The sequence below is a fragment of the Arachis stenosperma genome, chromosome 9 (assembly GCF_014773155.1).
Source record: "Arachis stenosperma cultivar V10309 chromosome 9, arast.V10309.gnm1.PFL2, whole genome shotgun sequence".
Lineage (NCBI taxonomy): Eukaryota > Viridiplantae > Streptophyta > Magnoliopsida > Fabales > Fabaceae > Arachis > Arachis stenosperma.
The window spans coordinates 162919285-162991373 of record NC_080385.1 but is presented as its reverse complement, the minus strand read 5'-3'; the positions used below and the strand labels follow the sequence as shown (position 1 = coordinate 162991373).

The window sequence follows — 72089 nt, the reverse complement described above, 5'->3', positions numbered from 1 at the left end:
ACCAAATAATTATATATTTAGTAAAATTATCAATATTTTTTTATATAAAAAAAATTAGCCGTTTATATATATATATTTGTGCAATGCCAAGGTCCAAATGAGATGTGTCTTTTGGAGTTTGGACGGCTTATCCATTGCCCTTTTTTTTCTTTTAATTATATGTGAGAATAGAATTTAGTGGCTGAAATTGTCACTCGAATTTCACTTTCAAGGGCAATGTGTATATAAGAAATTAGAAGTGCAAAAACCCTAAAAATATTAAAAACTAATGATAGAGTGATACTGAATTCTATCTATTCCATTGTTAGATGTTTTTTAAGTGGAGTTTTAAATATTTTTCTGATACGTAGTTTTGAATATTCATTTGAATGTTAACGTGAGTTAAAAATAAAATTTTAAAAAAATTAATTGATATTAGTTGATTTTTTAGTTGGACTAATAAATATAATATTAGAGACCAAATTATTCAAAGTTTTCATGCAATTTATTTATTTTTCATTTTACAAATGAGATACAACATATGAAAGAGTTATATTTATGGTGAAAACTCAGGTGCAGTCGATTTTATGTGAAGTTGATACTTGAGAGTCATTAGATGATTTGACTGATTTGACTAAATTTTCATCTAACAACTCTCAGATATTAACTTCACTTATAGTCAACTTTACCTAAATTTTCACCTAAATTTACAGAAAGAACAGGAGCAGATAAACCGTTATATCAAGGAGGCCAAAACTGTAATACACAAAAGTGATAGAAATAACAAAATAAAGTTGCGAATAATATTTGTACAGTGATGGATATAGCTAGAGATTTAATTTTATGACCTACCAACAAAACGTTACGTTATGTCATGTATGATAGAAATACACACTCTAATTATGTTCACTAATTAATGAACCAATAAGAATATGCGAGCTTTGATTTCGTGAGTAGTTTTCCTTGGAATCTATATATGAGAGATGAGATAATATTATTATTCTCTTGGATCCAAGAAGCAGTGTCTCCTTCCTCTACTGTCTAGAAGTATATATACGGCGATGTGATGTGTCAGTCCAAATTAGAGAAGAATCTTTGGCATATATTATCATCAATCACTATCATGGAGATAATCAATAAGCATGTGTGTGAAGTGTGATTGATATATATTCAGGGTTTTCTGCGTTGTAAATCTAAAATCCTTGTTGTTTTGAGCTGTATTAATGTGTATGGTTTCCATATCTTGTCATACAGATTTATGCACATGACAAGCTAGGCCAGGATATATATGACATATTCCATATAGTTTTGTATCTTACGGAATTTGTATATATATTAGGAAATTAATTTACCAATTTCACACATTCTATACTCTACTTCTAAGAATAAGGTTAACTTTTCTTATCTTAATTAAGGTACGGTAAAGTTAAAACGTAATAATTTGATGTTCTATATGTTAGTCTATTACTACATTATTCTTTATTTCCATTTATGTCCTTTTCATTCTCAACCTTTAGACAGCATTATTATTATGGGTATGCAGCTGCACATTGTTTTACCACTTTCTTCGTCCCAACACCCTCTCAATACATGTATGGAATAAATTTGGTGACTAAGTCAAAAGAAGTAACAATACTGAAAATACCCCACCTTCTAGACAAATTAATTTTCTTATATATATAGACACTAATTTACTCATTGACTTGTATATCATTTTGTACTATAAAAATTAAATTAAACTATTTATTAGTAGTTCGCTAAGGTTTTTTATTCGATCAAGTAGTAAACTTCGCCAAAGGGAGTTAGTTAAATGGAAGGGGACGAGCCAATGACTAAGAAGTCGCAACTCTAAATTTTATTTACACTATGTTTGATTGGAAAGAAGATGAGTGAAAAAAATAAATAAAAAATAATATTTTTTTATTTGATTATCAAACAAAATAAAAAAAATTATGTAAGTTCTACTAAAAAATTTTTCTTTCTATCACAAGTAAAAAAATAAAAAAATGTTATATTTTTGTATTTCTAATATTGCTCTTAATTATATTATTATTAACAATTATTAATGTAAATTTAGTTTTAATATATTATTATAATAGAAATTCATATTTAAACATGATATGTATTAGATAAATAATTTAAATCAAATACAAAATTATAATATTTTATAATATTTATATAACTTTATACTATTATAAATTTTTTTTCTCAATTTTTTTTCTATTGAAACATAAAAATTTTTTTTCATCTATTTTCTATTCATCCAAATAACATACAAATAACTTCATTTTTTTTTCTATTTTTTTTCTTCTTATTTTCTTTTCTTTTATTTTTTTCTTATATCCAAACAAAGTGTTAAGGATTTGCTAAAACGGAATTTAAATCTCTAACACTTTTTAAAAAGACGGATAAACTAACAATTTTAAATTGGTTAAGTGGACACCTTTCATTATTACCAATTTTACCCACATATATAATTAAAAGCTAATTCCTAAAAGTTCTCCGTTATTTTTTTTTAAACATATTTTTAAAAGATTTTGACAAATTTCAACAATAATATTGACATATGATTTATATGATAACATTATTATAGATCTCAATTATGAAATTGAGCTTTGTCTTACTTTTTCCTGTAATATTTAAAATATTCAAAACTCTCTTGAAAAAGTGAATTAATATGATATAGAAAATGCTTAGTTAGCAATGAACTTAGTTAGCAATGCTTTAAAGAGAGTATAAGGAGTATTGGTGAAAAAAAATGAACTTCTCGTTATACAAAAAAATAGAAGAAATTAAGAAAATCACAGTATAATATCCCTAGTTACTTTTATATATAGCTCCCACTAATAGCTAATTAACTTAGTTAGCAATGCTTAGAAACTATCTAACGTTTTTCTACAAATAACATAACTAACTGTTAGTTACAATTTGTCAAAATAGAATATGCTAAAACAATAAAATTAACTAATTTACATTTTTATAATCCTCCCTCAGGTTGGAACTAATCACTCCATTTGAAGAGGGGATCACATCCTCCCTCAAGCGGAAAATGCAAATCAAACACTCCTACCTTGTTGAGTAGCAAATCAAATGGTCTTGGTGCAAATGCTTTTATGAGCAAATCAGTTGTTTTATTAGCTATGTAACTGGAAATAATTTAAACACACCGTACTGCATTTTCTCCCGTACAATGTGATAATCTATCTTAATGTGTTTGATTCGTTCGTGAAAAATTAGATTTTTGCGAATTGATTATCACAATACAAAATGATTGGTTGCGAGTGATAAATCCCAAATTCAAGAAGAAGAAACAATAACCATTGCCCCTCTCTAGTTGCTTGTGTCATAGCCCGATATTATACCTCGGAGGAAGAGCAGGCCACCGTGGTCTGTTTTTTACTCTTCCAAAACACGAGGGAAGATCCAAGAAAGTAGCAATACCCGATGACTAAGCGTTTGGTGTCCGCACACGTATCCCAATCAGAATCAACAAAGTTGGAAAGCTTGAAATCATTCTTGGAGGGGAAGAATAACTCCTTCGCTCGTGCTTGTTTGAGTTAACGAAGAATGAGCAATGCAGCCTTAAAATGTTCATCAATGGCGCAATCGAGAAATTGGCTGAGTTTACCAAGCGCATACACAATATTCGGACATGTATTAGTCAAATAAAGGAGTCTCCCACGCAACCTTCTAAATTTTGTCAAATATGGGAGCTTAGAGCCATTATTCTTAGCCAGTTTTCCATTGTAAAGCATAGGCACACTTGTTGGTTTTGCCTTCACCATCCCAAACTCATTAAGGAGATCTAAAATATACTTTTGTTGGTACAAACCAATACCCTGAGAATTGCATGCTACCTCCATTCCGATGAAGAACTTCAGCCTTCCCAAATCATTGATGCTGAATTCAGCATCCAAGGCTTTCTTAATAGCATTAATCTCAACAACATTATCTCTGGATAACACTAAATCATCCACATACACAAGGATCACTGCTAGTCCATTGCTGGTGCACTTAGTAAGAAAGGAATGATCATAACTGGATTTAAGGAAACCGTGTTGCTTAAGAGAACAACACAGCCGCAGATTCCATTGGCGACTCACCTGCTTTAACTCATATAACGATCGATCAAGTCTACAAACAGATTTGGCCGAAACATTAAGTCCTTGTGAAGCTGTCATGTAAACTTTCTCATGTAATTCACCATTTAAGAATGTCGTATTAATATATAATTGGTGCAATGGCCAACCGTGGAGTGCTGCTAGGGTCAAAAGGACTCACAAAGTGGTCATCTTCACTACCGGGCTAAACGTATCAAAATAGTCATAACCAGCTCGTTGGTTGTACCCACGAGCTACAAGTCGTGCTTTGTGTCTCTCTACACTATAATTCAGGTTGAATTTGACTTTAAATACCTATTTACAACTGATAGCACGGTTTTCCAGAGACAAAGAAGTAACGGTCTAGGTCTTGTTTTTTTCAAGAGCGAGCAACTCCGCACTAATAGTGTTTCTCCAACATTCATAAGCCACAACCTGCTAATATGTTTTTAGCTCCTTGGTTGTGGTCAGAGTAAGGAAAAAACCTCTGAAAGGTGGGGACAGCTTCCCATAATGCACCATTTGCGATAGGTCATACTTCCGTGAATTAGATTGTAAACTAGAGCAATTTGTCCTAGCTAGCATGCAATGATAATCACGCAAGTAGTGTGGTGGTCTGCTTATGAAAAAAAGGTACAGATGAACGATTTGGATGCAATGACTCAGATGGATCCGCCAACATGCTAATTAACAACTAAAGAATGGGATGAATGAGATGCAGATGCAGAACGGGAAAATACAAAACTATCCAAAAAAGAATAATAACAAGTAAAAGGATCGAGTAGTGCAAGATCCGAACTATGGTTGGGACCAACAAATTGGAGGTATCCATAGCAATATTAAAATTGGACAGCATGTACGGAAAAAAACATTCATAAAACTCTATATCCCTTGACAAGAAAATCTCACTAGTGCCAAGATCAAACAGAAAAAAACATTGTGTACCTGATTTAAACCAAGAAAAATGCTCTTTCTTACCTTCTTATCAAACTTCTTCCTACCGTGGGCTAATGTAGATGCATAGGCCAAACAACCGAATGTTCTAAGGTTACTAATATCAGTATTTTTCTCATATAAACCAGAAAAAGGTGTTTGATACTTTAAAATAGAAGATGGCAGTCGATTAATTATATGCGCAGCTTGACCTATAGCAAAGTTCCAAAAACATTTAGGTAAACTAGATTGAAACGTCAAGGCTCTTGCCATATTGAGTAGATGTTGATGCTTCTTCTCAATAATACCATTTTGTTGAGGGATTTCAACACAAGAGGCTTGATGTAAAATGCCTTGTGTTTGGTAAAAAATAGTGAGTTTATATTCTAGACCATTATCTGAGCGAATAAATTTGATTTGAGTTTGAAATTGTATTTTAACAAAATTGACAAAATTCTGCATTAAAGAACCTGCTTTAGATTTCAACTTCATAAAGTAAATCCACACAAATCTTATTGTGTCATCTACTATTGTTAAAAAATACTTGAATCCTTGCATTAAAACAACTGAATTAGGTCCCCAAATGTCTACATGTATCAAATCAAAGCTACGTGCACTTCTTAACTCACTAAGAAGAAAAGGTAACCGCTTTTGTTTAGCCAAGTGGCAAGAATCACAAGGTCTATTACATTCAACCCTATTGAATTTTACACAATGATAAACCTTCCTAACACTTTTTAATGCACTATGTGGTAAGTGACCTAGCCTATTATGCCACAAATTAGTAAGAAAAAATTGATGTTGTGATACCAAATCTGTTGTCCCGATATTCAAACTAAAAGCTGATTTTCTATTATTATTACTTTCTTTTGGTTGATGCATGATGCTGTCCATAGATGTAGAAGGAACTAATGCTAATGATGCATGCAAATCAGCTAGTGTATCTAATATGTACAACCTCTTACATGCTCTAGTTATGCCAATCTTCTTTAAAGTCTGGCTCTGCATTTCAGCACCATTATCAGTAAAAACAAATTTACAATGCAAGTCTTTTATAAGCTGAGATATAGAGAATAAGTTGAAATTGAAACGGAGTATGTACAACACATTAGTGAGATATAATGTGTCTAAACATACCACAGTTTCACGAATATTTGAGGTTGCGTAAGATTCATTTGGCAATTTCACCAAAATTGGCCTAATATGCCTAAAGTTGTAAAAAATGCAGTGAGTGCGACACATGATCAGTTGTTCCTGTGTTAAGCACCCAAGAGTTAGAGAAATTTTTTTTTTACTGATAATAGATGTAGAGTATGTGAGCTCATGCATAATGTGTAAGCAACTAAAGTTGTACCTCCCTGTCCTGCATTGGAGTTACAGCTTTCTCTTATGCTCTCTCCATGGCAAGCCAGTGCACATTCTTGTTGAAGAAAGGCAACTAGTGCATCTATCAAACTCTGATTGGATGATGGTGGGTCGTCCTTCTCTTTGTCCTGCTTCAAACGACCGTCACTGTCATCATTTACTTCAGTAGCAATGTGATTAGTGCTGCTAAGTTGTTCACTTCCGTTGGCTGTTTTTGCCTCTGGAGGTGTGGTGGAAATCCATGCTTGTGATAGCATGTGTCCACCAAGTGTCTTGTCTTGTGACAGTATAATCAGCTATTAGGTGAGTTTCTTCGACTTTGTCCACCTCTTCTACCCTGCATTCCTCGTCATCTCCCTCTAAGAACGCTATTATCATTGAAATTGTAAGTGGAATTGGCAAGAGCTGCAAAGCTCCTGGTCTCAGTATTCATCCCATGGATTTGTCTCTCTTGTTGAGTAAGCAAAGGGAATATTTCATTCACATCAGAAAACGGCTTCATTAGCATGATCTGCGATCGGACGCCACTAAATTGCTCATTTAGTCCGTGTAAAAATCGAGCCGCATAGTTTTCTTTTTTTCGATAACTCCTAACTACTTCAAGTCTACATTCACAATTCACATCACAGCTAACACAGAATGGAACGAGTTTGAAACTCTCAATGTCTTCCCAAATTGCCTTCATTTTTGTGTAATATTCTATAATATTCAATTCCTCCTGCTTCATACCATATAATTCTTCTTGTAATTCCATAATTCGAAATAAGTCTCCATGATAATATCGATGCTCCAAATTTGGCTACAGATCTGCCGCACTCTCGTGCCAAGCTACGCTCTGAGCTATGTCCTTGCTTAATGACAAATTAATACATGACACAATGTATGTGTTACACTTATCCCACGCCATGAACTGGGAATGATTCTTAATTGGTTTAGCAATCAAGTGTACCGTTAGTAAATCCAATTTTATTCTTCGATCTCAAAGTTTTTTTCATAGATCTAGACAAGGAGTTGTAATTATAGGTATTCAACATGACTGACACTATAGAAACTTCAAGATTCTCACATGGATGGAGGTAGTAAATGCTCGACAGATCTGCCAAAGCATTCGCACTTGACCTGGCTCCATTCGAGTTTGGATCTGGAAACCTAGAGTTAGAAAGCTTTGGTAGCAATCTCACCATGCTTCGAAGTTCAGCTGTGGTTAGATCTGAGTTCTGATCGTGATTCCCTTTTATGTCTGAAATAGAGATATCTGCCCTTGAAGCAGAATCATAGCTCCGATCTGTAACTGTTTTTCACCTCTCGTCAGATTCTACATCTTTCATACTCACCACACCATGTGAAAACCATGATAAAGATCAGAATTGAGAGAGGGATATGTGATAGGAGTAGAGGGAGTACTGGTGAGAAAATAAACTCCTCATTATACAAAAAAAAATTGAAGAAAAAAATCAAAGTATAATATCCCTAACTACTTCTATATATAGCTGGTGCACGAAATTGTGATCACTACAACTTCGCACAACTAACCAGCAAGTGCACTGGGTCGTCCAAGTAATACCTTACGCGAGTAAGGGTCGATCCCACGGAGATTGGTGGTATGAAGCAAGCTATGGTCATCTTGTAAATCTCAGTCAGGCAGACTCAAATGGGTATAATGATATGCGAAAATAACATAAAGATAAAGATAGTGATACTTATGTATATCATTGGTGTATGAGCTTCAGACAAGTGTATGAAGATGCCTTCCCTTCCGCCTCTCTGTTTTCCTACAGTCTTCATCCAATCCTTCTTACTCCTTTCCATGGCAAGCTCGTGTAGGGTCTCACTGTTGTCAGCAGCTACCTCCCATCCGCGCAGTGAAAGCTAATGCAAAGCACTCTGTCACAGTGCCGCCAATCACCGGTTTGGTTCCCTCCCCTACCGGAATAGAATCACTCTTTTGCGTCTGTCACTAACGCCCAGTAGGTTACAGGTTTGAAGCACATCACAGTCATTCAATCATTGAATCCTACTCAGAATACCACAGACAAGGTTTAGACCTTCCGGATTCTCTTGAATGCCGCCATCAGGTCCTGCCTATACCACGAAGATTCCGAAGAATCCAAGAGATATTCACTAAGCCTCGGATGCTTGTAGAACAAGAATGGTTGTCAGTCACCTTGTTCATGGGTGAGAATGGTGATGGGCGTCAATCATCACCTTCATCATGTTGAAGAACAAGTGATATCTTGGATAAAGAACAAGTGGAATTTGAATGGAAGAACAATAGTAATTGCATTAATACTCGAGGTACAGCAGAGCTCCACACCCTTAATCTATGGTGTGTAGAAACTCCACCGTTGAAAATACATAAGAACAAAAGTGATCATTGGTTTCGGCCCCAAAGAGGGAACCAGAAGAACCAAGATCTGATCTAAGAACTAGATGTCCAAAAATGAAAATACAATAGTAAAAGGTTCTATATATAGAAAACTAGTAGCCTAAGGTGTACAAAGGTGAGTAAATGACATAAAAATCCACTTCCGGGCCCACTTGGTGTGTGCTTGGGCTGAGCAATGAAGTAATTTTCGTGTAGAGACTCTTCCTGGCGTTTAACTCCAGCTTTTATGCCAGTTTGGGCGTTTAACTCCCATTTAGGTGCCAGTTTGGGCGTTTAACGCTGGGAATTTTGAGGCCGGATTGCTTCGCGGGTTTGGGCCATCAAATCTTGGACAAAGTATGGACTATTATATATTGCTAGAAAGCCCTGGATGTCTACTTTCCAACGCCGTTGAGAGCGCGCCAATTGGGCTTCTGTAGCTCCAGAAAATCCACTTCGAGTGCAGGGAGGTCAGAATCCAACAGCATCTGCAGTCCTTTTTAGTCTCTGGATCAGATTTTTGCTCAGAACCTTCAATTTCAGCCAGAAAATACCTGAAATCACAGAAAAACACACAAACTCATAGTAAAGTCCAGAAAAGTGAATTTTAACTAAAAACTAATAAAAATATACTAAAAACTAACTAAAAGATATCAAAAACATACTAAAAACAATGCCAAAAAGTATACAAATTATCCGCTCATCACAACACCAAACTTAAATTGTTGCTTGTCCCCAAGCAACTGAAAATCAAATAAGATAAAAAGAAGAGAATATACTATAAACTCCAAATTATCAATAAAACTAAGCTCCAAATTAGATGAGCGGGACTAGTAGCTTTTTGCCTCCGAACAGTTTTGGCATCTCACTTTATCCTTTGAAATTCAGAATGATTGGCTTCTTTAGGAACTCCGAATCCAGATAGTGTTATTGATTCTCCTAGTTAAGTATGATGATTCTTGAACACAGCTACTTATTGAGTCTTGGCCGTGGCCCAAAGCACTCTGTCTTCCAGTATTACCACCGGATACATACATGCCACAGACACATAATTGGGTGAACCTTTTCAGATTGTGACTCAGCTTTGCTAAAGTCCCCAATTAGAGGTGTCCAAGGTTCTTAAGCACACTCTTTTTGCCTTGGATCACAACTTTATTTCTTTCTTTTTCTTTTCTTTTTCTTTCTCCCCTTTTTTTTCGTTTTTCTGCTTCTCTTCTCTCTTTTTTTTTTTTTTTTTTTGTATTCACTGCTTTTTCTTGCTTCAAGAATCATTTTTATGATTTTTCAGATCCTCAATAACATGTCTCCTTTTCATCATTCTTTCAAGAGCCAACAATTTTAACATTCATGAACCACAAATTCAAAAGACATATGCACTGTTTAAGCATACATTCAGAAAACAAAAGTGTTGCCACCACATCAAACTAATTAAGCTAGTTTTAAAGATGAATTTGAAATCCTGTACTTCTTGTTCTTTTGATTAAAAACAGTTTTCATTTAAGAAAGGTGATGGATTCATATTCATTGCTTTAAGGCATAGACACTAAGACACTAATGATCATAAGACACAAACATGGATAAACATAAAGCACTAAAATTCGAAAAACAGAAGAATAAAGAACAAGGAGATTAAAGAACGGGTCCACCTTAGTGATGGCGGCTCTTTCTTCTTCTTGAAGATCCTATGGAGTGCTTGAGCTCCTCAGTGTCTCTTCCTTGTCTTTGTTGCTCCTCTCTCATGATCCTTTGATCTTCTCCAATTTCATGGAGGAGAATGGAGTGTTCTTGGTGCTTCACCCTTAGTTGTCCCATGTTGGAACTTAATTCTTCTAGGGAGGTGTTCAGTTGCTCCCAGTAGTCTTGTGGAGGAAAGTGCATCCCTTGAGGTATCTCAGGGATTTCTTGATGAGAGGGGTCTCTTTGTTTGCTCCATCTTCTTCTTAGTGATGGGCTTGAGGTCATGCCTTCTCAGTTGAACCGGCTTTGGATGCCATAAATGGTTATGGAAAAACAAAAAGCAATACTTTTACCACACCAAACTTAAAAGGTTTGCTCGTCCTCGAGAAAAAGAAGAGGGAAGTGAGTAGAAGAAGAAGAAATGGAGGAGAGGGAGATGGCTTTGTGTTCGGCCATGTATGGGGAGAAGTGGTGGTTTATGAAGGATGGATGTGAGTGGTGAAGAGAAAGAGATGTTGAGGTGATTGATGAATGGGTGAAGAAGAAGAGAGAGTGGTGGGGTTGTTTGGGGATCCTGTGGGGTCCACAGATCCTTAGGTGTCAAGGAAAAGTCATCCCTGCACCAAATAGCATCAAAATCCACGTTTTGAGCCATTTCTGGCGTTAAACGCCGGGCTGGTGTCCATTCCTGGCGTTTAACGCCAGGTTGGTGCCCTTTACTGGCGTTTAACGCCAGTCTGGTGCCCCTTTCTGGCGTTAAACGCCCAGAATGGCACCAGACTGGGCGTTAAACGCCCATCTGCTAGCCTGACTGGCGTTTAAACGCCAGCAGGTTCTTCCTCCAGGGTGTGCTGTTTTTCTTCCTGTTTTTCATTCTGTTTTTGCTTTTTCAATGGATTTTGTGACTTCTTATGATCATCAACCTACAAAAAAACATAAAATAACAAAAGAAAATAGTCAAAATATAACATTGGGTTGCCTCCCAACAAGCGCTTCTTTAATGTCATTAGCTTGACAGATGGCTCTCATGGAGCCTCATAGATACTCAGAGCAATGTTGGAACCTCCCAACACCAAACTTAGAGTTTGAATGTGGGGGTTCAACACCAAACTTAGAGTTTGGTTGTGGCCTCCCAACACCAAACTTAGAGTTTGACTGTGGGGGCTCTGTTTGTCTCTGATTTGAGAGAAGCTCTTCAAGCTTCCTCTCCATGGTGACAGAGGGATATCCTTGAGCCTTAAACACCAAGGATTCTTCATTCACTTGAATGATTAGTTCACCTCCATCAACATCAATCACAGCCTTTGCTGTGGCTAGGAAGGGTCTGCCAAGGATGATGGATTCATCCATGCACTTCCCAGTCTCTAGGACTATGAAATCAGTAGGGATGTAGTGGTCTTCAATCTTAACCAAAACATTCTCTACAAGTCCAATGGAATCTCTATGGTCTCATTTTGAGCCTCAGATTCCCATGGTTCCTCTTTGAGGAACTCAGAGGAGATTGGTACACGCCCACTGAGGTCTTCCTCAGTGGCGTCCTCCTCCTCTCTTTCCTCTCCATATTCGGCCATGTTTATGGCTTTGCACTCTCCTTTTGGATTTTCTTCTGTATTACTTGGGAGAGTACTAGGAGGGAGTTCAGTAATTTTCTTGCTCAGCTGTCCCACTTGTCCTTCCAAATTTCTGATGGAGGACCTTGTTTCATTCATGAAACTTTGAGTGGTCTTTATTAGATCAGAGACCATTGTTGCTAAGTCAGAAGTATTCTGCTTAGAACTCTCTGTCTGTTGCTGAGAAGATGATGGAAAAGGCTTGCCATTGCTAAGCCTGTTTCTTCCACCATTATTATTGAAACCTTGTTGAGGTCTCTCTTGATTCTTCCATGAGAAATTTGGGTGATTTCCCCATGAAGAATTATAGGTGTTTCCATAGGGTTCTCCTAGGTAATTCACCTCTTCCATTGAAGGGTTCTCAGGATCATAAGCTTCTTCCTTAGATGAAGCATCCTTAGTACTGCCAGGTGCATTTTGCATTCCAGACAGACTTTGAGAAATCAAATTGACTAGCTTTTCCCATGAGCCCAGGCTTTCTTTAGGTTGAGAGTCCAACCATATTCTAGCTCTGTCTCTTACAGCAAAAGGGAATAGCATCAGCCTTTAGACCTCAGGGTTAACCCCATTAGTCTTGACTGTGTCACAGATTTGCAAGAACTCAGCTAAAAACTGATGAGGATCTTCTATTGGAAGTCCATGGAACTTGCAATTCTGTTGCATTAGAGAAACTAATTGAGGCTTAAGCTCAAAGGTGTTTGCTCCAATGGCAGGGATAGAGATGCTTCTCCCAGAAAAATTGGGAGGAGGTGCAGTAAAGTCACCCAGCACCTTCCTTGCATTGTTGGCATTGTTGTTGTTTTCGGCTGCCATGTGTTCTTCTTCTTTGAAGAATTCGGTCAGCTTCAAGAATGCCTTTGTCTTTGTTCCTGCTCATATGAAAGAGAATAGAACAAGAAAATATGGAATCCTCTATGTCACAGTATAGAGATTCCTTGAGGTGTCAGAGGAAGAAAAATGGAAGACAGAAGTAGAAAATTCGAACTTATCAAAGAAGATGGAGTTCGAATTTTGCATTAAGGAATAGAGTTAGTCCAAAAGTAGAAGGATGTGAGAAGGAGGGAAGTAAATTTCGAAAATTAAGTAAAAGATTTTGAAAACATTTTGAAAAACACTTAATTGATTTTCGAAAATTAAGAATAGAAAAAGAATCAATTGATTTTTGAAAAAGATTTTGAAATTAGAAATCAAAAAGATTTGATTGAAAACTAATTTGAAAAAGATGTGGTTAAAAAGATATGATTAGTTTTAAAAAGATGTGATTGAAAAGATATGATTTGAAAACAATTTTAAAAAGATATGATTTGAAAATAATTTTAAAAGATATGATTTTAAAAATTAATGACTTGCCTAACAAGAAAAGATATGATTCAAACATAAAACCTTCCTCAACAGAAGAGGCAAAAAATGTTCAATCAAATCATTAATTGTTAGTAAGTATCTTTGAAAAAGGAAAGAAATTAATTTTGAAAACATTTGATTGAAAAGATATGATTTGAAAAAGATTTGATTTTGAAAAACTTTGAAAACTTGAAAAAAATTGATTTTGAAAACAAAATCTTCCCCCTTTGCCATCCTGGCGTTAAACGCCCAGAATGTGCACATTCTGGCGTTTAACGCCCAAACCTATACCTTTTTGGGCGTTAAACGCCCAACCAGGCACCCTGGCTGGCGTTTAAACGCCAGTCTGTCTTCTTCACTGGGCATTTTTGAATGCTCAGCATTTTCTGTGTGATTCCTCTGCAGTATGTTCTGAATCTTCAATTCCTTGTATCATTGACTTGAAAAGACACAAATTAAAAATATTTTTGGATTTTTAATAATTAAAATGCAACAAGAATCAAATAACAATGCATGCAAGACACCAAACTTAGCAGTTTGTATACTATTGACACTAACTACATGAGAATGCATATGAGAAACAACAAAACACTCAAGTCAATAGAATTCAAAGATCAAAACAAGAAAATCATCAAGAACAACTTGAAGATTAATTAAGACTCATGCATGAATTCGAAAAATGCAAGAAGAATAGAAACATGCAATTGACACCAAACTTAAAATGAGACACTAGACTTAAAACAAGAAATATTTTTGGTTTTTATGATTTTGTAATTTTTTTGGGTTTTTTCGAAAATTAAGTGAAAAGGAAAATAAAGGTATCAAAATTCTTAATGAGAATTCCAGGAATCATGCAATGTTAGTCTAAAGCTTTAGTCTAAAGGAATTAGACATGGCCGGCTAAGCTTCAGCAGGACATTGCATTCAAGAGCTAAATTAATGATGATCAATCAGCTTTGGTGATGATAAGAACATCACTTTGAAACACTAGAATTCATTCTTAAGAACTCTGAAGAAAAATAATACCTAATCTAAGCAACAAGATGAACCGTCAGTTGTCCATACACAAGAACAATCCCCGGCAACGGCGCCAAAAACTTGATGCACGAAATTGTGATCACTACAACTTCGCACAACTAACCAGCAAGTGCACTGGGTCGTCCAAGTAATACCTTACGCGAGTAAGGGTCGATCCCACGGAGATTGGTGGTATGAAGCAAGCTATGGTCATCTTGTAAATCTCAGTCAGGCAGACTCAAATGGGTATAATGATATGCGAAAATAACATAAAGATAAAGATAGTGATACTTATGTATATCATTGGTGTATGAGCTTCAGACAAGTGTATGAAGATGCCTTCCCTTCCGCCTCTCTGTTTTCCTACAGTCTTCATCCAATCCTTCTTACTCCTTTCCATGGCAAGCTCGTGTAGGGTCTCACTGTTGTCAGCAGCTACCTCCCATCCGCGCAGTGAAAGCTAATGCAAAGCACTCTGTCACAGTGCCGCCAATCACCGGTTTGGTTCCCTCCCCTACCGGAATAGAATCACTCTTTTGCGTCTGTCACTAACGCCCAGTAGGTTACAGGTTTGAAGCACATCACAGTCATTCAATCATTGAATCCTACTCAGAATACCACAGACAAGGTTTAGACCTTCCGGATTCTCTTGAATGCCGCCATCAGGTCCTGCCTATACCACGAAGATTCCGAAGAATCCAAGAGATATTCACTAAGCCTCGGATGCTTGTAGAACAAGAATGGTTGTCAGTCACCTTGTTCATGGGTGAGAATGGTGATGGGCGTCAATCATCACCTTCATCATGTTGAAGAACAAGTGATATCTTGGATAAAGAACAAGTGGAATTTGAATGGAAGAACAATAGTAATTGCATTAATACTCGAGGTACAGCAGAGCTCCACACCCTTAATCTATGGTGTGTAGAAACTCCACCGTTGAAAATACATAAGAACAAAAGTGATCATTGGTTTCGGCCCCAAAGAGGGAACCAGAAGAACCAAGATCTGATCTAAGAACTAGATGTCCAAAAATGAAAATACAATAGTAAAAGGTTCTATATAGAAAACTAGTAGCCTAAGGTGTACAAAGGTGAGTAAATGACATAAAAATCCACTTCCGGGCCCACTTGGTGTGTGCTTGGGCTGAGCAATGAAGTAATTTTCGTGTAGAGACTCTTCCTGGCGTTTAACTCCAGCTTTTATGCCAGTTTGGGCGTTTAACTCCCATTTAGGTGCCAGTTTGGGCGTTTAACGCTGGGAATTTTGAGGCCGGATTGCTTCGCGGGTTTGGGCCATCAAATCTTGGACAAAGTATGGACTATTATATATTGCTGGAAAGCCCTGGATGTCTACTTTCCAACGCCGTTGAGAGCGCGCCAATTGGGCTTCTGTAGCTCCAGAAAATCCACTTCGAGTGCAGGGAGGTCAGAATCCAACAGCATCTGCAGTCCTTTTTAGTCTCTGGATCAGATTTTTGCTCAGAACCTTCAATTTCAGCCAGAAAATACCTGAAATCACAGAAAAACACACAAACTCATAGTAAAGTCCAGAAAAGTGAATTTTAACTAAAAACTAATAAAAATATACTAAAAACTAACTAAAAGATATCAAAAACATACTAAAAACAATGCCAAAAAGTATACAAATTATCCGCTCATCAATAGCTCTCAATAATAGCTAATTAACTTAGTTAGCAATGCTTAAAGGGACTATCTAACCTAATGCTAAGTCAGCTAGCTCTTCTACAAATAACACAACTAACTATTTGTTACAACTTGTCAAAGTAGAATATGCCAAAACAATAAAATTGGCTAATTTATATCTTCATCATCCTCCCTCAAGTTGGAATTAATCACTCCACTTGAAGAGGGATCATGCATACAATGTGGATGCATCTGCAACGGTCCCATTGTTTCTGGACCTTCAAGAACCCTTCTTCCACAATCGTAACCCCACGCCACTCTTAACTAGCTCAGCCACCTCCAACGCCCCCAAATCACTGCCGCCAACATCATCCCTGCCAAATTTATTCCTCGTCACCAATGCCTGATTGATTTGTGTTTTTTTCATTCTGAATTTAGCATTTTGTACTGATTTTATGTTCAAGTGGGGGATGAAGATGTAAATATGATACATTGACGGTTTGGCGAAGTGGCGACTGGTTTTACGAGTGTGCTTGAATTGATTCAAATGAGTGAGGGAGATCTATAAAAGTGAGAGTGAGGGGGTGGATTTTGATTCTTGTTCTGAAAAGTGGTCGAAGAATAATGGAGATGAAAAAAGTGATAAAAAGGGTATTTTAAAAATTTTATAAAATTTTTAATGGAGTAAATTTTAAATTTAAATTTAACAATGAAATTTTTGTTAAATAATATTAATCTTCCATGAGTACAATGTCAATTTAATCTTTTCGTGATTAATTTTATCAAAGGTCAAATTTTATATAATAAAAAATGATTATTTACTCCATCTATCTATAAAAGATAAAAGAGATTTTATTTCAACTTTTTTTTTTTACTTTTTGTAACAAATAAAAACTAAGCCTATTATTCCGGCTAATATACATTTTTTCTCGCCACAAGAAATATGTACGTAAACCCTTCATGAAGATTCGAATCGTGAGCTTGATTCGTTTAATCAGATCATGAATGAGGGGTGATGCATGTATTTAATTCTCCAAACTTAATTTGGAAAAAAAAAAAAGAAAAAAAAAAGAAAGAGCTTTGAAACGAATCAATATATATTATGTTGTTCACATGTGAGGTGTGACTGCGGCAGTTTTCCAGCAGCAACGCAACAACTAAGACTAAGCAATACTCTTGTATTATTCTATGTACATTTTTTTTTCTTTCATAACATGCGAGACAAAAAGTATACCTCATCATTTATTAAATCCACATTGTTTATTATAGTTTATCTTATCTGATAATCCCCCCGAATATATAAACTAATTAAGATTATATATTTATAATTTTGATATTAATTTCACAGCCGAAAAGAATGACAAAATTAAATAACAATAAGGAAGGAATAATGCACTATAGCTTATGTTTATGATAAGAGTGTTGCAGAGCCAAAGAAATTAAAATTATTGATCAGGATACTACTGGCACGATGATAATCATTTAAGACCAATGATTAAATAGGATTTGGTCATATACCCTTTGTCCCAGCTAGCTTTTGCCACTAATGATTTGCATTATTGTCATGTCTCAACCTCCAATCAATTTTTTTTTTCTTTATAAAGTAATTAATTATTTTGAAAATAGGAGAACCCTTAAAATATATAAATCAACTCCAATCCAAAAATAACAAACTGGAATGCATAGCTTAGTTTTGGAAAGATCTATAAAGGAAAGGTTCTAAGGTACAAATGCAGAACACAATCTTCTAATAATATACAATTGAGTTCATATTATCATGTAGCCTAAGCTAGCTTGGTAGGTCAGTTATTAATTATCATCCAACTTAAAAGAGAATCCTTTCAAAACAGTAATTTTCAATGGCGCAAATATATATTAGTATAGATATAGAAGTACAAGATTACTAATGTCAAAAATTTATTAATATTGAAAAAATAAAAATCTAAAATTTAGAAATATTTTCATCTAAAATAACTTTAGCAAGATCATAAAATATAGAATTTAGTTATCTTTAATATATTATTTTGAAAGTATAATAATAAAAGTAATTTTGAACAAAATATTTTTTATAATATTTAAAAAATATACTTTTAAAACACATTTTAAAAAAATCTAAATTTTTTAATAATCAAATTTAATTAAATTGATCTAATATAACAAAAATTAATTATAATTAATATTATTTTAAATTTTATTATTTAAGTTTGTTAAATTTGGTTCATAAACAAAATTTAGAGAGAAAATATTCAGTTTGGTCTATAAAGTTACACTCGAATTTCAATTTAGTTCTTGAAATTTCAATTGTCTCAATTTAATCTCTAAACTTTTTAAATTGTAATCATGTTAGTTCCTGCGGTGATTTTTATCACAGAATCAATTAAAAAATTTAGAGACTAAATTGAGATAATTAAAATTTCAAAAACTAAATTAATATTCGAGTGTAATTTTAGGACAAATTGAATATTTTTTTAAATTTGGATGTCAACCTAAAATTAATCCATAAAACATTGCGCAAAAGAATGTGGTATGGGTAAAAACTAAAAAGAGTGAAGTTTGTGGAAATTTGGGGTATAATGATGTCACTGTTTACAAAAGTATCCGTTGTATTACACAAAGCAAAAAGAAACCGTTACTCTTTGGGAGTGACAGGACGTGGGGCCCACGCGCCCAACGTTCACGGCGGGAACCGCCAACTGGTTTCGGACCACAACTTTTGTTGTTTGGTTCCGCCGATATGCGTGTTGCTCTCCTTTGCCTTTTTACCGCCAGAGTAACGATCCAAAAACACGTGGCGTGTCCCAGACCCCACCACGTGTCCATCATCTACTCTCTCCAGGCACAGCTTCCTATAAAGAGGATTGCATCTATCTGTTACGCCCACTACAGACTCGACACGTGTTCATGTGTCATTAAGGCTTAGCTGTGCCTCTAGTGCAACGGCTTAAACCCGTGCAACACAAGCTCTCTTTTCTTCTCTCTAATTTGAACTAGAATCATCAACTCTTTTGACCTATCCCATGAGCCCATGACCCTATTCCACTCTCATATAATCATTTATTTACATAATAATTCATTTTTATTAATTATCACGTCAAATAGGTGAAAATTCAGGTGTAGTCGACTTCACGTGAAATTAATACTTGAGAATCGTTAAATAATTTGATTAATTTGACTAAATTTTCATCGAACGGTTCTCGAGTATCAACTTCACGTGAAGTCAACTGCACCTGAATTTTCACCGATCAAATAACAATAACGAGAGTAAATACTTTTTCTGTTCTCTCGGAATATTTGTTCAAAAATTAAAATATTTTTTTTATAATTTAAAAAATTTTAATTAATTATTAATTATTTAAATAATTAGTCTAAATAATTCCTAACACATTAACAGATTACTATATATAAAAATCACTTAAACTAATTATTTAAATTATTAAAAACTAATTATAAATTTTCGAATTATAAAAGAACACTTTATCCTTCGAAAAAAGCATTTATTCCATTATCAAATAATGATCCTACAAAATATTTGATATGATATGATTGGAGGCACATTGTAATGTATAACTTGACTAAGACCAATAGGCTGTGTAATTATGGGGAATATGGATTGTTTGTGAAGCACATCTGAAATGTAGCCCCTCCCCTATTAATACAATCGTGTTCATTGGGGTCTCATAATCAAAAATATTTGCCTGCCTTCTAAAAATCTAAAAGACAATAACAGGGGCCAACCTATATAATTTTATTCACGAACAATCCACATGTTCTGTTTCTATGCTCACGACAAATTTAAACCAAATAGTAGTAGAATTGATGCCATCACTCTAAGGAATTGTAAAAATCATTGTTTTGTTTAATTTCTTGAAATGGATGAATTACTACGAGTTAATTAGATCATTTTAATTTTGTTTTGCTTGTTTTAATTCAAAGCTAAACATAAATGTTTCATTGGTTGATCCATCGCAATTCAACAAGGTGATGTGTTGCACTCAAAGAATGCCTCCACGAATGAAGCAAGAAGAAGTAGCTAGCTAGTTCTCCCAAGTCATCCACATTTAATTCACCAAACAAGTCTTCAAAGTTGGAGTACTCATTAATGAGTATTTGAAATTTGATTTCAACACGTACTAATGTTCTAATTGATAGAAATTGTTCTAACGACAACTAATTAAGTAAAAAACTTTCTTATGTTTTAAGTTTTTCATTTCCCTTTAGCGTGAAATGAGATTTTGAATTAAGTTTTCAATTTTCACAAACCTTTCTTTGGTGGTAACTGGTAAGAGTTCATAGCATGGAGAAGGAAACCATTGAATATGCAAAAATGAAAAAATTTACTTAGCGTTTGTTTTGAGGTAGTAAGATAGAGATTGAAAGACTGAAACTCAATATCATGTTTGTTAGTTTAGAGACTGGTACTAAAATTTCTATCACTGTTTCTAAAATTTCAGTATTTTAGTACCTTCAAAAAGTGAGAACATAGAGGACTAAAATTGTTAGAGATAGAGACTAAAACTTTAATAACATTTTATAACTAAAATACTTTTATTTTAATTAGTTAATTCCAATTTTACCCTTTGTACAAATTAAATTTGAATTTCATTCTTTTTTCAATTTCTTTCTCCCACAAACAGAATACTAAAATTTATTTTAATCTCTGTCTATTAGTCTTTGTCTCTCAATTTCAGTCTTTCTATCTCTATCTCTCTACTAAACGCTACCTTAATGAATTCCAAAATTTATTAGCACTACAATTCTACAAATTCCCATATTTCCAGTTCCATATAGACAATTAATTACATTCTTTTTAAAGAAAAATAGAATAACATGATGAGAATATATTAATCTTAAAAGAATTGCTTTTGGAATCTCTATATTTGGATGCTTATAATAATGTACAGTAATTTTTGTGTAGAATACCTAGAATCAGTTTTTGCTTGTTTTTTCAACCCCTTTTTCAGTTAGTTCAAGTAGAAAGGTATGTGGCCCTAATAATCTCACTCTATTTTAGTAACCTAATTGTTACGGTGGGTAACCGGAGATGGATTGGACGGATGACGTTGAGTAGCCCAAATGCGTGAAGGAAGAAGTTTCCATCTGGGTATGCAATTCGGGAGACTCCGTCCGACTTGTGTTCGTAAAAGAATGGGGGGTGGTACCTGCAAAGACACTCCGATGCCTAAATTAGCAAGGGGGCAAGCAGGTCTAGAGAGTATTGGGCTTAGAGATACCTGAGGAATGTCAGTGTACTTATAGTGGTGAGCCAATAACCACCGTTGGGGTAGTGCCGTATCTTTAGGATGTTAACCGTCCCATTATCTTAGGGAGGTTAAGATATGGCTTTATGAAGCGGTTAGAGAGATTTTAGGGGCGGTTACTGATTTGAATGAGTGTTTATCTGCCAGCTAATCTCACGTCCGACTTCTCCAGAGCAAGTCGTGGTGAGCACCGACTTCTTATGTGAAGGTCGGTGCTTAGCAATGCTTAATCTATTGGATTAGGCCTTTTAGTTGGACCTGGGCCCTCAACTTTGGGCCAGGGTATGAACAGTGCCCCTACTTGAGCCCAAGATCTCTTTAAGGCTTGGGTTCAAGTATTTAACTCGGGTTCGCAGCCGACTTTCACGGGTTTTGAAACCGACGTGATTTTCGCGACCTTTTGTTTCTGACGGTTACGTCAACTCAAGCGTCGTGTCCGTTGGGGAAGCGTCTAGGGATTGAGGGCTTTGGTAACGGTGCAACCTCATTAATGACTGCTCCGCTTTTACCATTATGCCCCTTAGTATGTTTATAAATACTTTCCCTCTCTTTCTATTTTCCGTTTCTGCAATCTTTCAAACTTCTTCTCTCTTTGTACGCATCGTGTTTACTCGTACTACATTCTTGTGCTCCGGGGACTTTTGCTTCTTCCTACCTTTATTCAAAAAGAGGTTAGTTTCTCTCTCCTTTTTCGCATTTTTCATATGACTTCGCTTTGTAGATAAATAAGCTTGTAGACTTGCGACTGGTTCTTTTTTCTCCTCCTTTAGAGACCTTTGTTTTTTGATTTTTTCCTTCCTTTTTCTTTTTTCCTTTTGTAGGTTTCTTCATTTTTCTTAGAGAAAGAAAATGGCCTCCGTAGATTGGGTTGACGTTACTGTTCTGGGGGAGGAGCCGTTGGTTGATGCGGAGTTTATTACTCACCTTCGCACCCATCATCGGCTCTGTACTTCGGATGAGGATGAGCCTAAATATGAGTTGCTTATTCCCAGTTCAGAGGACCGAGTCTGTCATGGGAGAGCCAACGAAACGGTTCCCCATTTTTTCTTTATGTATGAGTGCATGATCACCCGTCTGGGCATCTTTCTGCCCTTTTCAGATTTTGAGATGTCGGTTTTGCAGCACTGTCGGGTTGCACCTACCCAACTCCACCCCAACTCCTGGGGTTTCTTGAAAATTTATCAATTTATTAGCCATGCTCTGGATTTCCCGACTTCTCTGAAAATCTTCTTTCATCTTTTTCATATGACCAAGCCTTTCAGTGGGTTGAATAATAAACAACAATGGGTTTCCTTCCGAGCCATACAAGGTCGGAGGATTTTTACCCTTTTTGATGAATCATTTCACGACTTTAAGAATTTCTTTTTCAAAGTGCAAGCCGTTGAGGGTCATCACCCCTTTTTTCTGGATGATAATTCTTTTCCTCGCTTTCCTTTGTACTGGCTGGAGGCCTCCCCTTGTGAGAAATATGGTCTGGATGACCTGGATGAGGTAGAGGCTGCTGTCGTGGGGTTCCTCCGAGAAGTGTGGGGGAGGGCCCCATATTTGGATACTAAAAAATTTCTCCAAGGGTCTCCGACCTTTGTTCAATCACAGCTAGGTAGTTTTTTCTGCTCTGCTAAGTTTCCGACTTATTAACTGATCGCCCCGACTTGTTTGGTTCTTTAATTATTGTTTTCTTTTTTCAGAAATGGCAAAGACAAATGCTCAAGAATCCTTTCAGAGGGTCCAGGAGGCTAAAGCTAAGTCTCGCGCTCGGTCTGGTGGCGCCAGGGTTATCTCTCCTCCTCCTCCCCCTCGCAACATTGGGACTTCTTCCAAGCCTATTGTAATTTCTTCTTCAGCTCCCTCTCAGCCGCTCCCCGTCGTCCGACCTTCCCCCGATCCAAAGAAGCGCAAGACTTTAGAGTCTGGTGCTTCTGAGGCTAGGGCGGATGCCCTTGAGTTTGTCCGAAAGAATATCTATCCCCATGTTCGTATAGGCATGGATGATATGTCTGTTCGGGGTCACCTTACCACTATGGTCGAGGAAAGTCTCAAGGCGGCGGGGGTATGTGGTAAGCTCTTGGATATTTTTGAGAAAGCTCCCCTCAGCTCTTTAGGGACGACCTCGAAGGTCGAGGAGCTAGAGGGGAGGCTTCGCTCATATCAGGAGCATGAGGGAGGGTTGAAGAAAGAAATTGCCAAGTTGAGGGAGGAGAGAGATACCTTTCGGGAGAAGGGGAAAGCTTTGCAGGCTCAGTACAACATGGAGGTGGAGTTGAGGAAAACGGCTCAGGCCAGTTACCAAAGCTTATTCAAGGACCTTGTGTCTGTGAAGAACGATCTGTTGAACTCTCGGAAGGCATATAATGAGTTGGAGGACTCAATTGCTGATGGCGCCGAGGAGTCTTGGAGGATTTTCTTGGAGCAAGTCAGGGTCATTGCTCCCGACTTGGATCTTTCTCCTTTACATCCTGATAAAATTGTTATTGATGGTGCCATCGTGGATCCTCCTGCCCCCGTGGTTGTTTCCGAGTCAGAATTGAAGACTCGGGGGCAGAGGATTATTGAGTCTCCTCCCCGATCTAAGGATGCTCCGAGTTCTTCAGATGTTTCTCCGATCCCTTCATCTCCCATGGATGCTTCTGGTGCTCCTCCCGATTCTGGTAGTGGTGACCTATCTTTGAAAAAATGATCTTTGGCTATTTTGGGGGTCCGGCCTGTGGGCCCCCCCATTTTTTAAACTCTTTATTTATTTCGCTCTTGGTTGTGTAGTTTGAACAATTTCTTTTGGCCTTTTAAGGCCGTTAACAAAATATTTTGGCGAGTACCCTTTTGATTAAGGGTTTAAATTAACAAAGTAAATACCCTTTTTTGGATAAGGGTTTAAGTTACCTTGTGTGTGCATGCTTTTCTATTTTTCCGAATTCCCCTTGGCTTTTTCTTGAAAACCTTTCTTTCCGGCTTGTTTGTTTTTCGGAGTTTTTCGTTTAAGGATTTTTGGGACATCCTTTAAACTTTTTCCTATATCTCTTTTCGTTATTCCTCATACTCAACTTTTGTTTTAGCGAGTTCCTATGACTTAGGTTATTTTTGCGATGCGTTTTTCTTCTACTCGGTTCTACGCTCCGATTTAGGGATCGGTGTGTTTCCGAGCTTTTCTACTCGGAATACTGTTCCGACCTATGAGTCGGATTTGTTTCCGAGTTTTTACGATCGACTCATATAACCTCTTTACACCGACTTGTACCTCGTCGTTTTATCCTGACGACCATCTAGGTCGGTTCATGGGATTTTCACGTTTTGTCGAGCTTAAGTCGGCGCGTTTCGTAGAAAGACTTAGAAAAATAAAGAAGGACATTATAAGAGATATTATAAATGAAAAAGATCTTTATTAATTGGGGAGGTACCTTCTTTTGCTACTAAGGGTCTTGATAGCCTATTTTTCCCTTAGTCTCTACTATGATGCCTCGTTAAAAACCCTTCTCCAGAAAAAAACCTTTTTGGGAAAAAATCATGAAGTTGGGAAAAGAGTACATCAGGGAGTAGAGTTCGCTTTTAACTGTAGTACCTTTTCATGTTACAAGCATGCCACGACCTTGGTAACTCAGTGCCGTTCAGGTCGGTTACTTTATAATAACCTTTTCCTAAAACTTCATTGACTTTGTATGGTCCCTTCCAATTTGCGGCGAGCTTTCCTTCTCCTGATTTGTTGACTCCGATGTCGTTTCTGATTAAGACCAAATCATCTGGAGCAAATGTTCTTCGAATGACTTTTTTGTTGTACCTTGTAGTCATCCTTTGCTTCAACGCAGCTTCTCTTATCTGGGCATCTTCTCGGACTTCAGGAAGCAAGTCGAGCTCCTCTTTGTGTCCCCGTACATTTCCGACCTCGTCATGGAGAATTACCCTTGGGCTTTGCTCATTGATTTCTATTGGAATCATGGCTTCTACACCATAGACTAGTCGGAAAGGTGTTTCTCCCGTGGCGGATTGGGGTGTTGTCCTGTAGGCCCATAACACTTGAGGGAGCTCTTCAGCCCAAGCTTCTTTTGCTTCTTGTAATCTCTTCTTTAGCCCTGCCAGTATGACTTTGTTAGCTGCCTCGGCTTGCCCATTGGCTTGTGGGTGTTCTACCGAGGTAAACTGATGCTTGATTTTCATACTGGCCACTAAGCTTCTGAAGGTAGCGTCGGTGAATTGGGTTCCATTATCCGTAGTGATGGAATAAGGTATCTCATATCTTGTGATGATATTTTTGTAGAGAAACCTGCGACTTCTCTGAGCGGTGATAGTGGCTAATGGTTCTGCTTCTATCCACTTTGTGAAATAATCTATTCCCACGATCAAGTATTTGACTTGTCCTGGCGCTTGGGGAAAAGGACCTAACAAATCCATTCCCCATTTTGCAAAAGGCCATGGAGAAGTGATGCTGATGAGCTCTTCTGGCGGAGCCACGTGGAAATTTGCATGCATTTGACAAGGTTGACATTTTTTCACAAATTCTGTGGCATCTTTCTGCAAGGTCGGCCAGTAGAATCCAGCTCGGATTACCTTTCTGGCTAGTGACCTTGCTCCGAGATGATTTCCGCAGATCCCGCTATGTACTTCCTCCAACACCTCGATGGTTCTTGGGGTCGGTACGCATTTTAACAATGGTGTCGATATCCCTCTTCGGTAAAGGACATTTCTCACCAAAGTGTAATGTTGTGCTTCCCTTCGGATTCTTTAGGCTTCCTTTTCCTCCTTAGGGAGGATGTCGAATTTCAGATATTCGACTAAGGGATTCATCCATCCGAGGTTCAGACCGACTACTTCAAGTATCTCTTGCTTATCTTTTGTTACTGAGGGTTCCTGGAGGGTTTCTTGAATCAGGCTTCTATTGTTCCCTCCTGGTTTGGTGCTTGCTAACTTGGATAGGGCATCTGCTCTGCTGTTCAGATTCCGAGTTATGTGTTTTACCTCGGTTTCTGCAAAGCGCCCAAGGTACTCTAGAGTTTTTTCCAAGTACCTCTTCATATTAGGGTCCTTCGCCTGATATTCTCCGCTTATTTGGGAGGTCACCACCTGTGAGTCGCTGTATATCATCACTTTTGTAGCACCGACTTCTTCTGCTAATTTTAGCCCAGCAATCAAGGCTTCATATTCTGCCTGATTATTTGAGGCTGGGAATTCAAATTTTAGAGAAACTTCAATCTGGGTTCCTCTTTCATCTACCAATATTATGCCTGCGCCGCTTCCCGTTTTGTTGGAGGATTCGTCTACATAGAGTTCCCATGTAGTCGGCTTTTCCTCTTGGTCTCCTGCGTATTCTGCTACGAAGTCGGCGAGACACTGAGCTTTAATTGCTGTCCGAGTTTCATATTTTAGATCGAATTCGGAGAGCTCTATTGCCCATTGAACCATTCTCCCTGCAACATCCGTCTTTTGGAGGATTTGCTTCATGGGTTGGTTTGTGCGGACTCTTATTGTGTGAGCCTGAAAGTAAGGTCGCAGTCTTCGTGAGGCTATTACTAAGGAGTAGGCAAATTTTTCAAGTTTGTGGTACCTTAGTTCAGGGCCTTGTAGGACCTTACTGATGAAATAGACCGGGTGCTGTCCGACCTCGTCTTCTTTTATCAGGGCTGACGAGACAGCCCTGTTTGCTACGGATAAGTACAAAACGAGGTCTTTCCCTGGTACTGGTCGGGTTAAGATAGGAGGTTGGCTTAGAAACTTTTTGAACTCTTGGAACACCTCCTCGCATTTCGGAGTCCATTCGAATTGGCATCCCTTTCTTAATAAGGAGAATAATGGAAGGGATTTTAGTGCCGATCCTGCCAAGAATCTGGAGAGGGCTGCAAGTCGGCCATTGAGCTGCTGGACTTCTCTCAAACAGGTCGGACTTTTCATTTCTAGGATGGCTCTACATTTGTCGGGATTGGCCTCAATCCCTCTTTGTGTTAGCATAAATCCTAGAAATTTTTCTGCCTCCACTGCGAAGGCGCATTTTGCCGGATTTAATCTCATCCCATGCAGCCTTATGGTGTCAAAGACTTGTGAGAGGTCGGATAAGAGGTCGGCTTCTTCCTTGGTTTTTACTAGCATGTCGTCGACGTATACTTCCATCAGGGTCCCCAAGTGGGGGGAAAACACTTTATTCATCAACCTTTGATATGTGGCTCCTGCATTCTTTAATCCGAATGGCATGACCACGTAGCAATAGTTGGCTCGAGGTGTGATGAATGATGTTTTCTCCTGGTCGGGTTCATACATCGGAATTTGATTGTACCCCGAGTAGGCGTCCATGAATGACAAGTATTGGTACCCTGAGCTGGAGTCCACTAGGGTATCAATACTTGGCAGGGGATAAGGGTCCTTAGGACATGCCTTATTTAGGTCGGTATAGTCGACGCACATTCTCCATTTACCATTCTGTTTTTTGACTAGCACTACATTGGCTAGCCATGTTGGGTACTTGACCTCTCTAATAAAGCTGGCTTCCAGGAGCGCCTGTACTTGCTCTTCTACTATTAGGGCTCGTTCTGGGCCGAGCTTGCGTCTTCTTTGTTGCACAGGTCGGGATCCTGGATGAACCGAGAGCTTGTGGGACATGAGCTCGGGGTCAATCCCAGGCATGTCGGAGGCTTTCCAGGCGAAGAGATCGGAATTATCTCTTAGGAGCTTAGTCAACCCTTGTTTTAGAGTTTCCCCTAGGTTGGCTCCTATGTGAGTGTTTTTCCCTTCCTCTTCTCCAACCTGTATCTCTTCGGTTTTTCCTCCCGGTTGTGGTCGCAGCTCTTCTTTGGCTTTTGCGCCGCCGAGCTCTATTGTGTTGACTTCTTTGCCCTTCCCCCTTAGGTTTAGGCTTTCGTTGTAGCACTTCCTTGCTAGTTTTTGATCTCCCCTTACCGTTGCTATTCCCGCTGAGGTCGGAAATTTCATGCAGAGGTGGGGGGTGGATACCACTGCTCCGAGTCGATTGAGGGTAGCTCTGCCGATTAGAGCGTTATAAGCTGACCCTACATCGATGATTATGAAGTCTATGCTCAGAGTTTTTGATTTTTCCCCTTTTCCAAAAGTAGTGTGAAGGGGTAAAAATCCTAGTGGTTTTATTTGCGTGTCCCCTAATCCATATAGGGTGTCGGGGTAGGCTCTTAGTTCTTTCTCATCTAACCCTAGCTTGTCGAAGGCAGGCTTGAAGAGAATGTCTGCCGAGCTTCCTTGATCTACTAGGGTTCTGTGGAGATGGGCATTTGCTAGGATCATAGTTATTACCACTGGATCATCATGTCCAGGGATTATTCCTTGCCCATCTTCTTTTGTGAATGAAATGGTAGGAAGGTCGGGTGACTCTTCCCCGACCTGATAGACTCTTTTGAGATGTCTTTTGCGAGAGGATTTGGTGAGTCCTCCTCCCGCAAATCCCCCTGAGATCATATGGATATGTCTTTCTGGGGTCTGCGGTGGTGGGTCTCTTTTGTCCATATCATCTCGCTTTCTCTTTCCGTGGCCGTCCGACCTCTCTATGAGATATCTATCAAGCCGACCTTCTCTAGCCAGCTTTTCTATCACATTCTTAAGGTCGTAACAGTCGTTAGTGGAGTGACCATATATTTTATGGTACTCGCAGTAGTCGCTGCGGCTTCTCCCTTTTTTATTTTTAATAGGTCTAGGGGGTGGCAGTCTTTCAGTGTTGCAAATCTCTCTATATACATCCACTATAGAAACTTTCAGGGGAGTATAAGAGTGATATTTCCTTGGCCTTTCGAGACTGAGCTCTTCTCTTTTCTTGGTTTCCCTTTCTCTCTCTTTTGTCGAGGGAGGGAGCCCAGGTCGTCCGCTCAGGTCTTTCAGTTTGGCGTTTTCCTCTATGTTGATGTACTTTTCAGCTCTCTCTTGTACATCACTTAGGGAAACGGGGTGTCTTTTAGATATGGACTGTGAGAAGGGACCTTGTCTCTTTGAATTGAGAACCTCATCAAGAACTTCCTTGAGAGGTCTTTAAAACTGGTGATCGATCTTGGGGGAAGGCTGTCGAACCACTTCATCGCCGCTTTCGATAAGGTGGTCGGAAAAGCCTTGCATCGAGTAGCGTCGGAAGCATCAGCTAGGTACATCCGACTTTTGAAGTTGCTTAGGTGATGCTTTGGATCCGTGGTTCCATTGTAGAGGTCCATATCAGGGCTTTTGAAGTTTCTCGGAACTTTTGCCCTCATTATGTCCTCGCTAAAAGGATCTTCTTCACCTAAGAGTGACTCTTCTTGTTCGTCGCGGGAGTTGTGGTTCTTGAGGGAAGATTCCAGCTTTGAGAGTTTCCTTTCTAACTCTTTTCGCCGTTCCATCTCCTCTTTTAGATACCTCTCCGTTTCCTTTTGTCGCTCCCGTTCTTGTTCTAACTGCTCCAGGCGGCTGTGGACTAACCCCATTAGTTCAGTTATGTGGGATGGTCCGCCTTTTTCTGATTCTCGCTCGTCTGAGGGGTTTGCCTTCGGGTTTTTTACCCCGGAGGTGCCCTCTCTTTGCTGATCGTTAACTTCGTGGTGGAGGGTTAAGTCCACATTGTTATTATCTGCGTTCAGATTCTCTTCTTCAGAATCTGTTTCCGCATGGCCTTCTTCGTGGGATCTATCCGCCATCAATGAGTGATCTCTCGGGTCCCCGGCAACGGCGCCAATGTTACGGTGGGTAACCGGAGATGGATTGGACGGATGACGTTGAGTAGCCCAAATGCGTGAAGGAAGAAGTTTCCGTCTGGGTATGCAACTCGGGAGACTCCGTCCGACTTGTGTTCGTAAAAGAATGGGGGGTGGTACCTGCAAAGACACTCCGATGCCTAAATTAGCAAGGGGGCAAGCAGGTCTAGAGAGTATTGGGCTTAGAGATACCTGAGGAATGTCAGTGTACTTATAGTGGTGAGCCAATAACCACCGTTGGGGTAGTGCCGTATCTTTAGGATGTTAACCGTCCCATTATTTTAGGGAGGTTAAGATATGGCTTTATGAAGCGGTTAGAGAGATTTTAGGGGCGGTTACTGATTTGAATGAGTGTTTATCTGCCAGCTAATCTCACGTCCGACTTCTCCAGAGCAAGTCGTGGTGAGCACCGACTTCTTATGTGAAGGTCGGTGCTTAGCAAGGCTTAATCTATTGGATTAGGCCTTTTAGTTGGACCTGGGCCCTCAACTTTGGGCTAGGGTATGAACACTAATAATCAAAGATACTTTTTACAAATAGAAAAAAAATAACTTATATTAAGACATGTAACTAAATTAGAAGCACTAATTAAAATAGAATATAAGATTCGTTTGAGTTCAATGTACATACATTTTTCTATGAATTTTGATTATTTTTCTTCACATAAGAACTACTTGTTTCACATGAGTGTCAACAGTCCAGTACAAATTAAAACACCGAAAGTAAATTAAAAATATGTATATATATATATATATATGAAAGAGCTGTGAAATGAAAAGAATTAAATTGTAGAATAATGAACAAGTTGCGGAAGCTGAAAAGTTACATTACCCGTGAGTGCAAGGCAAATTAAGTAGCCAACCTACTCTTCTAAGATTAGATTCTGAAGACACAATAAAATGACAAAAACTTGTAATAAAAATTGACAAATGAAAAAGAAGGGAGTAGAAGGGTGGCGAAGTGGTGAGGTGGTAGACGGTCGGTGAAAGCAAAAACCACACCAAACCCTAAGAAAATTAGGGCAAATAATTAGTGCTATCTTGTTCACCTTCAAATTGCATTAATCAAATTGAAAATTAACACAAAGGATACACAATAATTTTTTTTTCTAGGTAATAATGTGATATACTTATTATTTTATTTTATTCACAGCTATGTAAATAAATGTGATTTTTTTAAATAATAATAATAATAAATGCTAAAACTAATATGTTGTGGTTGCAATTTTAAATTTTTAATTATGCAAATACAGAATTCAATTTTAAAGAATAATTAAGAAACTTAGATGATCAGGAAAATTTGCTGACTTCGTATGGGCAAGAAAATGAATGAACATATTATTTTGTAATTAATAAATTTAATTTTTTTTTAGGAAAAAAAGGTGTATATTTATACGCACATATGTGAGTAATTTTTATTGTGTTAATAAGTTATTGAATAAATTTAATTAAATTTAATTATTAAAATAACTGAGTGATATGGTATTACTGCAATAAAAAAATATTTATAAAAATAATAACTATTTTAATTTATTTCATGCAATTAATGTATATATATGTTGATTTTTTGTACCATTAGGTAACTTCATCAAGGGATAATATTATTTTTTTTCATACTATTAAGTATTAACATAATTAAACACTAATTTCATATTATATTATAATTTTAAGTATAATAAATAGACATAACCATCTTAAACTATCGTCGGTAAAGTAAATAAACTATGAATAATACCAAAAAAATAGTTACTAAAATATTGAGTCAAGTCACTGTCTCTACTCTCTACCTCGATTTTCTAAAACTAACATTTTTATAAATATATTATTTATATTATAATTACTAAAATAGTATGTTTAGAATAAAATATTGTCAAATAATATGACATATTTAATTATTTTTAATAAATATAAATATAATTTATTGTTGATTAAATAAATAGTATATATAAAATAATATTAAAATTTTTAATATTTATTTAAATAAATTAGTGACGTAATGAGTGCGGTAAACCAAACGGAATAGATTGTTATTTTTATAACAACTCCGTTGTGTTATTAACAGGATTTCTGTCAACATATACCAATTCTTATTTATAATTATGTTTAATAGAAGCGTCTTTGTGGATATTTTTAATAAAAATATTTTTTTTATAACTGTATTTAATAAAAGTGTCTTTATAGATATATTTTTTGGATGTATTTTTTTATATATGTGTTTAAAATATAATAATTAATCATTGTTGGTAATAAGTTGACAGATAATATATTAGTATCCTATACTTTTTCTTTTTATAATAGAAAAAATTCAGATGAAGTTAATTTCACGTGAAGTCGATATCTTAAAAATCGTTAAGATAAAAATTTAGTCAAATCAATTAAATCATCTCACAGCTTTCAAATATCAATTTCACGGTGAAGTCGTTTCCACTTTTTATAATACATGTGTTTAAGCTAATAAACAACAAAAAGAAAAGAAAGAGAATTGACAAAAAAATAAAAAAAAAATAGAAAGAGATGGTGATGTGGTGAGTAATGAGCAGCATATATACCCCTGTTCTCTGCGCACTCTCTTACACACACTTACCCATCTCATCACTTTCTTTCTTATCTCAATTTTGAGAAACCCAAGAAATGACGAAGGACCTTGAAGTTACCGAGAGAGGCTCTTTCTCCGGCAAGGACTACCATGACCCACCACCCGCACCCCTCATCGACGCCGAGGAGCTCACCAAGTGGTCTTTCTATAGAGCTCTCATTGCTGAGTTCATTGCCACCCTCCTCTTCCTCTACATCACCGTCCTCACCGTCATTGGCTACAAGAGCCAGAGCGACCCCAAAGCCGGCGGTGATATGTGCGGCGGCGTTGGCATTCTTGGCATTGCTTGGGCCTTTGGCGGCATGATTTTCATCCTTGTTTACTGCACCGCCGGCATCTCAGGTCTCCTCCTCAGATCTCTTCTCTTTTATTACTACTCATTTCATTTATTCAAATATATAACAAAAAAAATAACTTAGTTAACAGAATAATTAGCTCACTCGTCTACTTAAAGAAGCCCACCAAAATATATACATGTTATAAAAGAAAAGAAAAAAAAGGTTATAAAAGAAAAGAAAAAAAAGGTGGAAAAAGACAAGAGATACGGAAGAGAGCATTAATGTTTCTGAGAAGAGTAGTGTGCATTCTGCAAAGGTGCTGTGGGTTGGTTTGAATTAATTAAAAAAAAAAAGTAAATAATTGAGTTGGTGGACATGCAGGAGGACACATCAACCCGGCAGTGACGTTCGGGTTGTTCTTGGCGCGCAAGGTGTCGTTGATAAGAGCAATATTGTATATGGTGGCTCAGTGCTTGGGTGCTATCTGCGGTGTTGGCTTGGTCAAGGCCTTCCAGACATCCCTCTACGTCAGGTACGGCGGCGGCGCCAACTCCCTCGCCGACGGCTACAGCAAGGGCACCGGTTTGGGTGCTGAGATCATTGGTACCTTTGTTTTGGTCTACACCGTGTTCTCCGCCACCGATCCCAAGAGAAATGCCAGAGACTCTCACGTCCCTGTATGTTTTCTTCTGCCCATTTTACTCCCTTTCTTGTCATATTATTTTTATGTCAACGGTAAAAAACAAACTATAACATTTAATACATCTTTGGATGTATCAAAATCATGTTGTTTTGTTTGTTAGCTAAATTCACATGCCTACTCCTGTTCAATTGTGTCAATTATTTTAAATATTAACTACCCGTTCAATTATTTACCCTGTTTCACAATTATTAACTGCATCATATCTACGTTGTTAGGACTTAGGGCACCCACTTTATATTCACTTTTTTATTACTTAATTAGTTGTACGGCTAATATAATTACTTTTAATATTATTATCATGACTTGTCCAACCGACTCTCATAAAATTAGTTCAAGTTTCATTCTCATGAAAAAACTCGTTAGTGTTCAGTTCCATGATTACTTTTTCTCCCTGCTTTTGTTTTAGTTTTTTGCTATATAAAAGAAGTGCCATAATTCATTTGTTAGTGGGATATTGCTTTGAATTGATATATTCATGAGATACGAGCCATGAATAAAGCTTTTATCTTTTCCTTCACCATAATTTCGCAAATGAAATGATGGTGCTAATGAAGTGTGGAACCATGGGGTGAGGGGTCCCCCATTTACCTTCTTTTTGACAATGAATTTTGTGGTGGTTGAATTTCATGTCCCAAACATTATGAAATAACGTCACACAATTAATAATTTCATCCCAACCTTAGAAAAAAGAAAAAAAATATATACTTTATTACTATAATGAATTTGCGACTATTCTATCTTGTTCCTTGAAAGCAAACCATATCTTTGTTAACAAATGGTAAGGTAAATAAATAACTAGTACTAATGTCTTAAGGCCTAAGATTAAAATTGGTTCATAATTGTTCATGATTCTCACGTCATTTTCCGAAAGCTGGCAAATACCATCTTGTGTTGTTGTATTTGTATTCACCTTCAAACACTTTACAAGATTCTCCAATAAATAAAGATGAAAAAAAATTATGGGCTTCACATGTTAGGCATGGCCCATGTTGTCCCCTACTTAAATTTATATATTCTTTGTTTTTCTGAATAATTTGGATTTGGATTCATGTGTTTGGAACGTCAATCACATCAAATTGCTTATTATGATTGTGTATATCGTGCAATTCTCTTAAAGGTTTTGGCACCACTTCCCATTGGATTTGCTGTGTTCATGGTTCACTTGGCTACCATCCCGGTCACCGGCACCGGCATCAACCCTGCTAGGAGTCTTGGTGCTGCTGTTATCTACAACAAATCCAAGCCATGGGATGACCATGTGAGTATGATCAACATTTATAATATTCGGTTGCGACTGTGTGATTGGACGACTGTGTAAAACTAAGTTTGCTTGTATGTTATGTTTTGGTCAGTGGATCTTCTGGGTTGGACCATTCATTGGAGCAGCCATTGCAGCCTTCTACCACCAATTCATCTTGAGGGCAGGAGCAGCAAAGGCTCTTGGATCATTCAGGAGCAACCCCAATGTCTAAGTTTGATTAATGAATGATCAACAATGCAAGTGCTTGATTATTGTGCTATTGTATTTTTCTATTTATATTTATATTTTATTTTATTTTAACCCTCTCTCTTTGAATTAGTTATCTCTCTAAATTTGGTGGTGTATGAAGAAGATTTGTGGATAAGTGTAGATTTAAAAAAGTCCCTTTCATGACAGTGGGGGAGGGAGGCCTTTTGCACTTTCCTCTGTGTATTCCCTTTAGTGTGTGTCATGCCATCTGTCTTCTTTTGTTATTCTCTTCTGTCATCTTTGTTCTCATTATATATTTATGGAAAACCTTTATTTTATTTGCACAAATTCATTTATCAATTTTCATGATAATCAGCATTGTTAGAGAATCAAATTACAAATATGTTGTGAACCTACTCCATGTGGTTTCAGGCTATGTATAAGATATCCTACTATATTGTATTGTATTAATGTAGGGAGTACATGCACTTTCTAAAAAGTATAAGTAAGAATACTATTTGCATGATAATCTAGTACTAGTTCAATAATGTATCTTCCTGGTCACTGCTTCCTACTTTTATCAGCCACATTTTAATTGGCCTACTAATCCGTTACCTTTTGTTAATATAGGACCACACATCAATAACCTTTGCCACATCTTACATGTTTATTAATTAATTAATATTTAGGGTTAACACAAGCATTATTCCATCTACTGACAAGAAAAAGGGTTTATAAGCTAAGTATAAAATATCAAGCTCAGTTAGAGTGCTTCCTTGGAACCCTTTTTCGGTTTTCCCAGAGAGGGGTTGAAAACTAAGGATGTACATATAGGTTGGATAAAATCGAAATTGTCCTCATTTAGATTTGGTTTTAAATATATACGGGTCTATTTTTTAGATTATAAATTAATAAAATTTAAATATTTTTGAATCACAATTATATTTTACTGAAATATTTATCTTTAAAGCTTTGACAATAATTTATAAAAAAAAAATTTATTATTGAAAAATTGATATTCATATTTGATCTCGAATTTGTCCATAAATTTTAATTTGATATTTTTTTATTTATTTTCTAATTCAACAAATGTGACTAAAAATAAAGCAGTAAGTTTATAATTAATATAATATAATATTAGAATTAATTTAAAATATATATATCTTTTTTAGTTCCCTTTGCGTATACATAGGTTAGGTGAAGCCGGGTTTGTTTTGACTCGCACCCGATCTTAAATAATTGTTGGGTCTATTTTTGAGACTCAGACTCAATCCTAAATTCGGTGAAATTATATCAAATTAGTTCCTAAAATATTTGGGTCTAGATTAGATCTTCGAGTTGGATTGGATCATGTACAACTCTATTGAAAACTGCTATATTTTGGTTACCAAAATTAGATGAATATTATATAAACTATTTTTGTGTAATTTTTTTTATATTTTTCACTTTTGATATTAAAAGTGGTTTATAAAAAGTGGGAAAAAAATTAAAATATATATTTTTATATAAAAAGAAATATACAAAAAATGGTATAAATATGATTTAGAGTAAAGTATCATGTTAGTCGACTTTTCTCTCTCTTAACCTATCTTGCTAGGTCTTGGGATTCCACATAATTTCACTCTTGCCTCTATTTCCATTTTCTTAGAATTTTTTTTACCATAGGGAACTGTTTAGGATTTGGGAAGCCATGGATAACTTTTAAAGCATGCTTCCATAAGTCAATTAACATTGATTACAACATAGAAATTGAGGCTATTGCCACATGTGGAAGCTAAGGCACAATTTTCATGCTATGTTTTGAAGGAAAGTAACTTTCATTTTCACTTAATTATTCTTGGTAATATGAGTCCTTAGGCAAAGTCTAGTCTTGGGCAGCATTTATGAGGCGGACATTCAAAATTGAAAATGACTTGTGATGATTCATGACAATCTCACCGCTATAATATATGTTGGTAATTGCACATTGGTCCCATTTTTTCAAATTTTTTAAAAAATTAGGTGTTATAGTATTTGAAATCAAACATGAGGAATATGAATTGATATGAAATATAAATCAATTTTCATGTTTGGAATTCAACTATATAGCCATTGTTCACATAAGTATATGATGTGGATGACTATTAATATAGACTGACTCAATTTTACCATATTGAAAGAAGTAAGTTATAGACGAAACAATATTAATGCAATTTGAAAAGTAAACTCTTGTATGCCTATAAAAGTATGTACGGGGCAAAAGAAATGCACAACAATAACAATCAATAATAATATTCTTATAAATTATTTTATACACAAGACAAAATTTAAATTTTCAACACTTGTTAAAATAGACAAGTGAACTAACCATTCAAGGCACCCAAGATGATTTTTTTTTTTTTGGTCAGATCCCAAGATGATTTCTCAAACCATAAATATGTTTTGGACGTACAAACCAAATTTATTATTTTATTGTCCTAAACTTGTTAAAAGGAAAAGGGCTAGGCCAGATATATAGGTGGAAGAGCATGCATGAAATCGAAATAAGCCCATTAGTTAGTGTACCTACATTTGTATAGTGGGTAGAATGGGCTTATTGGGCTCACTTTTGACCAACAGCTCGTTAATAAGCCCATTAGGAACTCAAGTTTAAAGTTTTAGTGTTATCAAGATTCGACCAAAACCAACAACCGAAAGAAAAAAAAGATTCGACCAAAAACTTCTTTTTTAATGTTAGCAGGTTGAGATATACGTTGACCCTAGATATATTTTTCTTGTATGAATGTGTAAGGTTCTTTATCACCATTTATACTATCATTTTTAGTTTACTTTTTTTAAGGAATGTGCTGTTTGAATTCCCTAAAATTTCTCTTTTAATTTTATCATTCGTGGGAATAAAAGTGTAGGAGCATTCTTGTGAGGAACGGACCAATTTGACAATTTCTTAGAAAATACATTGTAACTCGAATGACACTGCAAGAATCTTTTCCAGTTAAGAAAATTGAATGTGAATAATTCGTATATTCCTCGTGATACGATCAATGCCTTTTTGACTCAAAGACTCAAACATTTGAAAATATAACTTTTCAATTTTTTATTTCAGTTAATTTTATAAAGGGTAACCTCACACTACATAATATCTAGGTAAGACTAAATAAAAAAATAAAAAGCATGAGAAGTCAATGAAATATTTGTATAATGTGTATAATAGAGGTTTATGGAGTATTAGAGATATAACAATTAATGTTATCTTTTTCTATCAGTTGAAACTTTTGGGATGAGTGGTATTATAACATGGTATTAGAGTGCTACATCCGAAAGGTTAAGAGTTCGATCATTAGTGAACCCTAAAATCAGATAGTATGGGGGATGTTCATTTTGTAACTCAATAGCCTATTGTACATATTGTACAAATAGTCTATTGTCTCCCTAGCAGGACTCATAAAAAAATGATAAAATTTTATACGATGTGAAATTGCACTTAATAAAATTAATTAAGAAAAAATTAAAAAGATTTAATTTTCAGCATTCTAGCATTCTAAGTAATCTTATATAATCTTACCGAGAGAATTACACATTTTTTTTTATTATGTTTTGAATTAATATATAGATATTTTATATGATATAAATTGGTATAAAATGTAATTTTCATCACATCCAGTATGTAATAATAAATGAAACGTGAAGAAAAAATATCTGATTGTTGGTGATGATGAGTAAGAAGCAACATGTTTTGTGACAAATCATGAGAAGGTTGCAATAATGAAGAGATGAGTACAAAAGCAAAATGATTTATAAAGTCCCTTGGCACACACACTTCAGCTTATGATGATGACCAATTTGGGCGACATAACATGATTATAGTTTGCAGCTTCTCATGGGAATTCTCCAAGAAACTATTAGAGTCCAAACCCTCTGTTTTTCATGCTTCCAAGTCTTTCCAATATTCAATTCTCTAAAGTGAAATTCATGTAAATATATATATTATAAGTATTATATTATTAGCTTTTGCTTTTTGCTCTCTCTCCAAGGAAGTTTCCATTCTTGTCCTCATTTCCTTTCATCACTTAACGTCATTTACCCACCAAACCAAACTGATTTCCCAATTTGTATGTGCTCGCATACCATAATATTATAATACAGTTATACACTTTAGAATCAAGGTTCCAAACCAAGCTAGCTAGCTTCTCTTATCTTCATTTTGAGGCTCTTAAACTAAAACATGGTGCCAATCACCACATGCTTCTTGATGATTATCTCCTCGGTGTTCTATGTTTTCCGGGATGCGGCGCAAACCGTCCTCGCCGAAGATTTCAGCCCTGAAAACCACCTAGGCTTTCCATTCACCACAATGGGCTACGGTATCTCCCACCCGGACGTGCCACTCCTTCTCTGAATATTTCATCAATGCATGCTAGGTATGTAAGTGTTTGATATTAGAACACGACACAAAATACAGAGACACAAAAACAGAATTCTATGTATGTTGTGTTTCCTTAATCACAAGGTTTGTGTTTAGGGATGTAGTGTTCAATTCTATGTTGATTAATGTATTTTGTGGATCCTTGAATGGAACTTACTACTAGTTTGATTTTGTTTGTGTAATTAATTAACTGTAGAATTTAGTGGAAAGTTTGTGGTTCTGTGTAACATTGGGTTTGCTTTTGCTTCAAGTTATGGCACCTTTTGCTTTTTTTTTTTTTTTTTAAAGAAGAAAAAGTAAAAGAAAAATTGAAATGCATGGCATGGCATCGCTTTCAGTATTTTCTGTTAAGGCGTGAAAGCAATATGCACGCCAGATTCCTTTTCTTTTTTTATGATTAATATATTAATAGACACTAATTAATGTGAGTATTAATCCACTTTTTATATAAATTAAATAAGAACAATGATATTAAATTTGGAATTAGTCAAGATGATAAGTGTATTCAATTTTTGAAATTAATATAATAAAAATTATTTTGCAAGAAAAAAAAATTGTTACCAACTTTTTTCTAATATTCTCATTATGTATAGTAGATATTTTTGTTGGTTCTTTCGTTATTACATATGTATTTCTGTTTTGTGAAACTTGCAAATGCTTACACAAATTGGTTAATCAGGTACCAGTTTAGTTCTACTTGTGGAGATTAATGAATTTCATGGCAAACATTTCCATTAAGCGCGATCCACTTTATTTTACTTGTCACCTGCGACCTTTCTCCCATGGTTAAAATTTTAATAACCCAAGACTCATCGCTGCTTTGTCCCTTTCCGAATACCCAGAATTATTTAAATAAAAAGTCCAGAAGCAAATAGCGAAATATATAATGTGTAGTTTATAATGGTAAATTTTGAAATGGGACTAATTTACAAGAAAATTAAATCGATTAATAGTCAAAATTAGTCCCTAAAAATAAGACGTTTTTTAAATTTGTTTTCGAAAGATTTTATCAATTAAATTCGTCTTTTAAAAATTATGAATTAATTATATTTGTTCTTTTAGTTACTCTATTTACAATTTTCGTTAACGATTGATGATGTAAAATATTATCTAATAGCATACATGACATCTAACATGTTTGATTGGACGCTGACCAAATATTTTTATGAAAATTTATCAATTTAGTCACTAAATTATATTGAAAATATGGTTTTTGTAATTGGAAAAAAAACAACTAAATTAATAAATTTTTATAAACATATTTGGATAATGTCCAATTAGACATGCCAGTTATTAAATAACACACCTAGTTGGTCTCTTGCCTTATTCCTGGTCAGTTAATCTTGTCGTCAATTTTGTCGTCGGCAATGACATTGATACGAAAAAAGATAAACAAAATGACATGAATTGAAATTGAATAAGAAAGATACATTAAAATTAAAATAGAAAATAAAAATGATAGATTGAAATTGGATACAAAGAGAACCACTCTACTTTTTATCCAATTTCTTGATGCAACAAAAAAGGGACTCCTCAGTCTAATTTGTTCACACTATAGTTTGGAAATTGAATCGAAATGACTCTTCAACATTCTGCACAATTTCCCGTGCAATAGGAGAGAAACTTACTCAATCTCACTTGTCCACACCATGGTTTTATCACGAAACCAAAAAGTGCTTTAGTACCTGTAATCACTCAATATTACAGCTAAAATAGTTAAGGAGATATTTATAAATTCTTATTAGGTTAAAACAAAGAAAATCATAAAGTTCACAAATATAAAGCCCAATTTAATAACTAAATAAACAAGAATCAAAATACATTAAAATAAATTAATAACTTTTAAATAATATTTAATCTTTTCATATCATGAACATTTAAAATACGTATCAGACATGGCACTGACATGCCACGCTAGAGTATATAAGGGCTATTTTTAATCCTAACTTGATTCGCCATTCTTGTTGTTCAAAACCGAAAGCATTAGTACAGAATCATGATTGGATGTGCGAGTTAGGGTCAAAGAAGTTTTTTTCAATCAACAACAAGGACTCCAAGTTGCAGTAGAGATTCGCAGGAGGTGCCAGAGCATTATGAGTGCGGCTGTCACTGTGTGTTTCGGTGGTCTGGAACAGATATAAATCCAAATAAATTCTTCTTTAATTGTTCTAATTACAATGTGAGTTGTTAATTAAAAATAGTTGTTCTTTTATGTTCGTAATTCCTAATCCTATTTCATGTAGACTATTGACAATAGATGGTGTGAATTTTTTCTCTCGGTTGATTATATAAAAGAAGAAGAACATAAAAGAAGAGTAGATAGTGATGTAGCAAATGACAATGAACAAGTGAGGATCAATCTAACTTAGATGATTGAAAAGTTGGAAGTTGAAGCGAAAACTCCAAAATATCTTATCCAAGTGTTAGGGTTGCTGTTAATTTTTTCTTTTACTTTAGTAGTGGTTGTGTTAGTTGTGATTATAAAGGTTTAACATTGCTGTATGTAATATGTTAATCTATGAATGAAAGTATGTTAGAGTTATTTTATTTATTTATTTAGTGTGTTCTGTTTTGATATTGACTTAACCATAAAGGAACAACTAAATGGAAATATGTAACTGGACCATATTAGCATACTGTGAAATATGTGTATTTCATATATATGATAGAGTAGCAAGATTAAAGTAACAAAACAAGTGCACGACAAAAAGTAATAAAGTCTGGCCAAGCAATAAACTATCAAGTTTGGAACACACTAATAACCAAGCCTTACAAAACAAACGCCTATTATCCTAAACACCTTAATAGATTAATTAGCTTCAACAAGTACATTGAATATCAGAGATTCTTTTCCCTTGGTGCTTTAAAATTAGGAGTTGGAACAAACTTTAAAAAACTGGACAATCTTAAAGTTATTGTTGTACTTGCTCTTTGCATTAGATTCATCCTAATGGATTGAGATGATGATAATTTTCTCCTTTTTGTTAGCAACTTCTCTGATCTTATTGGTGGTGGTGTTGCTAATGCTTACACAGAGGAGGGAAAATGAGTTCGGACAAAGAACAACAGACAGCTCAAAGAAGAATGTTGATCTCAGACACAGAGAGAGAGAGAGTTCGAAGAGATAATGATCGATCGAGCAACCTTCGCGAGGATAACACTACTGGGTCAACGCGTCTTTTGTGCGATGGCAACGAGAAGAGCGATGAGAATTGAGAAGAGTTCCGCGATGCAATAAGAAGAGTTTGGCGATGAGAAGAGTGTGACCGGAGGAGAAGAGTTTGGCGATGAGAAATGGTGATGGTGGCTGGCTGAATTTAGGATTAGGGTGAAAGAAATAGGTGTTAGAGTTTTCTTCCTTCTGAATTTTTTCTTTTAAACAATAGCAAAACGGCGTCGTTTTCAAGTGATGTACCGAATCAAAAACCATAAAAAAATTTGGCCAATTTTAATGATTCACCGGTTAATTGTCAGGATAATAAGTTTTTTTTATCAATTTTTTACATAACAGTTTTATATATTAACTGAATCAACTAAATAATCGATTTTTGATTAATCCGATTAAACTAGCCGGTTCAATTTGATTTTCAAAACTATGCATAAACTAAAATTCAAAATTTTCATAATGTTTAAACAAATAAATAAACTAATTATTCTTCTTAATAGCTTATGCATGATATTTATACATTATTATTACATCTTTGCTCAAGCTTGCTCCATGCTTCAAACTTTGCAAGAATTAGCTTTTACTTCTCTAAACTGTCTAACGCACTCAAAACCAAACACGTAATTCGTCAACTAATAATTGAATATGCATGTCATTATTATTAACTTGAGTTACTAACATGAGCCTAAACTTTTAATTAAATATAATATCATAAGTAAAGAAGTTGAATTAAATTTTTGAAAATGATATTTGAACAAAGATGTATTTAAATATTGATAGATATTCCTATATATACAGATAAATTTTTGTTCAAATATCAATTTCTATACAACGATAACACAAAATAAGTTAAAAAAAAAATCAAATCAACATCCAACTAACTAAATGTTAATCTCCAGAGAGGATCATTTCTGCAGAAGAAACAATGTTAGGCCATGGGTATAGAACTTTCTTTTTTCCTTGTGTTATATACATTTGTTTGCGCCCCCATTTTAACTACCAAAATAAAAAGGTACATTTGTTTGCAATTTTTTGGATTGATTTTTTGGCCCAACCTACACAGAAAACTATATAGCTAAAATATATTGGCCTATATAAGGGAATTTTTATTTGGACTCAACAAGTAAGTCCATATTCTTACACCAAAAAAAATCGTATATACAAAAAAGAAAGTATGTACTGAAAACGAAATTACTAAAATAGTTTCAAAAGTTTTGATAAAAGTAATTCTAAAAAATATGAATGAAAAATATATTTTTGAAAAAATTATTAAAAATAAAAAATATTATTTTTATAAGTAGCGAACGATTTTTATATTTAGCAAAATATTTGTACATGTGATATGAAGTTTTAGAGATATTTAAATAATTATTTAAAAAGTGTATAAAAATATATAATTCAATTTTAAGGTTAAAGAGAAAAATATTTCATTTTTTAATCATATTTTTACAAAATTTTTATTAAAATATAATTTCTAAAATTATCTTTAAAAAAATATTTAATATATAATCATTTTTGTCACATTTTAAAATCTTAAAAATAAAAGAAAAAGGTTTTAAAATCACTCTTCTAATAATTGAAAAAAAGAGGGGAAAAAAAAGTCTTTCCATTCCATACCTTCTCTTTGAAGGCAATCCTCCCAAGTCACAAGCATGTCCTAAATAGTAAATACATATCACCTCAATTTCTCACCGTAACGATTTAAATTATTCATGTTATATATATACATGTCATATAATTTGTAAAAGTATTTTGTCTCTAAGAAAAATTGAACGAGTAGATGAGTTACGTCAATTTCAAATGATAGAAGGATTAATTACGGAAGAAAAACGTAGTACACAGTAGTACACACGATATTGTTTTTTTTTTTTTTTTTTTTTTGGTCATGGTACACACGATATTTGGCTAAGTTTTTTATATATGATATTGGGGTGTGAGTTATGCTGAAATATGATGCTTATGGGTGATTTACACTGTTATGACGGCGTTGCATTTTTGGAATTTTGGGGGAAGAAATCGGTGGCACCGATTTGAAGTAGGAGAAATCGGTACCACCGATTTGTGTGAGTGAGAGGTGAAATCGGTGGGACCGATTTGAGGAAGGGGAGGCTGTTGGGTATGAAATCGGTGCCACCGATTTGTTGGTGCTCTAATTTTATTTTAATCCGGGGTGCACCAATCGGAGCCACCGATTTGGGTGTGCAGCGGTCGGTCCCTCCGATTTGCCCTTAGTCGACACAAAAAGCGGATGGTGGTAAAACAGAAGCTTCATTTCTTCCTCGTCCGCTAATGTTCATCCTCTTCTCCTCTCTTCTCTTCTCCTCTTTGATTCTTCTCTTTCATTTTTGTAAAAAAAATTTCTGTGAGGCTGAGAATAGATAGTGTTATGGATGATAGAGTTGTATTGAAGATTTATTATTACGGACAGATCTTATTACAAACATATGAGGGAGTTCAATTTGTATGTGAAAATCCATTAGATGTTGTTATTCCGTTCACATTGTCATTTGAGGAGTTGAAAGGTGTGATTTGTGAGAAGATAGGCACGCAAAGATGTAGGAGAATATCGTGTATTTTGTACAGGTATCCTTTACCTGTGTTTGGCGGATTTGTTCAATTTCAGACCAAGTATGTGATGGACGAAGCGAGTATGCAGGAAATGTTTTCAATGTACATGGAAAATCGCCACAGAATATCGTGCATCGAGTTATATATTGAGTTTGAGCAATCTGAAGCGGACCGTAACATTGAATTGGAAGATTATAATAGTGAAAGCGAAGATGAATTTGAAAGTAACTATGAGATCGTCGGTCCAGGTGAGGACGAAAAAGCAGCTGTTGGTGCCAGGAACGCAGATGTGGCGGAAGTTGCAAATGCACTAGCAAACCCGCATCCGTTTCAAGAGCCTTCTTTCATGCGGTCGTTGGATTTGGGGGCTATGCACGCACCGGAGTTTCCGCAATATATGAATCCAGGTGCGTAAACCTAGGTAGCTACGTGAATCTCTGAAGTAGCAGATCGATAAGTCAGATGAGTAATGTATGTGATATGTGACCAGGCATTTGTGAGCATAGCGTTTGATTTTTTTATTAATTAATAGTTCTTTGTTGTGGATGATATTTAATTGTTGTTTACGTAGATGGAATAGCGAAAAATAAGACTATAACGATCTTACCTAGTAAAGTATGTTTATTAATTGAGTTGTAATGAAGGACTTCTTACTGAGTACATAATGAAGCATTTATTACTTTTGATGTATGTAGCCCCTCCTGTTGTGGCGGATGGTGAATTCACAGTGGGGATGGAATTCAGCTCAAGGGAGACAGTAATCAAGGCAATGAAAGATTATACCATCCGAAGAGGTGTGGACTATCGGGTATATGAGTCGGAACCGACGACATTCTATGCCAAATGTATAGAATATGGGAATGGTTGTGACTGGTTGATCAGGGTAACCAAAATGCAGAAGAAGTACTGTTGGGAGATAAGGAGGTACAATGGAAGTCATACTTGTACCAGGTCTACTATTTCTCAAGACCATTCGAAGCTGGATTCCAAGACAGTTGCAGAAGCAATAAAGCCGTTGGTAGAGGTTGACCCGTCTATAAAGGTGAAATCAGTAATTGCTGATATCCAGTCAAAGTTTAACTACACCATCAGTTATCGCAAGGCTTGGTTAGCAAAGTAGCAGGCGGTCGAATCAATTTTTGGAAGTTGGGAAGCATCGTATGAAGCTTTGCCGATATGGTTTGAGGCCATGTGCCACAAAGAGCCATCAGCAGTGGTTCACTTTGAAACAATGCCAGCTTACCAGGGGATGATTTGGTTCCTGATATACGTGTTCTACATAGAGTCTTCTGGAGTTATTACCCCTGTATAAGGGCCTTCAGACACTGCAAGCCAGTGGTGCAGGTGGACGGGACTCATTTGTATGGAAAATACAAGGGTTGTTTATTGGTTGCAGTGTCACAAGATGGTAATAACAACATCGTGCCTATTGCATTTGCCATAGTGGAGGGAGAGACTTCTGATGCATGGCACTTTTTTCTGAGCAACCTGCGTCAACATGTGGTGACCCGTGATGGTGTCGGACTAATCTCCGATCGACACGATTCGATTAGGTCAGCTATTGAACGAAGTAATGGGGCGTGGTCTCCTCCAAGAGCTTTCCATATGTTTTGTATCCGGCATATTGAGTCCAACTTCTTGAGGAAGTTCAAAGCACCGTACCTGCAGAAGCTTATCGTCAACATTGGTAAGTTTGTATACAATGAACTTTTAATTTATTGTAAGCACGATCAAATAGAATGGTGTTCATAGTTGACTAAATGTTTTTCTTAGGATACTCGAGGACGACCAGGGAGTACCAGATGCGCTATGAACGATTAAAGGAACGGGGTGAGGCTTACACCAATTGGCTTGATCGGATCCCTCGTGAGCAGTATGCTTTGGCATTTGATGGTGGTTACCGATGGGGTCATATGACCACCAATCTTGTGGAATGTATCAACTCCGTCTTAAAGGGTGCACGCAATCTCCCAGTCACTGCACTTGTTAAGGCGATATTTTACAGACTGAATGAGTTGTTCACTAGGAAAAGAGCTGAGGCTGAAGCCCGAATCAGTGCTGGACTTGTATTCTCTGAGATGGTGACAACCAAGCTGAATGCAAATCAACGAGCATCAGGTAACATACAGGTTAGCTGTTTTGATAGAGAAAATGAAGTCTTCGAAGTACGCGAGATGCCTAGTGGGGTTGAGTATGCAGTTGACCTGCGCCACTATCGGTGTGACTGTGGTGAATTTCAGGTTGACCGAATTCCGTGTAGGCACGTGTTTGCGTGTTGTGCAAATCAGAGGTTGGATTGGAAAGTGTACGTTAATGACGTTTACAAGATGGACCAAATTCGAAGAGTATACAGGGCTAGGTTTCGACCACTGGGAAATCCGGCAACGTGGCCTGCTTATCATGGACCTAGATTCGTTAGAAACCCGTTCCTCAGACGGGTAGCTAAGGGCCGGCCGAAGATGACCCGCTTCTTGAATGAGATGGACACTCGTATGTTGCGTCGCCCGAGGCGATGCAAGCAATGCGGTGCCGAGGGCCATAGTCGCAGTAGATGTCGTCAAAGTGGTGGACCGAGTGCAGGTCCAACTGAATAGTAGTAGTTACCTTTTTTTACATTTCGTTTGGATTTACATTTATGTAAGACATTGACATTTGAATTGACCAACCAGTGCTTATATTCATTTCAAACCTGATTAACATCCAGGATAGAAGATACGCAAGAAGTAATAACAATCTACGTAACATACTCAATAAGTAAATACTCAATAAGTAAATACTAGTTAACATAGTCAACAATAACAACCTAGTTAACATACTCAATAAGCAAATACTAATAACGAAATTAACATAGTCAACAATAACAACCTAGTTAACATACTCAATAAGTAAATACTAATAACGAAATTAACTGTGTCAACAATAACAATGTAGTTAACATACTCAATAAGTAGATACTAATAACCAAATTAACATAGTCAACAATAACAACCTAGTTAACATACTCAATAAGTAAATAGTACACATTATTTCTTAAATAGTAGTAAGAACCTAGTTAACATTCTCAATAATTAACTAGTTACAACTTCACTTCCTCGGTGACCACTTCATATCTTTGTATAACTTTCTGCACTTCTTTGCAATCCTGTTAAAGGCGGATGGTGTATACCGATTTGCACTCCGACGTGGAGGATCAGCTCTAAGGTTGTAACCTTTACCTTTTTCACTTGTGGCCGTACCTATGAAAACACAAAAAATACAAATACAAGTTCATTGTGGAATACAAATACAAATATAAATATAAATACAAATACAAAAATAAATACAAATACAAATACAAATACAAATACAAAAATAAATACAAATACAAATACAAATATAAATACAAATCATTACTAACATTCCTGATATACCTGCACTAGGTGCTGTATCCTCGTCAGCAGGATCGTCATCCTCATCACCACCTTCATCCTCAGACTCATCAGCGTCATCACCCTCATCCTCAGACTCATCCTCATCATCACCCTCATCCTCAGACTCGTCCTCAACCTCATCCTGATGAATGGCTCTATGACTCTCATGAATCAGACAGGATTGACGCTGAGTAATAATCAGACGGCTGCGTGTAAGGAACATATGGTGCAAAATACTCAACCCCCTGATGTGGCGGTTCCGGTGGCGGTGGTGGTGGAGGTACGGCCACCGGTTCCGGTTCCGGTTCTGGTGCCGGTGGTGGTGGTGGTGGTGGAGGACCTTCTGGATTCTCTTCAAAAACAAGGTTCGACAATTGCAAGTGGTCACCATATGCCTCTCGGTACCAATGCATGTAAATTTCTAACGGATAATGTAAATGCTCCAAGTCTTCAGATAGAATGCAACTATATCGATTGGTCCACTGCATCACCCAACACGAGTGGGTATTGGCCCAATCTTGATTCTTAGGCCCAGTTAGAACTTCCCCATGTGATGCACCTAGATCCTGCACTTCACTAGGAACACCCTGTGTCAATCCAAATTGCCTCCTTACTCTATCAGTTGCATGCCACTCGATGCATTCAAAAGATATAAGTGGCACTGTGGCACTCCACACCACCGAATTATGACGGATGGCTAAGGAAATTACGTCTGGGTCGATGTATCCAATGCCATAAGCCTGCCAAACAAACTGGACAAATCTTCCAGTAAGATGATTACACAACAATTACTTCACTTAAGAAGTTACATAAGGTACTTGTATTTTACACAATACCTGTCCTTCTTCTAGATCATCCAACAACCTCCTGTAGTGGGCAAGTGTTTTATATCGGTAGGCATAGTTTTGACGGTCCCAGTTATGCCACCTGCAGACAGACAATCCATTTGTTAACTTATCTTACCATAAACAGAATACAATTTCTATCAATTCTTTCAATGCATACTTTAATCAAAATTACCTGTTTGCAATTGGAAACACTCGGGGATTGCCAGGAATCGGCGCTAGAAATGGTAGCCGGATCCAAGCCCAACTGACCAACAGTGTCAGTGGACCGTCCATCTCCTTGCAGTCGACACGAGTTGCCCTACACAATGATCTATACAAGTGTGCCAGGCATGCCGAACCCCAACTAAACTGTATGATCCCACCGAAGTTGCGGAGCAACGGTAAAAATTTCCAGTGCACCCCTGCACCCGACTTATCTGCAAACAGAACTTTCCCAAATAACAACATTATGTGACACTTTACATACATCTGCATGTGCACATCATCATTCAACACTATACGATCTCTCACACCCCTAAACCACGTTAATTTTATAAAGCTCCCTCTACAGTCACTTTTGCTGGGTGCAATTCCAAATTGGTGCAAGCACTCGGCTTCCAATGCCTCAAAGCTACTCATGGTCGGACCTGTAACCGGAAGACCATTTATTGGCAGACCGAGAATTACCGCCACATCTTCCAAGGTCACGGCACACTCACCAACCGGAAAATGAAAAGTATGAGTCTCGGGCCGCCATCTCTCAATCAGAGCATTAATCATTGCTGACTGGCCTTTAATGACTCCAATTTGGGATACATAATAAAATCCAGTCTCGCGTAACTGTGCCTCAACAATTTGGTTATATGGATCCGGCGGGTGTAAATGATCGCACATCAACATCCTTGACGCCTACAATACCACATTTTCCAGTGTAAGAACAAATATAATATAACTATATTATTCAAAAACACAATTATGCTTAACATGTCCATTAAAACTAATTCCCAACATAATTGCAATTCAAAACATGTCCATTATTATTATTCATATAAAAAAAACAGCATACTAATCTTTTATTATTATTAGTATTATTATTATTATTATTAATTATTATTATTATTATTGTTATTATTATTATTATTATTCATATAAAAAAACAGCATACTAATTTATTATTATTATTATTATTATTATTATTATTATTATTATTATTATTCAAACAGCATACATACTAATTTTTCTATTATTATGATTATTATTATTGTTATTATTATTATTATTCAAATAAAAAAATAGCATACTAATTTCTGATTATTATTATTATTATTATTATTATTATTATTATTATTATTATTATTATTATTATTATTATTATTATTATTCAAATAGCATACATACTAATTTTTCTATTATTATGATTATTATTATTGTTATTATTATTATTATTTATATAAAAAAACAGCATACTAATTTCTGATTATTATTATTATTATTATTATTATTATTATTATTATTATTATTATTATTATTATTATTATTATTATTATTCAAACAGCATACATACTAATTTCTCTATGGACAAATCACTATATTAAGCCAAGCAGAGCAAAAAATTATACAAATCCGCCAAACCAAAAATTATTTCATGAATCAACCGATACATATTTCTATATAGTTCGAATTAAGTTGTTTCGAACTTGATTTACATGTAATTCGAATCAACTTGATTCGAATTATACACAAACGCACACACCCACTAATTCGAATCAACTTGATTCGAATTACACACATACAATAATTCGAATCAAGTTGATTCGAATTACACCCTGATTTATTAAAAAAATTAATAATTTATTAAAAAATTTATTAAAAAAATAATAATTTAAAATTAAAAAAATATATTTTATTTCATACATTAAAAAAAAGCTAACAAAATATTTAATTACGAGATTTTTTTAAAATATTAATGAGCTATCAATTCGAATTCCATACAATACTCTTTTGTCCATTTTTAACTGTTCATGAATATTTTTTAATAAATTTTTTAAATTATATGGTGAGATATTACATTATTCAAATTACACATGAAGAAGTTCGAATCGCTCTGATTCGAATTATATGGCGAGCAATTCAAATTCTATACAATACTCTTCTGCCCATTCTTGATAGCTCATGAATATTTTTTAATAAATTTATTTTAACTATACCACAAAAAAATATTTTATTCTATGCAAAATAATTTAAAAATGGCTTAAAAGATATTAGGAGTATTATAAACATTTGTAATGACTTAGGACATTAAAGAAATACTCTACATAGTCTATAATAATTTAGAAATTAAAAAAATATATTTTTATCATGTATTTACCTAAATCACTAGAATATTATAAACTTTATAGTACTCATAACATCTTTTAAGCCATTTTTTTAAAATTATTTTGTATAGAATAAAATATATTTTTTAATTATTTTGGATGGAATAAAATATTTTTTTAATTTCTAAATTATTATTGACTATGTAGAGTATTTTATTTAAATTTGTGTACATGCATGTATTTACCTAAGTCATTAGAACATTACAAATTTTTATACTTCTAATATTTTTAAAGCCAATTTTTAAATTATTTTGCATAGAATAAAATATTTTTTTTGTGGTATAGTTAAAATAAATTTATTAAAAAATATTCATGAGCTATCAAGAATGGGCAGAAGAGTATTGTATAGAATTTGAATTGCTCGCCATATAATTCGAATCAGAGCGATTCGAACTTCCTCATGTGTAATTTGAATAATGTAATATCTCATCATATAATTTAAAAAAATTTATTAAAAAATATTCATGAACAGTTAAAAATGGACAAAAGAGTATTGTATGGAATTCGAATTGATAGCTCATTAATATTTTAAAAAAATCTCGTAATTAAATATTTTGTTAGCTTTTTTTTAATGTATGAAATAAAATATATTTTTTAATTTTAAATTATTATTTTTTTAATAAATTTTTTAATAAATTATTAATTTTTTTAATAAATCAAGGTGTAATTCGAATCAACTTGATTCGAATTATTGTATGTGTATAATTCGAATCAAGTTGATTCGAATTAGTGGGTGTGTGCGTTTGTGTATAATTCGAATCAAGTTGATTCGAATTACATGTAAATCAAGTTCGAACTATATAGAAATGTGTATCGGTTGATTCATGAAATAATTTTTGGTTTGACGGATTTGTGTAATTTTTTGCTCTCCTTAGCTTAATATAGTGATTTGCCCTTTCTCTATTATTATGATTATTATTATTGTTATTATTATTATTATTCATATAAAAAAACAGCATACTAATTTATTATTATTATTATTATTATTATTATTATTATTATTATTATTCAAACAGCATACATACTAATTTTTCTATTATTATGATTATTATTATTGTTATTATTATTATTATTCAAATAAAAAAACAGCATACTAATTTCTGATTATTATTATTATTATTATTATTATTATTATTATTATTATTATTATTCAAACAGCATACATACTAATTTCTCTATTATTATGATTATTATTATTGTTATTATTATTATTATTTATATAAAAAAATAGCATACTAATTTTTTATTATAATAATAATAATTATTATTATTATTATTATTATTATTATTATTATTATTATTATTCAAATAGCATACATACTAATTTTTCTATTATTATTATTATTATTTATTATTATTATTATTATTATTATTATTATTATTTATATAAACCAAACAACATACTAATTTTTTATTATTATTATTATTCAAACAGTATATATACTAATTTTATTATTAATCATAATAATTAACGATCAATAAAATAATTAATAAAATTTTCATTATTAATCGTAATAATTAATTAAATTCGATTACTAATACTGATAATAACAACAACAATATATCAATATCTCCCTATTCCAATTTAATATGTACAGATCTTTTTTTTTTTTTCTTTCATGTATTATTTTTTTAAACATTTCTTTTTTCTTTTTTTTTAAAATAATATACATTACCCAGGGCTTCATCTTCATCACCAGTACAAACAAACAAACATTCATCTCCATACATACAAGGTTTATTCCTATTTTTATTTCTATTTCTAACCACCTAATAATAAAATACATACATATATGTTTAATTTCTAATTTCTACTTAGTGTCATTACAATATATACTGTTAATAAAATCTAAAATTATCACTATTATTATCATTAAATAAAATTATTAAAAAAAAACTTACATGATTTAGATCCAAGATAATTAACAATATGAAGCTCCGGTTGATTTACTTCCTTGGTTTTCCTTTTTTTTGGCATTTTTATTTAATTTTTCTCCTGAGATATGGTGGTCCAACAATGGTAAAGTAGTGGGGTTGAGAGTAAGTAGAAAGGGAAAGTTGAGAGTGAAAGAGAGAGTGTTGGAGAGTGAAAGAGATAGGGGTATCCGGTGGGTGAAATACAGATAAGGGGTCACGGGCCACCCAGGAGCCAGTTGCATGCGCGACGTGTGGCAAGGGGTCACCAATTGGTGCCACCGATTTCAGCACCTCCCCTTCCTGGAAATCGGTCCCACCGATTTCCTTCCTCCATCGGTGCCACCGATTTCTTTAACAACGCCGTCACATCTCTGTCAAACACCCCAAACCTCCATAACGTTGAAAAACACCTACACCTTCCCCATATCAAAATTAAAAAACTCCACGATATTTACTTACATAGGAAGATTTTTTTTCCACGATGGAAGAGAAAATTTCACAAGAATGCATAGGTCACTTTTGCCTGTGCCAACTACTTTCCCCTGCTTCATTCAATTACTAGACATAAAACTTCAAGTCTTCAACTTCCATTCCATCCCCACTTGCAGTTAATGTGCCCAACCTCTTCTAAATATCCAATTATGCATAATTTATTGTGACCACAATTTTTCTTTTCTTGTTTGCATTTTATTTTTTGTGTTATATCGATTTGTAAGTGCAATATCCACCATCTTATTAGAAATATTGCTAAATACTATTAACATTAAGTGTACATTTTCTTTAAGATTCAAATTACATCATTGAGAATCACGTTTGTATTTGGAATGTTCTAACCTAAAGTATCATTTTTGTACATTAAATAAAGTGTTTGTTTAGCATTAACAATTCTTGAACAAGTCTTTGAGATGTTTTAGAATAAACGAAAACTTAATTCTTTATTATGATATTTTTAAACGAAAAAGTATATAGAGCTAATTTTTTTATAAATGGTTTTCTTATTCAACTTTTTTTTTTCATTTACACTTATTAAGATTTTATTTTAATTCTAAATCATTTTTTTTGGTGATTTCCATCAAAACTTTTGTGACTTTAGATATTCTATTTTAGTTTTAGATGTTATTTTTAATGAAATTTTAGATATTCTTCTAGTATGTAATTTGAGATATGCATTTAAATATTAATATGAGCTAAAAATAAAAATTAATTCTCTAATTGAACTCTTTTTAAAATTATATAATATGCATAACTATTAAAATACTAATGACATATTTGATTGTTTTGTTATAGGATAACACATCATCAAATATATGTAAAGAATAAACATTTTTCCTATGTTGGTAGTTCATTTGAATAAATTTTTGTACCAACAATATCAATTGATAATAAATAGTGAAGGAGAGTGAAATAACAAAAGACAGAGTCTAATCCAAACTCCAAAGTGAGTCTGCGAGACGGAGGGCGCATTTTAGCGACGATGGTGCACCCAGTAGCGGAAGCTAACGAGCGCAGCCCCTTCGGTGACTTAACAGCGGACGAGTTCTACGCACGCCACTCAGTGAGTCACGGCTCCGAGTTCATCACAAACCCTAGGGGCCTCAAGCTCTTCACTCAGTGGTGGCTCCCGCTACCCCCCGCAACCGTCACCGGAACCATCGCCCTCGTTCACGGATATACCGGCGAATCCAGCTGGTTCCTCCAGCTTACCGCCATCTACTTCGCCAAGGCCGGATTCGCCACCTGCGCCATTGACCATCAGGGCCACGGCTTCTCCGACGGCCTCATCGCCCACATCCCCGACATCAACCCCGTCGTCGACGACTGCATCGCCTTCTTCGACGAATTCCGCTCTCGCTTCGATCCTTCTCTTCCTTCCTTCCTCTACTCCGAATCACTCGGCGGCGCAATCGCGCTATTAATCACTCTCCGCCGCCGCGACTCGCCGGAAAATATCTCATCCGGAAAGCCGTGGAACGGTCTGATTCTTAACGGCGCCATGTGCGGAATCAGCGAGAAGTTCAAGCCACCGTGGCCATTGGAACATTTCCTTTCTATAGCTGCGGCGATAATCCCTACGTGGCGCGTGGTTCCAACGCGCGGATCGATCCCGGACGTTTCCTTCAAAGTGGAGTGGAAGCGGAAGCTGGCGCTGGCGAGCCCGCGGAGGAAGGTGGCCCGTCCCCGAGCTTCGACGGCGCAGGAGCTGCTGCGGATATGCAGGGAGCTTCAGGGAAGGTTCGAAGAGGTTGAGGTGCCGTTTCTGGTGGTTCACGGCGGGGACGACGTTGTTTGCGACCCGGCTTGCGTGGAGGAGCTTTACGCGCGTGCCGCGAGTAAGGATAAGACGCTGAAGGTGTATCCTGGAATGTGGCACCAGCTGGTTGGGGAGCCAGAGGAGAGCGTGGAGCTTGTGTTTGGCGATATGCTTGAGTGGCTTCGTGCACGCTCGGCCGTTGACGGTGGCGCGTAAGTGCACGTGTTGTTTAGTGAATCTGTTATATGTTGTAACAAACTTATCTGATGTGTATATGACGATGATGATAATGTTGGTTGGTTCATGCTTATAACTTGGACTTTAATAAAATTGATGAGGCTTCAACCAACCAATAGTTTATGTATTTTGGATGGGGCACTCTACTATACAGATTGGGATGGTATAGAGAGAGAATATAAATTCCTTTTATAGTTATTTTTTATTATTTTATTGTTATTCAAAATGTGAGTCCTAACTTTATCAATTTCTCTTTCATCCTATTAAAGAAAATATCTGTATACTTACATTTGTACCTTATAATTCACCATTTTAGATTAGTTTTGCGAAAATGAAAGAATTGTAATAGGTTTAAATAATATTCTTACTATTCTTTTATGCTTGAATATCAAAAAGCAGGTTTTTAACTAATTTCTTTAATTAGGGTGTTTTCATTTAAGAGAAAAATATGATTTCTAATTTTTGCTAAACAATAATAGAAAATACATGTAATAACATGTGTGTTTTGCTATATCAATTGATTATGTGAAGGTATATTAGGAATTTTGTTTGTACATTTGTGCTAATAAAGGTTCGAAAATTATACTGATGATGTATTATAGAATTTATAAATTTAATTATGATCTTATTTATTCTTTTTTTTTCAGTATAAAATTGGTTGACTAAATTATTAAAATGAAATATTTTGTTTCCACAACTTGAATAAAATATTATTTCATTTTTTTTTTTTTTGGTTTGCACCAGGGTATCCATCGGGCCGGAAGCCCAATGACTAATCCCTCGGGTACTGCAGAGGCACACAAAGTGGGCGACCCTCCCAAGCAAGCAAGCTCCATTCCCATCCTTCAGTGAGTATCGAACCCGGGAGAGATGGTTAAGGGACACAGACCCTCATCCATCTGTGCCAACTTGCGTTGGTTAAAATATTATTTCATTACAAAAGTATATTTGATAAAGAAAAACATTTAAATTTAGAGCAATAATTTGTTTTGGGCTGGGCAATAAATGTTGTGTTTTCTTTTGTGTATTTGGTTTTAGGACCGGTACCCTAACCCCAGTTTCTGTGTTTTGTTATACGGCCAATAGAGTGAGTTTTTCCCTTACCAAAAACAAAATTGTTTTTTTTATTGCTTTTGGTCAGAGTCCAATAAGTTTTTTCTCCATTATATTTTTGGGTTGGACATTCTTGGATTTTACGTTGCAATTTCCAAATTTATGGGTGCGGTACTTGTGAAGTATTGAGTCGATATACCAAAATAAATAAATAAAAGTTGTACTTTGGGCCCGTTGTGGCCAGGCACTATCCAAAAATAAATAAATAAATAAATAAAAGAATCGTACCGAAAATAAATATATAAATAAAAGAATGGATTCACAGCAACCTGCAATATCACGAAGAAGGGTCAACAAGCTAGCAAGGAATCATAGCAAAGGCAACATATGGACTACAACAGATTGAAGGAATGACCGTCACAATCAATAAGAAAGAAAAGAAGGAATATAGAGAAGATTGCATCAACTTGTGGGTAAAATAGTAGCAGATAAAGAAATTAGCTTTAAGGCAAGCAAAAATGCACTTCTGGGCATCTGGGGGAACCCAGAGGACATCTTCATCTCTGAGGTAGGAAAGAACAAACTTCTAGTGAGCTTCAGGAACCAGAGAAGAGGGGTGCAAATTCTCAAAGGGGGACCTTGGTGTGTTAAAGGCCACCTCCTTAACCTGCAACTATGGGGGCAAAATGCAGCCATTTATGAAGTTAGTCACGAGTTTATGGAGTTCTGGGTACAAATACATGGAGTTCCTCTGGAATACATGGAAAGAGAAACCGCAGAAACTATTGGCAATATGCTAGGAGTAGTGGTGGAAGTGGAGGATCCAAAAAGGGGCAATGTCTTTGTCAGAACCTTCCTAAGAGTAAGAGTGGCTATAAATATTTTAAATCTCCTCCCTACAGGCTTCTGGATGACTAGAGAAGAACGACAAAAAACATGGATAAAGTTCAAATATGAAAGGCTCCAAAATTGTTACTGCCTGAGATGCGGCATCATAGGACATGGAAAGAAAGAATGCAAAAAGGAGATGGCAATGGCAAGCTGGGATCCTCTAAGACCCAGATATGAACCCGGGTTAGGAGTAAACCCTGTTAGAGCAATTTTCAACAGAGGGACGAGGAAGAACAAAGAAGAAAACTCAGAAGGACAAGAGGTGGAAGAAAGAGCGCATGGAGAACACGATCACAATACAGAGAGTGAAATCAGGCATTCAGAAAATAGCAGAGTAGGTGAATCCAAAAGTAAATATCAAGGGTCAGAGAAGGAGGGATTTGCGGGAGAAAAGGAAACTAAAAGATTGAGAGTGATGGGGGAAGAGAAGAATGACGGCGAAATCCCTGAAAAGACGGGGAAAGAAAAAGGAGAGAGAAATGAGGATAATCAGAATGGAGAAGGAGGAAAAGATACTGACGAAGGAAAAGATACTGACAGAGGAAAAGACATCATAGAGGAACTTGGGAACCTTCTACAAAACCTAGTGAAAAAAGGAAGGACCAAGCATATGGGCCAACATGAAACAAGCCCAAAACAAAAAGAGGCTGAATGTCAAGAAATCAGGAATGAGAACCAGGTGGGCCTGCCTATGAAGAAAAACTTGGATAGCCAAAGAGAAAATACAAACCACAAACCAAAAAACTCCAAGGAGGTTCAAAACAGCAACAGGGTGGACCTCTGTAACAACGGACTGAGCATGATGGAAAAGGAAGGAAGCGATGAGTGTTAATCTAAGGCCTCTACTATACATCAGCTTTTATTATCAAGATGGGGAAAAGGAAGAGAAGAGGATGAAGAAGAAAGCAGAAAGAAGACGCAGGATATTGGAGAACATAAGAGCTGCTGGAAAGTCAGAGAAAAGCAGGAAAAGAAGCCAAAAGGTAGCAGCAAAATAGAAACCCAAATCTATAACTCCACAACAGGCGAGAGATACATTGTGGAATTTCCGGAGGAAGAGGGGGAGGAAGAAGAAAACAAGGAGAAGAAGGACACAACAGAACCTTGGGAACTAGAACTAGCACAAAGCATCAAGGCCAGACTAAAGCTCAAAATGAAGAGGGAAGGAGAAGACCAAATGCTGATAGAATATGGCAATCAGGAAGGTGCAACAGAAGAAGAAGAGATGAGCAGCTATAGCAAGAAAGGGAGAAAATAAGGGAAAGAAGTCATGGGAGCAGAGATAAGAAAGACACAACAATCAGAAGGAAAGGACAACAACCAAATGATGGCTGAGGAGGCGGGCCTTACCATGCCCCACCCTCAGCCATGACCATCTTAAGCTGGAACTGTCGGAGGTTGGCGGCGCTTGCGACAGTTTCAGAGCTAAGAAATCTACGCAAACAGATAAGGCTGACCGTAGTATTTTTAATGGAAACTAAAGCTAGGGAGAAATGTATTAGAAGCATTAAGAAAAAGCTCAAATTTACTAACTGTTTTACTGTGGAACTCCGGGGTTTGTCCGGGGGCCTCTGTTTATTTTGGAATGATAGAATCGATCTTGACATTTACTCTTGGTCCCAAAATCTTATTGCTACTAATATTGATGACAGGAAAGGTAACAAATGGAAGTGTAAATTTATATATGGCAGTCCGAAATTCACTCAAAGATGGCTGCTTTGGAAGGAAATGGCTGAAAATCGAGATAGCGAGCTAATACCACAGCTGTTTATCGGGGATTTCAATGATATCATTTGCCAAGACAAAAAAGAAGGTCTTCATCCCAAACCAATCAGTCAAATGGTCGACTTCAGAAACTTCATTGATGCCAATTATCTCATGGATTTGGAGCTGAAAGGAGGACAATTCACTTGGTTTAGCAACTCAAGACATGGATTTATCACCAAGGAAAGAATTGATTGTGGCTTAGCAAACTGGAAGTGGAAGCTTATCTATCAACATGCCAGGTTAAAAACTAGGCCAGCTATAAGCTCAGACCACTGCCCACTTGTTCTTACTTTAGAGCCGAAGAAGAAATGCCCAAGATATTTCAAGTATGAAGTTCATTGGGAAGATCACCAAGAATGCAAAGAAGTGGTTAAAAGAGGCTGGAATAGAAGCGCAAGAGAAAGAAACAAATGGGAAAACTTGATAGAGAGAATGGAAGGCTGTAAAAAGGAGCTCAAAAGTTGGAGCAGGAGAAACTTTACTAAAGCTGACAGGGAAATAGCAAAACTACAGGAAGAACTCCAAAACCTCCAAAACTCAAGCTTAACCGAGCAGCAGCAGGAACTGTCGCAGAACATCAAGAAGAGGATAGAACAATTTTGGAAACAGGAAGAGAAGTATTGGGGTCAAAGATCAAAACTCAAATGGTTAAAATGGGGAGATAGCAACACAGCTTTTTTTCATGCCACAACTCTGCAAAGAATGGATAGGAATAGACTTGAGAGAATAAAGGACAGCAGTGGAAACTGGGTGACCAACAGTTCAATCATAATGAGAATGATTGAAGAACATTTCTCCAACCTATTCACTAAATCTGTAAGAGAAAGTGTAGATCAATGCATCCAAAACGTGCCAAAGAGAGTAACACAGGAGATGAATGATGAGCTCACAAGAGAGGTAGATGAAGAAGAAGTAAGAGAGGCTGTCTTCAGCATGGGAGGCCTCAAAGCCCCGGGGCCAGACGGGTTGAACGGAATGTTTTTTCAAAGCCACTGGGAGGTGGTTAAGGAAGATATCGTTGCAATGGTGAGGGACTTTTTTGAAAACGGAAAGATCCATCCAGAAATAAGCGAAACCACGGTGGTGCTCGTGCCCAAGGTCAACAGACCAGAAAATCTCAATCAGCTGAGACCTATTAGCTGTTGCAACTTCATCTATAAAGTTATCACCAAGATTTTGGTAAAGAGACTTAAAAACATGCTTAATGACATTGTCTCACCTATTCAAAGTACGTTTGTGAGCAACAGGCTCATCCAAGACAACATCATAATTGTACAAGAAATATACCATAGCTTGGAAAAAAGAAAAAGCAATGGGGCAGAGAATATGGCGATCAAGTTCGACATGAACAAAGCTTATGACCGAATGGAGTGGGATTTTATTGAGTCGGTATTGAAGGCCTTTGGGTTTCATCCAAAATGGGTCAAGCTTGTTATGGAGTGCATCACTACAACGTCCTACCGGTTTAAAGTAAATGGTGCTCTCTCAAGAAAAATCATTCCTAGTAGAGGACTCAGACAAGGGGACCCTTTATCACCTTACTTGTTCATACTAGCGGCGGAAGTCCTAACTATTTTAATGAAAGAAGCACAAGAGCAAGGAAGAATTAAAGGATTTAAGATAGCACCAACGGCACCTACACTCACACACCTTCTATTTGCAAACGATTGTATTATTTTGGCTGAAACAAATGTGGAGGAGGCATACCAAATTATTTCCATCCTAAGCCAGTACACCGAGGCATCAAGGCAGAAAATAAACTTACAGAAATCAGGGATCACATTTGGCAAGCAAGTGGCATTACAAGCTAGAGTGGACATAGAGGAGATATTGAACATGAGCACATGGGACAATCCGGGCAAATATTTGGGGTTACCAGCTCATTGGGGGAGATCAAAGAGCAAAGCTTTGGCTTGGATAGAAGAGAGAGTAATGAACAAATCGGAAGGATGGAAAGAAAATTTACTCAACCAAGCGGGAAAAGAAACCCTCATCAAATCAGTGGTTCAAGCCATTCCGGTCTATGCTATGAATGTGGTCTTATTTCCCAAAGGCTTCTGCAGAAAATTAAGTGCCAAAGTTGCAAAGCTCTGGTGGAGTTCTAATAATAAGGTCTCTAGTATCCATTGGAGAAGCTGGAGGAAGTTTTGTGAAAGCAAAAAAGAGGGAGGCTTAGGTTTCAAAGATTTTCAACAACAAAATCTAGCCCTTTTAGCAAAACAGTCATAGAGAATTTTACAAGAACCAGAGGCAATTTGGGTTAAAATTATCAAAGCCATTTATTTTCCAAGGGAATGCTTTTGGGAGGCAAAAGTAAAAGATGGTTCATCTTGGGTATGGAAAAGCATCATACAAGGGAGAGATTTCTTGAGAAGGAAAGGAAAGTGGATGGTTGGTAATGGCAGAACTATTAATATTTGGGAGGATTCCTAGGTTTACGGCATGGGGAGAATTTTCAGAGAGAGAAATCAGGAGGTAAAAGTAGTGGAAGAGCTGATAAACCAAGGAGAAGGGTGGCACGAAGTAAAGATCAAAAGGATGTTCCCGACTGATATAGCTAACAAGATTCTCAGAACCCCGATAAGCTTAATTGACAGAGAGGATAGTCTAAAATGGCCGTATAAGTCGGACGGATGCTACTCGATAAAGACGGGATACCATGCTGCTAGAGAGGAGGATAACGAACATAATCTTAATACACCATCAACAAGTGGAGAGGACAAGGAGGTGTGGACAGAAATCTGGAAACTTCAGGTACCACAGAAGATTAAAATGTTCATGTGGAAGGCGGTTCAGAATATCCTACCAGTGGGGGCCAATCTATTTAGAAAAAAACTCACAAGGAATCCCATATGCTTTATTTGCAATGAGAATGTTGAAACTACAGAACATACCCTCTTACTATGTCTATGGACTAGGGTAGCCTGGTTTGGGTCTCAATGCCAACTCAGTCAATCAACAGAAACTGTCTCTACCTTTGGGAACTGGTTTCTTAATAATGTTAGGAAAATTAGAGCAGACAAGGACAAGAATCAGGATATAATTATCACTAAAATTTCTTATTTGTGTTGAGAACTATGGAAAACAAGAAACAAAGCTTATTTTCAAAATATAGCAATCAATCCTAAGACTACAATTGAAAGAGCCAGAGCAATGGAGAAAGAATATACGGCAGCAACCAAGGAGGAGAAACAAATAGCAACAAACACAAACATGGCAAAAAAAAAAAAGGAAAGCAGCTACCTGGAAGCCACCACCAGGGGAGTAGATCAAGGCCAATGTGGATGCAGCTTTCAACTGCAACTCAGGAGAAGGAACAACAACAACAATGATAAGAGACAATAGGGGGAGACTCCTCATGGGGGCTACGAACAGAATCAAGGCAAGCTCCACCCTAACAGCAGAGGCAACAGCGATTAGAAATTCAGTCATCATAGCCAGAAACCTTAGGTTAAATAAAATTTTAATAGAGTCGGATAGCCTTCTCATGGTACAAGCTCTGAAATCAAACAACATAGGAGGTGAAGCAGAACCCATTCTAAGAGATATTTTAGAATGGATGAAGGAAGTATAGAACTGTGGTCTTACCTGGACACCAAGAAAGGGGAATCAACTGGCTCACAAGGCGGCAACAATGGAAGTGGAACGAAAGCTTGAGAGAAATTGGACTGGAAACCCCCCCACTCCGATACAGGACATTCTTCAAAAGGAGGCTCGACTAGCTAGCAGGATAGGAGCGAACACTTCCGTAGGTAGGATGCAAGCTACAAACACAGTTGAACAGCAGACAAATAAGGAAAAGCATACTACATCGGGGCTTCGAGAAAGAAAGTCACAAACCATTCAAGGAAACTTCACGAGGCATCAGATAGAAATGAAAGTTACAAGAGAGGACCAGCAAAGCAATGCAGGGAATCAGAGACAGAGTGCAGGCCAGATCGCACTTGAATTTGGAACCGTAGGTATGCCCGTTCTCGAGACGGCTCTCTCTGCCTTGGATTTAAGAGGCAATTCCACAGCACAAGGCAACGAAGCCCATCAGAACCACCTCGAGCTAAGACGAAGGGGAAACACAAGCGAAGCAGCACGGCGCGTACTCGATCGCAATTGAAATCCAAAAGCTCCCACAGGGCATGAAAGTGGCGCCATATACCATGCAATGGAGAACATTGCAAATTCAGCAGTTTCCTTCTCTTCAATTAGAGCACGGCTTCAGCATTTGTTGTGGAACCGGGGCGGATCTCTACAAACTGGGTTTTTTCTACAGGCCTTTGGCCCAGACCAAAAAAATAAATAAATAAATAAAAGAATGGATGGAGATTGAAGATCTTGAGAAGCATGAGTCAACTATTTTATTTATTACTTTGAAGGACCAACAGTGTGCGATGTCATTACAATTGGAACTATTGTTGTGCAATTGCACTTGTCTGTGTATAATAGCTTTTGTTTACTTAAATTAAACTTTTTTTTATTCATTAGTAGGATTTGGTAAAAGACACTTCATTAAGGAAGTAATGAAAAGAACATTTTTAATCGAAAATTCAATTTTTTTTTAGATTGCGTGTTGGTTGGACAAGCCCAGCCCAAACTCCACAACACAACTAAACCTTCACTTTATGATTTTTTACACTCTACTTCTTACATTGAAATTCAACTTAAATATCCCTCCTCTAATTTCTCAAGTCTCTACTACCTATCGAAGATAGCAAAGACTAGGAACAAGAGATGCTCTCTTTAGAAAGGAATGGGATCAATGGATCTCACATTCCATAAAATGTTGAATGGAGAGACTCTGAATCAAATGGACACACTTTTAGATTCAGACCGATTCGAATCAACCTTGTGCCCTCGAATCCTCGCTAAAAGGGCGAGCTACACTGCCTTTCACGGTCTTCATGATGTCTCTCTCTGCGACTCTGTTGCTACTGCATATTGCATGTCGCTCCTGCTTGTCGATTCCTGATCTTGCAATAGTCCTTCATCATCTCCACGATAACTTCTAGAGGATGGTTGATGCTCCAGTTCCTATTCAGTCGCCCTATCACCTCCAATAAAGCAACCTTGTGGGCTAATCGATTTTCCTTCCTCGGAGTCCACATGAAGCCAATTCTGTTGTCTTCGCCCTTTAAGTCTTGGATATTTCTGAGAATCGGATCAACTTCTGCAATTTTGCTTTTGATTTTCAGTGCTTTTTCATAATAGGTAGATTGTCTGATTCTATTAGAATTTTCTGTATTCCTAAACTCTGTATCAAAACTATTGCATCCGTAATTGCTGTGCTTCCTGCAACTGGACTTGAATTTGCCTTTATCTTATTGGTTGCTCCTGCTATCAGCTTTCCAACTCCATCTCTGACCACTATTACTGTGACTCCCTCACCTGTTGTTGCCTTGACGGATGCATTAACATTAGCTTTTACCCACAGTTCCAGCGAAGGATTCCAAGTAATGATTCTTCCTCTTCTCCTGTTGTTCTGTTGTTTCAAAATTAAAATCTGTTTTGAGAATTTTTTGAACTCTGTCTCCATTAATTTAGCTTTGATGATCGTTTTGATTGGATTGACCTCCTTCTTCTGAAATAATGCTTGGTTCCTTACCTTCTAAATTTTCCAACACAAAAAGGCTATTCTTTCTACCATTATCCCTTGGTCTGTTTTTGCTTTCACTTTTATTTTTCTTATGTTTTCAATGAACCAATCCCTAAAAGATGAAACCGCGTTTTCTGTCGGATTCAATTGACACTGAGCACTAAACCATACTGTTCTTGTCCAGGGACATAGGAGAATAGCATGTTCTGTAGTTTCTACTGCTGCATTGCAAATTTGGCAATCAGGCTTCCTTGTTATTTTCTTTTTGAAAAAGTTTTCATTTACTGGAATATGTTTTGAGTAGCATTCCACAAAAATATTTTGATTTTTTGGGGAACCTGTATGTTCCACAATTCTTTCCAAAGTTCTCATCTATCTCTGCTTGATATTGTTGAATCAGACTCTTGTTCTACAAGCTCTTTCTTTGTCACATGATAACCAGTTTTTATTGTATAAATCCCATTTTGCATGAATGGCCAAATAAGTTCATCATCTATCCCTAAGATACTAATTGGAGTCTTTAACATTTTGTCCTTTATATCCTGTGGAAAAATGACAGCAATTTTAGTGACATCCCATCCCTGTCCCGGCAAAATTAGGTCATTCACTATAGTAATCAAATTATTCCTACCGTTGTATATTCTCTTTAGACCCAGTACCCAATTGTCCTCCCATTCCTTTATTTTTCTCCCATTTGCTACACTCCACCTACAGTTCCTAAGTAAAAAATTTCTTCCTTGGAGAATACTCCTCCAAACCCACGACCCTGACTTATGATCCTTAGCCTCCCAAAAAGAACATTCCGAAAAATACAACACTTATAGAATTTGTGCTCAAAGAGCCTCGAGATTCTCTGCTAATCTCCATGCTTGCTTTGCTAGATGAGCAAGATTTTGAATTTAAAAGTCCTTGAAGCATAACCCGCCATTCTTTTTGCTGAAAGTTAATTTGTCCCAGCCCTTCCAGTGAATACCCCGTTCCTTTTTGGGCATTGCTCACCATAATTTGAAAATTCTTGCATTAAGCTGTTGGCAAAAATTTTGTGAAAATCTAATCACGTTCATAGCATAAGATGGAATAGCTTGTACGACCACCTTAATTAAAACCTCTCTTCTGACTTGGTTTAGCAGCTTTTGCTTCCAGCCTTCCAGTTTGTTAATTACGTTTTTCTCAATCCATGTGAATGCTCTATTCTTAGACCTTCTCCAATATCCTGGCAATCTTAGGTATTTTTTTTGGATTGTCCCATGATGCGATTCCAAGAATCTCCTCTATATCCACTCTGGTTTTTATCGAGACATGTTTGCCAAAAATAATTTCAGAATTAACTAGATTAATTATTTGCCCTGATGCTTCTATATATTCATTTAGGTGCGAAACTATCTAGTACACTTCTTCCTCTTTTGCCTCTGCTAGGATAATACAGTCATCTGCAAAATGTAGATGTGTAATGATTAGTGCATTGGGCTTGATTCTGAATTCAGATATTTTGTCTTTCTTCTATGCTTCCTTCATTAGAATTGAAAATACTTCAACAGCTAAGATGAATAAATATAGAGATAAAGGATCACCCTACCTTAAACCTCTTTGAAAAAATATTTTATTGGTCAACTGCCCATTGACTCTAACTCTATAATTAGCTCTCCTCACGCATTTCATGACCAGTTGAACCCACTTCCTCTTAAGACCAAAAGCTTTTAGAACTCTTTCCGTAAAATTCCACTCAATTCTGCCATAAGCTTTACTCATATCTAACTTGATAGCCAAATTTTCTTATCCTTATCTCCCTTTCTTTCTTAAAATATTGAATGCTTCTTAGATAATGACTATATTATATTGGATTAATCTTCCACTCACAAATGCACTCTGAATAGGAGAGACCAGCTTATCTAGCACCGTTCTCAATTTCTTCACCAATTTTTTTAATAATTTTGTAAATAAAATAGCAACAGCTAATGGGTCTTAGCTGATGCAGATTCTCTGGTTGTTTTACTTTTGGGATTAATACAATTGTTGTCTCACTTATCTCTTGTCACATAACTTGATTAATGAAAAAGTCTTTGACAACTTCACACACCTCCCCTTTTATGTCCTTCCAATGTTTTTGAAAAAATAGGTCATTCAGTCCATCTAGTCAAGATGCTTTCATTCCGCCGATATTAAACACCGCCTCTTTTATTTCTTTCTTTGACACTCCTTCAGTCAGTCAGTCATTCATTTTAGAGGATATTCTCTTAGGTATTTTGCTTATATACCTTTCTAAATTAGTCGTTTGAGAAGCCTTGAACAGATCAGTGAAGTGATTATCAATTAGCTTTAGCACTTCAGTCTTTCCTTGTACCCAATTCCCTTGAACATCTCTAAGTTTCTCAATTTTGTTCCTATTATTCCTCTAAATAGTGGTAGCATGGAAAAAAAATAGTGTTCTTATCACCCCATTTTATCCACTTCAATATTGATCTTTGATCCCAAAATTTTTTCTCTTATCTCCATAATTGCTCTATTCTAATCTTGGCTTGTCGGATCTGTTCTTCTTGAAATTCGGATAGGCTTGATCTTTGGAGTCTTTGAATTTTATTACTTAGTTTAACGATCTCTTTGTCCGCTTGAGAAAAAGTTCTTTTGCTCCATCTTTTTAATTCTTCCTTGCAATTTCTCATCTTGTCAATGAGTTTGTCCCACCCTTGTGTCCTTTATGTTTGCTTACTCCACCCCTTTTTTACTGTTTCATTACACTCCTCATGATCTTCCCAAAAAGCTTCATATCTGAATCCCATTAGTTTCTTTTCTTTGGTCTCAAAATTTAGTAAAATGGGACAGTGATCAGAACTGATGGCTGGTCTTGCCACAAGAGTAGTATTTTGGTATAATTTTTTCATTTCCAATTAGCAAGAGCCCTGTCAATTTTCTCCCTGGTTATAAAACCATTCCTTGAGTTGCTGAACCATGTAAAACTTCTACCCTTCAAGTCAATATCCATGAGTGCATTACAATTAACAAAATTCCTAAAACATTCCAATTGACATTTCGGTATAGTGTGCAAACCCACCTTTTCGTCTTGTCTTAACATATCATTAAGATTTCCTATGAAAAGTTGAAGTAATAAACTGCCATCTCTCTTTTTTGCTAACTCCTCCCACAACTTCCTTCTTTGTGCAAATTTCGGCTAGCCATACATAAAATTTTCTATTCATTTATTTTTACTTTTATCTTCTATATTAGCTTTAATGATATTGTTAACCCACATGTAAACATCGATCTTGATATTAGTATTCCATAAAAGATATAGACCACCGGACAATCTCCAAAATTCTACACAAAAAGGATTCAATATAATGAATTTCTTTTTAATTTTGTTGATAGACTAAATCCCCATTTTGGTCCTTGAGATTCACGCGATTACTCATTTTGGTCCCCGAAATTCAAAATTACCTATACTGGTCCTCCAGTTTCAAGTTTTGGCACCAATATGGTCCCTCAACTCTTTCCGGTGATGATTAGGCAAATGGAGTGCTGAGATGACACCTTTCCTGTTACGTTGGACGCTGTAACGGCTAGTTAATGTGGCGAGGGTTGTATTTGTATCCAATTTAGTCCCCCTTATTAAAACTTTGTCATTATAACTTAGATAAATAATAAGATAATTAGGGTTTCATGGACTAAATTGGATACAAATACAACCCTCGCTACATTAACTAGCCGTTACAGCGTCTAACGTGACAGGAAGGGTGTCATCTCAGCACTCCATTTGCCTAATCATTACCGGAAAGAGTCGAGGGACCATATTGGTGCCAAAACTTGAATCTGGAGGACCAGTATAGGTAATTTTGAATTTCGAGGATCAAAATGAGTAATCGCGTGAATCTCAAGGACCAAAATAGAGATTTAGTCTTTGTTGATATAATCATATTTAACATGAATTTTTATAAGAAAGACTATGACGGGCTTAACCTGTCTACACAGATTTTGTAACTCCGAGACTGTTACGGGTACCGCTAACCTGCGACAGTTCTAGCTTAAGCAACTCATGATTAGGAGTGGGTTCGCCTCCCCAGCCATAATTCTCTTCGGCATTTTCGGTGAGTTAAATACTAATATGTACTTAACAAGTGCCCTTCAGGCTAGTATCTCACCTTTTTTTTTCGGTCAGGAGTATCTCACTTTTCAACAGCACAAGCATTTTGTTTTTTCTTATAGTCTTTTGGTCATAAAAAGGGCCGTTTTGTGTGTGTTGGGTTCAGAAAAGCACATTTGAATCTTAAACAATCTTCATGCATTAATCATTGCAAAAAGAACCAAAAAAAAAAAACCTTTGATGAATCCACAGCTACTCTACAATTTCCGGAAAGGCTCAGTTTAAGGCCCAGTAATACATTTTCAATGAGTGGCCCAACAATATCTTTAACGAAATATATTTTGTGTTGTTATCAAAATCATAGAAAATTTAAATTTTGTTTTGTACATACAATAATTATATCCTAAAAAAAAGTATTTTGACCAAAAATACCTGTTAAAGGGCAAGGGTTCTTTTTTTAAAAAAACAAAAGAAAAACAGAAATAATCTTAAATTGAATATAAAATTTTTATAGAAGTAGGACTCTCCTCTTATTTTATACCTAAATGGATTAGACTGAATTCATAAGTAGGTGAAAACACAAATTCTTCCATTTTTAATTTATTTATTTCACATTAGTATTAATTATGGGTAGCAGATAAGTAACCACATATTTATGAGGTTGGATTCATTAATTAAGAATGGGACCAAATGCCATAAAGATTACAGCAGATGCAGGACCAAATCCCACGAAAAAGTGATGTAAGAGTCTGTACGAAATGGTGTAAAAATTTGAAGTAATTTATAACAAGAGAAGGTACACTTGAAAATAATCTTCCTAACTTATCTATTAGCTAGTAACAGTGTCCAAATAGTTTTGATTATATTGAAAGGGTACCCTAATAATACCTTAGATGCACTTATTGCATTCATTTCATTAACAAGCAAGAGATCAGAGTGGGGTCATTCATAGAGACAAAATTCATAGATTCATGACACAGGAGGTAGCCGAGGGTAGTGAAGGAATCGGAAGATGGGTATAAGATTCTATTACTTTAAAAACTATACTTATTAATGACGAAGTTCAATTGAATTAACAATTGAAGCAGAAACTAGAGTCTTTTCAGTTCAGTTTTAAGTTATCAAACTTAAATACATTATACCTTAGATATTATTAGTTGAATCAATTATATATTGGTCCAATGCAATTTTAATAACTATATATATTATGTGCTATCAACTTTCAAACTCAACAATTTCGGTAAATGTTACCATAAGTAAGATATTTAAGCATAACCATGCATGAATGCTGAGGTTATGAATTAGATGGAGATTCACGTGCAGTTATCTTTATATAAAATTAATAGTTAAGAATTATTTAATAATTTAATATGTTTGATTAAATTATTATTTAACAATTTTTAGATATCAACTTTACATGAAACAACTGTACTTGAGTTTCTACTTATACATTAATGAGACTTGCTACACATACAAGTTTTTTTGGCTTACAAATCTTACAAGTTGACACAAGCCCAACAAAACAAACGCATTACACTCCCACGTTAAAGAGTAAATAAAAGCATGTTATTCAACCACTTCCTGTTTCCAAAAAGCGCTACTCACCATGGATTATGTGTAAGACCCAGAATATTTGAAAAGTCTTATTATGATCAAGTCTCAAATCTTACAGTTATTTATAACCTTAATTTCAGAGATTATTTTATTAAAGATAATTAAGGCAAGTTTTGATTTATTGGATTTGAGATAAGTTATGATTTTTATCCAATTTCACAATTGTTGGATTATTTTCTATATCCAAATTTATAAAGTTGGTAGTTATGAAATAATAAGGATTTTATATGATTTGGATTAGATAAGTAATATTTTAAATATTAATACTGCTATTTTGGAAAATGAAGAAATTAAGTATACTATTTCTAATTATTTGATTTGGACATTTTATTGAAAATAATTTGTGAAAGCGATGAACAAATAGTATTTTCTATATATAATTAGTGTTGGATTTAATTGAGTTTCAATTACTATATTTTATCCCTACTTTTATTTGAAATTACCTAAACTACCCCCAGCTTGACAAAAACCCTAAGTTTCAAAATGAAACCCTAGCTCCCTCAAACCCAAGCAGCTGCAGCCGCTGCCCCTCTCTACCTTAAACACAAACACTCAGAAATATGAAGAAGGAAGAAACGAATTTAAGGGTGAAGGGAGAAAGGTTTGCCGGCGTGGAGGGGGAAGGAGGCTCACCGCGCCGCCAATCGTTCTCACCGCACCTCACCACGAGCTGCGTTCCACAGTCGCCCGTCGCATCCTCGCTGCACCGTCCTTGTCACCGATGATGGAGAACCGAGAGAGAGGAGCGTGCGAGGAGAGGAAGGGGCCGTGTCTGGAGGCTGCCGTTGTCGTTTTCACTGCTGCGCCACCGTCGGGCCCGCAATCGTGGAGGAAGCACAGCACTGTTGTGGGTCCATTTCTGTTGAACTCGAAGGAGGGGGAAGGCTGAGACTGGGCGACGCTAGGAGAGAAGGAAACGCGAGCTGGAGGAGCCGCGTCCAGTCGCTGCCGACGCGCCACCGACCGCCGTCGTTCCGC

At 36.1% G+C, this 72089-nt stretch overlaps 3 protein-coding genes across 3 annotated transcripts; all 3 read left to right on the top strand.

The window, feature by feature from the left end:
• Positions 1–32502: 32502 nt before the first annotated feature.
• Positions 32503–35319, top strand: LOC130948734 (aquaporin PIP2-2). The gene is made up of 4 exons (XM_057877591.1): positions 32503–32882; positions 33200–33495; positions 34639–34779; positions 34874–35319. Exons 1-4 carry the CDS (start codon positions 32576–32578, stop codon positions 34991–34993), a joined length of 864 nt encoding a protein of 287 aa, XP_057733574.1. The 5' UTR covers positions 32503–32575; the 3' UTR covers positions 34994–35319.
• A 9606-nt stretch (positions 35320–44925) lies between these two features.
• LOC130950388 (uncharacterized) lies at positions 44926–47701 on the top strand. Its single transcript, XM_057878883.1, has 4 exons — positions 44926–45514; positions 45803–46214; positions 46346–46794; positions 46881–47701. Exons 1-4 carry the CDS (start codon positions 44926–44928, stop codon positions 47699–47701), a joined length of 2271 nt encoding a protein of 756 aa, XP_057734866.1.
• A 7276-nt stretch (positions 47702–54977) lies between these two features.
• Positions 54978–57317, top strand: LOC130950803 (caffeoylshikimate esterase-like). The gene is made up of 2 exons (XM_057879394.1): positions 54978–56099; positions 56869–57317. The coding sequence occupies exons 1-2, from the start codon at positions 55111–55113 to the stop codon at positions 56894–56896; spliced, it is 1017 nt and encodes a 338-aa protein (XP_057735377.1). The 5' UTR covers positions 54978–55110; the 3' UTR covers positions 56897–57317.
• Positions 57318–72089: the final 14772 nt, after the last annotated feature.

Excerpts from the sequence above, each read along its gene's own strand:
- LOC130948734 (XM_057877591.1), top strand. The coding sequence starts at position 32,576 with ATGACGAAGGACCTTGAAGTTACCGAGAGAGGCTCTTTCTCCGGCAAG. Across the intron at positions 33,496-34,638 it reads CCAGAGACTCTCACGTCCCT|GTTTTGGCACCACTTCCCAT; the intron begins GTATGTTTTCTT and ends ATTCTCTTAAAG. Across the intron at positions 34,780-34,873 it reads CCAAGCCATGGGATGACCAT|TGGATCTTCTGGGTTGGACC; the intron begins GTGAGTATGATC and ends TGTTTTGGTCAG.
- LOC130950388 (XM_057878883.1), top strand. The coding sequence starts at position 44,926 with ATGGATGATAGAGTTGTATTGAAGATTTATTATTACGGACAGATCTTA. Across the intron at positions 45,515-45,802 it reads TCCGCAATATATGAATCCAG|CCCCTCCTGTTGTGGCGGAT; the intron begins GTGCGTAAACCT and ends TGATGTATGTAG. Across the intron at positions 46,215-46,345 it reads ATCAGTTATCGCAAGGCTTG|CTTACCAGGGGATGATTTGG; the intron begins GTTAGCAAAGTA and ends AAACAATGCCAG.
- LOC130950803 (XM_057879394.1), top strand. The coding sequence starts at position 55,111 with ATGGTGCACCCAGTAGCGGAAGCTAACGAGCGCAGCCCCTTCGGTGAC. Across the intron at positions 56,100-56,868 it reads TCGGCCGTTGACGGTGGCGC|GGTATCCATCGGGCCGGAAG; the intron begins GTAAGTGCACGT and ends GGTTTGCACCAG.